Genomic DNA, 60,948 nt, shown 5'->3' on the forward strand with positions numbered 1-60,948 from the left:
CATGAAAATGTAAATGTTGTTTCTGAACAAAATTCTAATGCACCAGATCCGCATTCTGCAAGGGTGAAGCCTACGTTGCAAGACCAAACCTTATTCCTCTTCTACATGGTTGGTTAGGCATGCATTTCACCCTCTTACAATGTGATACATTGGGGAAATTGCCAGTGTCTGAAAGCCCTACATTTGCACATTTCTTTTGTTTTGTGCTGCAGTTTTGGTTAGCATAAGGGCTGGCAATTTTAAAAGTGCAGGAGGATTGCAGACTAACTCAGGTAACCTGTACAAAGGTTTCTTACACCTTGGACTTCTTTTGATAGCTAAATATATTTCTGTGTTAAAAGCCCAAAATGAATTTTACTTGTATAAGGGGAGTATGGAGGTAGACTATAACACCTCACATAAAATTTGCCAGCAGTCTCAAGTGCATGCATCCCAAGCACTGGTGAACTAGAACAGAACTAGGGAGGAATTGGAATAGGAAATTGAGGAATTGAGGAAATTGAGGAATTGGAATAGGAAAAATAAGACTCCCCAAACTTTTCCCATTTCCGATGGCTTCTAACAAATATGAATACGTCTCTGTTGTTCCAGTTAGGTTCCACCTAGCCGAAAACATAGACTTCTCAATTTCGTCTCGTTAAATTACAGCAACAGTGAACTTTCCACTTCCTTCTGATATGGCTCAGTGGTGCATAGCACAGCTCAGACACATCAGGCTGCTTATGCTGTCAGTGGCAGTGTCTGAATAACACAATGGCTATTCCTTCAGTGCCTTTGTTCGTTTATTTTTTCCACAGTTTGCACAGTATTCCTAGGTGTGAAAACATAACAGGATAGTAGTTTTTACAGCAGTAGATCTATATGGATGTTGACAATAAAAGAGAACACCCCTTTGCCTGTCTAGCTAAGCTTCTTCCTACTCAACCCACCCCCTCCAGGAAAGCTTGAATAAACAGTCTGTTGAACATGTCCTAAAGGTCAATATATAAGAGCGAAACAAATGCCAGACTGGAGGGACCACCAGTGAAATTGGCTTGCTCCAAACCCCTAGGGATACAAATCTAAGGAGTGTCTGCCTGAGCCTTCCAGCTGATCTAAAATGTCAGATTAGCCAAAAGGTGGCTTCTGTCCCCCCCCCAACTTCATTCTTTATGTAAGTCTTCTTTCAATACCTACCTAAAATTATCCTAATAATGGTAGGAAGGGGAGTTCTATAATTTTAATATACATTTGATTTCCAAGATACCGATCCAATGGGATTTGTGCACGTTTAAATGATTTACTGAATCTGGACCTACATGAGTAAATGACGACTTCTGAGTCCCTTCTCAGCAAGTATATAAATTATAACATAGTCTCATAACCAGACAACCAGTAAACTCCAGGATATGATCTCAGACAGTTGTCTGTAAAAATGTCCAAAGACCATTTACTTCCACTACCAGCATTACATCCACTTAAAGAGAAAAGACATCAGCTGAATGACAACACGGGGCTGCGTCAAGAGAGTTCTTGTCAGCTAAGTTGGCTAAAACAAAGAGCACGATCTTTCAGAGGTGGCAGCACCAATAAAATGTTATAGCAGCTGCTTCTATTCCTGTTGTGACCAAGAGGGAAAGAACAGGGGTAGTATTTGAGTCCTGGGCACAAGGACACGAGATGCAATGAGCAGGGTAAAGGCTATCCTGAGGAATGCTAGGGAGTTGAGGATTACATGGGAACCAGGGACATACATGGAAGAGATAGGATAGAACCCCAATGTTGATTTCAGTGACCTGAGGAAAGAAGTACAGCTCAGACTGCTGTAGGTGGATAGGATAGGATGTTTTAAGTGCCAAGCCTGAGTAAAGGAGGAGGAAAACTAATGCAAATACCCTGGAAAAATACAGAAAAAAATACAGAAAAAAAAATCCCATTGACTGCACATCCCTGTTTGTCACCTGCCATACCACACTAGAATCTGTATGGGGCATCATCAGACAATTACAACTCTTTGATAGGGACCACATTCTGAAGTAAATCTTTCCCAAACCCCCTCTTCTGGCCTTCAAACAATCTCCCACCTTTGCCAAGCTCATCATCAGAAGCAAGCTCCCCACAGACCAGGACACAGCAACTCAAAGCAACACCAGACCCTGCCAGAACAGATGCAAAACCTGCAGACATATTTGCACTGCTATGATGATCAGTACCCCCAAAACACACCTTTCAAGATCCATGGATCCTACACATGCCTATCACAACATGTGCTGTACATCATCCAGCGCGTCAAATTCCCCAACAACAATTATGTACGTGAAACCGGAAAATCACTATGCTCTTGACTGAATTCACACAGAAAAATAAGACAAAAACACCCTATCACCCATAGACAAACACTTTTCACAAAGAAATCACTCAACAGCTGATCTCTCATTCCTCATCCTCAAAGGAAGCCTGCACAACACCTTCAAAAGATGAGCCTTGGAACTTAAATTCATAGTTCTGCTGGACACTAAAAACCATGGATTTAACAGACACACTGGTTTTATGGCTCATTACAATTTGCAACACCCCCTATTGCCTGCTAACCCTTAATTCTCTACGTCAAGTTAAGTGGTCTCCTACAGTATGAGTGAAACCCTTATGCTTAGCAGTCTGTTCCACTTTATATTTAGCTCAGACATTCTGGTTACTTTCTCCAGACCTGCAGAAGAGCTCTCTGAAGCTTTAAAGCTTGTCCCGTCCACCAAAAGAAGTTGGTCCAGTAAAAGATGTTACCTCTCTCACATCTGGGACCAAGACGGCTACAACATTACAAACAGTATATATGAAAACAGCCAGAACTAGATGATAGACATTCACGAATCCTAAGACAACTAGCAGAACTTGCTCAGCCATTAGCAAATCCTTTTTGAAAGTCACAGTGAACTGGAAAAATGCCAAAGGATTGGAGAAGGAGTGATATGACAGCAGCCTTTGAAACTGGAAAGGTGAATGTTCCTGCTAACTGCAATCCTGTTAATCTGACTAAAACAAAAGACTAATGGAGAAGAGAGATGGCCTTCTGGGTATGCCACAGGAGGTCTGAAATCTTCCTTCCTGGCTCTGCCACTGACTACCTGTGAGATCTTGGGCAAGTTAATTAAGTTCTGTGCCTCAGTTTCCCCATATGTATGGGGCTAATTATTCCAGAGGTGTAGTCGTGTTAGTCTGTGTACAGCAAAAACAATCAGAGTCCTGTAGCACCTTAAAGACTAACAAATTTCTGTGGGGGTAAGCTTTCGTGAGCTACAACCTATCCTAGCAGATGATCCCTCACTCGCTCAAGCTGTGGGAGGCAGGCCTATCCTTGCTTACAGACAGCCCCCCAACCTGAAGCAAATACTCACCAGCAATCGTACATCATACAACAAGAACACTAACCCAGGCACCTATCCCTGCAACAAACCCCATTGCCAACTCTGCTGCACATCGACTCTAGTGACACCATCACAGGTCCTAACCACATCAGCCACGCCATCAGGAGCTCATTCACCTACACATCTACTAATGCAATATACACCATCATGTGCCAGCAATGCCCCTCTGCCATGTGCATTGGCCAAACCGGACTGTCACTGCGCAAAAGAATAAATGGACACAAATCAGACATAAAAAAGGGTAACATCCATAAACCAGTAGGAGAGCGCTTCCATCTCCCAGGACACTCTGTAGCTGACTTGAAAGTTGCCATACTTCTACAAAAAAACATCAAAAACAGACTTCATCGAGAAACTGCAGAGCTGGAACTGATCTGCAAACTTGACACAATCAGACTGGGTCTGAACAGGGACTTGGAATGGTTATCTCATTACAAGAAGTAATTGTCACTGTTCACACATTCTCACCTTCTAATCAATGGTTGTGAATAGGCCTCATCTACTCTAACTGAATGGACTTTGTTAGCACTTGCCCTCCCCATTGTTGTTTCTTACCCTTGGATGTATATATATACCTCCTATCTGTGATTTCCATTTCATGCATCTGACGAAGTGGGCTGCAGCCCACGAAAGCTTATGCCCACAGAAATGTATTGGTCTCTACAGGACTCTCGTTGTTTTTGCGGCTAATAATATTTTCCTCTCTTTAGGGTCTTTGGGGGGATAAATGTGTGAATGTTTGTGAGTCACAGAGAGACTTTAGGAAAAAACCTAGAAACAAATAGTATGGGGAAATCCATAAGTACTTAGCAGGGATCAGCTTTATGAAAAATAAGAAGATAAATCTCACAGCACCTTCTGAAACACTTAAGTTTAATTTAATTGGGATGGCGCTGTGTGTGGGAGCAGGGTTCTGCTCATCCTCAACAAGTTGCAGAACTGGTGCCTTAGTGAATGAAAGAAATGCATCAGTTATGTCTTTTTCAGGCAAGCTTTTGCTATGGTGCCACATGAGAACTTGCTAGAGTAATGAGAATGGACGTGTTTATCTAAACTCCAGTGGAAGTATGGAAGGGGGCAGGCTGGTAAAAAAAAAAAACAAAAACTCATTCCTGCAAGGCGCTGAGCACACTTCTCTAATTAGCGTTGGCCCTGATTCAGCAAAGCACACAAGCATTGACTTTAATGGGATTTAACCACCAGTTTAAAATTAAGTCTGCTCTTAAATGCTTTGCTAAATTGGAGCCTTTAATGGGAACTAAGGGAATCTGGCACCTCACCGGATCATGCTGCAAAATAGCACTGTTCTACATTTGCAATTTCTTTAGCACTTTTCATCCCAGTATGCTTCACAAACTCTGTATGTATCTGTCCAAAATACGAGGGTTACAGAGCCTTTGCTCGGGGGAAAGTCAAGTGTCAGGAAATGCCAAACTTAAAGCCACATGTGCAACCATCATAGGCCAATAAAACTACTAGGCAAGGATGTTGTGGGTGTGGATCTATGGCTGCAGAAAAACAAATGTGTGGTATTAGATTGTATTTTTGGATAGCATGTGCTTAGGTCATTAAAGGCTGTGTTGTAGCACATACACAAAAATGGACAGATTTCAAGTTGCAAATTTAATGTTAGCATTTGCTGACTCTTACTATTAATTATGTGTATTATCGTAGTGCTTAGAAGCCCTAGTCAATGAGCAGAAGCCCATTGTGCTAGGTGCTGTACTAACACAGAACAGGAAAAGAGTCTTTGCCCCAAAGAAGTAAGTATATATCATCTAAGTATAAGACAAGAGATAACAGATGGATACTGACAGGCTGGGAAGTACAAAGAGGCAATGAGTGAATATTGGCCAGAGCAATAGGCAGTGATCCCAGCACATCAGTGACCTAGCTGTTGTCATGTTCTTTGTAGGCACCACAGCAAAGGAAAGTTTGGAGGAGGGTTTTAAAGGTGGCTATGAGTTAGTTTTTGAGAACTCACCCAAGCAATCTTAATGTTCTATTATTTTTCATTCTTCTCACACGTCAAGTAACTGAAGCCAGCACGTAAAATTCAGTGTCTCACCAGCACACCCCTATTGCACATATCTCTGCAAAGAGGTGAACTGCAAAAGGGGCTCAGTAATCAGGCCCTATGATAACTGGATAGATGTATACAGGGAACGTGGAGGAATTGTTTATACATCGGAGTCATGGGATAAAATTGCGTAAATGGAAATTTAGGCTGAATATCAAGAAAACATTTCTCACTGGGAAGACAGACTGTGTAGCTTACCCCAGCTTTGAAAGTCTGCCACTGGGTTTATTGAAAATTAGACTAGGCAACAGTGAATTAGGCATATAAGAGAGAGACCAGTATCACAGTGGTGTTGGGGATATAACACAACAATTTAATGTGTCTATTCCACCCCAAATATCCATTATCTATAGCATTCCATTGTTGTCACTATGCTAATTATTATTAATTGTGATTCTGTGATATCTGGTCAGCCCACCTGGTATAAACAGAAAGGAAAACACTTCACATGGGGCAAAAGCGAAACAGAAAGACAAAAAGGGCAGTTGATTTTAACATATTGCTATAAACTTATTGGTCTGAACCTGTGGATGATTTTGTGTTGCTACCATTGTACAGCTGTACTGTACAATTAAACTCTCTGCTAATAACTCCAAGGGCATAGCCTAAAATCAAGGAGAGATGACCAAACCCAGAACATTTAATCTTGTCAACTGGATCAACTGCAATGGATAGAGAGTAAAATTTTCAAAAGCACCTCTGTGATTTAGGAACCCATGTCCCATTTTAGGAAGTGCCTTAGGTACTTTAGAGTCTAAATATAATTGACTTTCAATTAAATTTAGGCCCCCATTCTGAAAATGGGACATGGGCTCCTCAATCGCTTAAGGACTTTTGAAAGTTTTACCCTGAAAAGTTAGAATGACTGTTTATTCAGTTCAAATAAAGAGGCAGATGAGTAAGTTTAAGTCATGAGTGCCTCCCTGCTCCTGCTCGCAATGAAATTATTATTTCAGATGCTTATGCTGACATGAGAGCAGCGAATCTACATGGAGAAGAAACACAGCTACAGCCACCTTGCTATTTCCTCCCCAGCAGCCACAGCATAAGGCATTTGTTGTGATGGCTTTAAACATATGCAAGATCAAGATCAGATTCCTGAAATATTCTGAAAACCAGTAATAGCCTCAACACTGACTGTGGTTAAATATAAAACTTAAGTAATTCATTCTATTAAAAAGTCAGAGTCTTATTTTTATCAAGTGATGTTATGAGGGCATGTTCTAAATCAGCTGAACGCTTTTGGAGCCACAGGAACTCCACTTCTGTAATTTTGAAAGGCCTAATTGAGTTAACAACTGGTGCAGCTTCTTTGCGTATTTTATTAGAACAGAATTCTCCCTCTCAGACTGAAAAGATCTGACCGTGCCTAGGAGATTACACGTTTAAAGAAGTGACAGAAAAAATATTTCTAAGGGTTACATAATAATATTACATTGCTTTCCTTGTGCAATTAATTTCCAAATGCAGACAGGGCCACATTGTGTGGCAGGCAGGCATGAGTGCACAAGGAAGCTCTTTCTCTTTGCACCCCTGGACACAGGGTGACCTCAGTCTGAGTAGGGAGTACAAGATACACTGCAAAATGATGACAGAGCTCCTTCTCTGATCTGCGTGCTCTCCTATAACTCCTAGAGACATTCTGGCTGAGTGCTGTTGCTACCCTCTCGCTGATCTTTCCAACGTACCCTCAATGTGATCTCGGGGAATAGGACATGGCACGGGAGCCGTGGGTGTTCTATTCCTGGCTCTGCTGCTAACTTGCTATGTGACCTTAACCTCTCTGGGTCTCAGTTTCCCTCTCTCTAAAAGAGGGTCAGCGATACTGACCTGTCTTGCATTGTGGAGCACTTTGAGATCTGTGGGAGCAATTTGCTGTATAAGAGCTAAGAAATATTGTCACCTCTCTATTTTATGCATTCCTAAGGCACCGCCCATCTTGGTATCTGTCATCACTACACTTTGGGTGTGGTTTACTACAGTGTCCGTTGCATACGCCTCCACATGGATAGGCCCAGTTCATGGCTGCTGCGCTAATGAAGAAATGCAATTATTCCAAGTATCTTCTAGATGCATATTCCATGTGGGATTGTCTGATGCACGTTAGATGAGTGGTATGGAGCAGGGTCAAGGTAAGCATGCAGCAGAGCACTGAAAGTCCCATTTCGATCAGACAAGTAGTGACCATATGTTCAGAGCCGGAATGTGCACCGAACTTTATTCAGTAGGGTCTCAACACTGACCTTTTGCTGCATTCCCCTACAGCAGTAAAAATGGTCACACGTAAGTAAACTGACGTATAACATATGCAACCCCAGCTGTCCTCTGCAGTCTGCCATTTTTCTTTTTTTGCAAAATGCAACAGAAGGGAAACATGCTCCAATTAATAACTTTTCATAAGCATTAATAAAAATAATGGCATGGAAAATGATCACACTTCTGGCAGAATAAAATCCATACTGAGGAGCGGCTGGTCATAGAAACGCATGTTGATCAATCCTGAAAGCAATTTCTGATCATCTGTTGCTATTTTCTGTACTTTCCTTCTCTTTGTACTGTGACGCATGTACACCCATTAATAAATGTGTACCTCTCTCCTGTGTGGTTCTTGCTGGGGTTTGTGAAATACTTCATCCCTGGTTTTCATGGTTTGCTTTGCACTTTTTAGATTGTCTTTGTTCTTGCTGTTTTATTTTTCTGTGTGGTTGGCTAGTCTGGTTTGTATATGATTTCACTAGCAAAATATGACCGTTATGCAATATGTAATTATTCTCTTACAATCCTGCAAGCCCTTACTTCCGGCCACAGTGTTTACTACAGACAGTAGTGCCACTGTAGGTCAACTCATGGGACCACTCATGAGAGCAAGCACTCCAACTGATGATAAGCACTACATATGGTAATAAAAGCAGAGCTATGCCCTTATATTATTACATGACACAATTTTCAGAATGACTAGTGATTTTGGGTGTCCCACTTCAGATCCATTACAAAATGGGGCCTGGTTTTCAGAAAGTGCTTAGTACCCATTATCTGAAAACCAAGCTGCTTCAGGTGCTTCAGGTTGGGTATTCAGAAATGGAGTAACCCAGAACAGGAAGTTACTCACCTTGTGCAGTCACACAAGAAGGGATCGGTGATCTGGGCTGTACTGAACACTCCAAGGCTGGATGGCTTGCTGTTGATGGTGTCAATGGTAATACTCTTATTGGCAGCATCTTCTTAGCGATGGTGTGGTCTCTGTCTTTGCCTTTAACTGTCAGTATCATTGCTTTGGTGCCTATGCCTATCAGGTCTTTAGGCGCATCAACATTTCCTGCCACTTCAGACCATTGTGAGCTATGGGTACTATGTTTAAACTGTCTCAGTACCAATGATATTTAATGTGCCGGTGATCTTTTTTGGCTACCTTAGGGCTCACTCTGGGTCCACGGCATTTTTTTTGACCCAGAATCCTTAGATGTCGAGGGCTGTGGGGAAGGTTCATGCCATCTGAGTGTCTCCTGGTGCAGGTCCGGGTATGGCTAGAAAGCTACCTCCATGAGGAGGAGTTTTAGTCTCAGTTCTTGGTCCTTCCAAGTTCTAGACTCGAGTTGTTGGCGGAGACCACACTTTTAGGAAATGTGGCAATCCCTCAGGCACCAGATACAGAGGGAATGTTTATCCACTAAAGGGATGGCCTCCTTGCATGAGAGGTGCATCTTAAAGCCTGGTGAACTGGCATACCTCAGGTTGAGGTAAGCTCTAAACAAAAGGGGGGAAATAAAAAAAAAAATTTAAGGAAAGAGAAAAAATAGAAAACTCTACAACTAAGAAAAGGATTAACTAACTATTGAAATGTTAAGAGAGAGATAATGGACAGACTGCTAATAACTCTGTCTAGCCACGGGTGGTGAGAAAGAACTGAGAGGCATTTACCTACACATGCTAGTTAGCATCATGGCAGAGCACGAGGAGGGAGCAGTGCATGTGAGGGCCAAACAGACACTCTTACCAAAGTTCTCTGATCAGCAGCACAAGGATGCAGACACGCCTACAGTGCAGCACCCGTAGGGACACTGCTCAAAGAATCACTGGTCACTTTTGGAAACCTTGGCCATGGAGTATAGAGTTTTCATTTAGATATGCGGACTGAGATTTCTGAAACCATGAGGGGAGATTGAGTCCCAGTCCCCATTTATTTCAATGGGAATTAGGCAGTCCAAACTCTTAGGATGCTTTGAAAATTTGACCCATAACACATTGTTGCTAATATTCTATATTGTGTTGCAAACATTTTTTCCTCTATCAAAATGCAACAAATGTGTAATTGCTGTGAATTCATGCCCCCCGCTGCACTTCCATCTGACTTCTGTCCAAACACTGCTGTCTTTTGGATGACATACAAAACCAAGGTCCTGAGCATTAGTAGTCATAAACTATCCCATGATATTTTGCATAAGAATTAAGGGTATCAGCCCTAGTGTTTTGGCCAAATTAAAACTACCAATTGCATTTTATCTACAGTAGTTAAATTCCCTTACCAACTCCTATTAAATGTGGTATTATACACTTCTAGTATGTCTTCACTGCAGAGGGAACTCAAGTGATTGGCACCTGGGTTAGCCTCGCCCAGGTGTGAGCAGCCACAGTGAAAACCCATACCCCAGTTACTGTGTCCCGTGTCTTCTCACAATTCCCTGTGTGCCCAGGAGAACAGAAAAGTTCTCCCACCATTCACTAAGAAAGAATCAATCATAGAATAGCTCATCTTAGTGTAGCACAAAGAACCTTGGGCTTGAGACCCTCAGATGAAAGGTGGCAAAAACAGCTGTTGCTATCTCTCACAACTTTATCGTCCGTCTTGCAGTATTTGGTGTCTTTCTTGAAACCATGGCTCATGGTGCTTTCTTTTTACATGACAGGAGAGATTCTCAAGTAATGACAGGAAGTTTCTAGCACTTAGGGTTGTGGAGAAAAGCTTGAAATCATGAATTCTAAATTCTGAAAAAAATGGAAGGCTAGAAAAAGAACTCAAACTTATTATTTTTAAAGTCTCATGATTTTAAAATCATATCGTGATATTTTGAAGCCTGACTCCTGTTTTTTGAACAGTTGGAGTTAGCGTATTTAAAGAGCCACCCTCAGGTCACGTTTGCCTAAAAATAGGTTTTTGTGCAACAAACTCCATCATTTAAAAAAAAAAAAAATCCACTGGAAGTTTTTTAATAAACAAACACTCCCCCTGTAGTGTTTGCAAACCAACTGCTGATGCATGAAAATCTGAAAGTGAAATGGACTAGAAATTCACTGTTTTCATTGTCCAAACCTGGGAGGGGAGGAATGCAAAAGGTAAATAAACAGCATCAGTGATGTGTAATTTTAATTGCTTTTCCTATTAATAACCTTAAGGAGTTCTTTAGACTATAGATAAGGACTTTTTTTTTAAAATCCTTGACTTTTTTTTTAACGTACTATGTCCCTTTAATTGCAGTGTGGACTTGAGAGAGAGAGATCTAACCTTAGGCTCAATTGTTATTACTGCACCTCTAAGAATAATACTTCAACTAGGGCACTCCAGCAGCTGCACTAGACAGGATCTGATTAAGTTTAGTTGTAAAGTCTTTCCACAATAGATTGGGGTTTTTTTTTAAACTGCACATTATTTATCCACTTCAGAGCTTTCTCATTTTTCTACCCAAATCCTGTAAAAACTTAAGCAACGGAGTAACACAGAAATCAATGGGATTACTCCTCTTCATAAAGTTACTCACCTATGCCTTTGCAGGATTGGGGCTTTTAGGAATATATACTTTACAGAGGGGAGGAGGGTGATCGACAAGGTCATTGGAAATCCATCTTCCCAATGCTAGTGTAAGTCCATGATGTAAATAGTAATACTGGACATCTACACAACACTTTTCATCTAAGGATCTCAAAGCATTTTGTAAAATGAATATGATTATCCTTATTTTGCAAATGGGGAAACAGACACACAGAGAGAGATGATTTTCCCAAGATCACACAAGGCTAGTGACAGCATTAGGAATCAAACCCAGATCTTCTGACTCTTTATCCACCAAACCATGCTGCTAAATGTATTGTGTTCAGGAGAGAGTTGTAGAGATTTGATAATACCTACATATTTTACACACACTTATTTTCTTATTTAAACGTCACATAGGCCAAGATAAACACCATGAGTGAAATCCTGGCTCTGCTGAAGTCAATGGCAAAACTCCCATTGACTTCAATAGGGCCAAAATTACACCCTGCATCTGTTTTAATACATATAGCTCTGAACATGGCTTAGCTGTGTAACTGAGAGCAGAAGTCTGACTGATTGTGAAGTGAAGTCAGCTCGGTCCCTGGCATCGAGCAGAGATGCATAGTGTGAGAGGTTTTGTGTCTGAGCTTTTCTGGCTCTCCACGCTAGGAGGAAACAGTCAGCGGTCTGCCCAGTGATGCTCTTTACAGAACAAAATAGAGGAAATATTAAAATACATGGACTTCCTAGAAACAGTCTGAAAAGCTCCCACGCTGACGGCGGTGCTCATTCACACCACGTTAAATAAAGGGTCACTCAAAAAAAATTGCTCTTGCTACTTGTTTAAATCATTCTCTTCAATAGAAGGTTTCATAACTATTTGAATCGCTCCATAAAGAAGCTGACGGTTTTCTTTCCCCTTCCACACATTTATTTAGTTTGGAGAAAAATAATCTGTTAGGAGTTAAAATTCGCTAGATTTTATAATAATGTATATGACAGAGGATTGAAGGTAGGTTTAGAGTCCTGTAGCTCAGGTGGTGGCAGATTCAAGAAGATTGAAGGGTCAACCCCTAATGCTGATGCATGATTGAAAGGGGTAATATTACAGTTGCACAGAATAGAATTCATTACCCTTGCAATTAACACTAAAGTGATCTGTAACCCAACACCAGCCACAGTGATCATTTGGGCAAAGCAGTCCCACCATTCTGAGTACCTAGGCAGGGTGGGTGTGTTCATGCAAATACAGTCTGGGTCCTGAAGCCTCCCCCGGCTAACTCAGCAGGAGAGTACTCATTCAGACCCTGATTACATTTAAACTCGATCTTTTTTTCCTTTTAAAAACACTAGCTTTCTTGTATGTGCTGTTGTATTATTTATTTGTAGTAATACCCAAGTGTGCTACACCAATAATGACAATTATTATTAATTATTGTGGTAGGAGCCTCAATCCGGGATTGGGGGCTCAGTTGTGAAACAGGCTGTCTGATCCATAACAAAAAGACAGACCTTCACCTGAAAAGCTTACAGTCTACAACGATGGAGGCTGACAAAGTTTGGGAGATAACATACAGGCTAAGTATGATGATTGGAACATATCCTGTCAGCTGTGAGTTTTGATTTTTTTTTTAAATTTTATTGTATGATAAATATTAGTTATTTCCAATTGCCTCTTTACCTAGTCATATGAAGTCTTCTTTCAGTACATATTTTAAAAACACTCAATTTACTGTGTATCTGCAGTAGAGACACACACAGGTGGATTAAAAGCTTACCACACATCAAAACACCACTGTAAGATCATACCCACATCGAGGGGGCTATGAGTGAAGAATGGCCAGACTAGGTAAATATTTAAATAGGAGCCCTTCAAGAAAGATGAAGGTGCCTCAGGAAATAGTCTTGGTTCAGTAGGTGGCACTTTCCCCTCCAACGTCCTATCTATGCTGGCAAAAATGGGACATGCACCACCCGTGATAGCAACACGAGCAGCTCTAGTATTGGCAGAACTGGTGCAGGAGGTCCTGGTGACGTGATTATTAAAGTTCCCATGGCACTCTTTGCAACTGTATTGTGGGGAAACTCTAGGCAGGGGAACTGCTGACTTAAAATCCTCTGATAATGTGAACTGGACACGGTATTCTTTTTCTGGGACTTGCTCCAAAGCACAGTGGCGTCAGTAGGAGTTTTTCATTTCCATTAACTTGATTGGACAGTGGGTCTGGCCGTTGGCGGCCTAAACTGGTGGATTGAGTCGTTGAGTGCTCGGACTGCATCTAATGATCATTTACTCAAATATTCTCTAGAGGTGAGGAAATTAAAGCAGAGTGAGGGCTAGTGGGTTGTGGGAGGTGGTGACTACATATCTGACTGCAGAACCGAAGTGACATCAGTGAGGGTTTTGCTGCATGCTTCCACAGACTCAGAGGACAGAGGTGAAAGTGACACTATAAGACCATCCAACTTATTGCCCTGGGCAACGCTATTCTCTACAATGCATTTTTCTAGTGCTCTCTCCAGTCCAATTTTAAATGTCCCAAGCAAAAGGATTATCGCCTTCTAGGGAAGCTATTCTACAGCCTAATACAGAAAGGTCATTTTGATATACAGCCTATTTTTTCTCTTCCTTAATGTCATCCACCAACATCTATAATGCCATATATAAATTGCACAACTAAAGACTTTAAAACTAAAAATCCCTAAAATCGATTTCATGCCTTGTAAATGGGGGTCCGATCCTGAAAGCCAATCCATTGAAGTCAGCGGAGTTCTGTACAGATCCAATTGCAGAATCAAGGCCTAGGTAGATATTATGCAGTTTTGTTAGTTTGCAAACCTTCATTTAGTACTTAGCAGAGCATCTAGTCCTCATTGAGAGCATTTAATGTGCAGCATTTGAAGATGTAAATCTCAACAATTTTAGAGTTGTCTTAGCGCACATGCAAAAATGCATAAAGGAATTCCCCTGTCGCCCGTCGCCCCCTCCCCCCCCTGACTCAATCACATTTTGTTATCAACAAGAGTTTAACTTTGGACTGAGACCTGGCTGTGCTGTTGTGGGCGTGGGGAGACGGGACGAACAGGGGGATGACAAGAAGGAAACATTTTTCTGCCTGTTTTTCCTTTCAATATTTTAGTTGCTATTCATTTGGAAATGTAAGCTCTAGTACTACGACTGTAATTTACTACATGTCTGCACAAGGCCCAGGGCACTATATCCATCCCCTCCCAGTGCTGCCACAAGATAAATGTTAAGTAGTAAAAGTCAATGCTTCTTTAAACAGTGTTTAAGTCAACCTGTGGAATTCAATGCTTCAAGAGGTATATGAGTCAAATATTGTGACAGGAGTTTTAAAAGGGCTGGAGAATTTTATGACTAGATGTAACAAGGTGGTGTGGCCTCCCTCACAGATTGCCAGGGAGAACCAGACTGGGCCGGTGGGGGCGGAGCTAAAGACTGCCTGTCTACCACCCCGGAAGTGAGGGGGTGGGGCAGGAAGTACAAAAGAGAGGCCCAGGAGCTCAGTTGGGGCCTCGTTCCCAGAGGGGAAGGATGTCCCTCCAGGGTTGCCGGCGGCCTGGTACCTAGGGAAGCGGACCAGGGCTGGTGTCCAGGAGCAGGCGAAGGAGCAGCATGAGGCCTGGGGCCCCGCAGTGTCCCCAGATCCCCCCCCCCCACCCCGTTGGACCAGGGGATTCTGAGGGGCGAGGATCTGCAGGAGTTGCCCGACGCCGACGTGGAGGAAATGGCCCTACAGAGGCCAGACTTGGAGGAGCTGCCCCTGGAAGGGCAAGGGGATGATGGCGAGGCGTGGGCCCTGACTGGGCCTGACCTGGAGGACCTGACAGCCCCGAAGAGCTGCCCAACTTGCCACCCCCAATGAGATCGAGGGGTTTTACAATCTGCCTCTGGACACCTACCCGACGAGGGTGACTGGACACCGGAACCCCAGGTACCTGAGGGAAAGGGGGAAGAAGTAGCCCAGGGGAGGGGCCACACGGTCGGGGAGCTGGGGAGCCGGACGGCGAGTCAGCGTGTTGCGGTTGGAACCCCGCTGACCCCACGGCTTACCCCACGAACCCCGTGGCATACCCCTCAGCGACAGCTAGGGACCTGGGCTGGGACGCAGTGGAGTCGGGTGGGCCTGCGTCCCCCTCCCCCTTCCCCAACCGCACCGGTGACCCTTAGGCTATTTTGCTGCCCCGCTGGGGCCTTTGAACTGTATGTTACCCCGCTGGGGAGCTAGACTGCTTGCTGCCCCCCTGGGGGTCTACAAACGGCTTACTGCCCCGCCAGGGGGGCCATGAACTAAATAAAGCTCGGGGACTGCTCCCCAGCCCCCGAGCTGGGACTACCCCTTCTGAGGCAGGGTAGAGAGGGGGTGTGGCCTCCCTCTCAGATTGCCTGAGGGGGCCGACCAACCCCTCTACACTAGAGGAATTAGGTGCTTGGCTCCCAGTGAAAGACAATGAGAGTTAGGTGCCTAACTCCCCTTTGTGCCTTTGAAAATCTCCCCCCATTATGGCATGCTTAAATGGGGCAATCAAGATTCATGTGTCAAGGCCTCAATCGATGGCTGCTGTGGTCAGAAAGGAAAAATTCCCTGATCTACAGTAGTATGTAATTGACCAGGTACACTATGAAAAAGTGCATAGGACACTGGAGTGGAAGATAGTTCTTTGACCATTTGTGCTGTGTGTCCTTGGACATAGGTTAAATAATATCTGTGTGCTCATTTCCCCATGGGGGATAATGATGATAGCCATTCTTTGTGAGGTGCTTTGGGATCTATAGTACTATACCTGTGCCAGTAATAGGAGAACATTTTCCTGTAAAGTATCAGATACTTTGTCCACTCCTGGAGGCAGAAATGAGGGATCAGTAGTCCAATCTCTATGGTGAATCTCCCCTTCCAGAAGATATTAAAGTAAAAATCAGGAGAGGTGTTGCCCTTGAGGTAAACAAAATACCCTTCACCTTTATGCAACATCAGTATTTCTCTAAGTTATGTTTAAGGTTTAGAAATCCAACCAAATTGGCATGTAAGCAAACCTAAGAAAAAAGATATAGCAATTTCCAGGAGTATATTTTTATCTGCAGCTCAAATCACTTACAGGAAGGATTCATAAATAGACCTTAGCAAGGTTAGTTATCAACATGACAGTGGCATGTGCTGTTTTGCATGTAGCAACATCAGCTTTAAGGACATGTCCATAATTAAGTTACTGCTTGAAAGGAAGAACCATTTCCAAGGGCCGGGAGAATGGCCCGAAATGGATAAAAACACATCCAAGACAAAAACTGGTGGTCAGACAGTGGTTTCACCACAACTAGTCTACAGTAGCTATCCACATCCTTTTGTGAGGCTGGTCAAGCTTGAGGGGAAAACACGTGCCAGTGACCCACTGCAATTTTCACTTTTCAGTCTGTGGTGAGTGCCGACAGATTCATGTCTCAAAAAAGGACGTTTATCCTGCTTGCACTGGTAGGATTTCCGCTTCAGGAAAAAATCTGAATCTTCCTGGCGAGTAAGGGTAATAAGTGTGAGAAGGAAGCACGCAAGCCCTCTTCTTTATTGAGCGATACTATTTCTGCTTGGCTCTAAAAGTCATCTTTGGAACAAGCTCAAGATGATCACTATAAACGACTTGTCTAAGTAAGTCCAGAGCATTTTGGAAGATTATAATTTATGCCAGGCAGAAGCCATTATGGTTTAATTCAAGCCACTTAAAATAAGATATTTGGGAGACAACCAAACCCACTTCAAGTCTGTTAATTTTCCCGTTCATGGCACTCTTAAATTTTATACTTAAAAGGCCCTTTCCTGCAAAGGTCGCAGGTGCCCTGAACTCCCATTGAAGCTGTTGAAAATCAGAGATGTTCATGAGATCAAGCCCATAGTTCCACTTTAGAGTGTCAGGTGAAATTATGCTTGAGGGAAGAGACAAAACCCGTTCATTTAAAAGAAACTGCCCTCAGTTCTTTACCTCTTCCTACATGCCTTGATATAAACTTGAATAAATAAATTCAGTTAAGGACTCTATGACTCGCTTCCTGGGGAGGAGCATTTTTTCCAAGAATTCAGAGAAAGCGTTTGTATGCACATGGTGGACTCAATTTCTGGCTCTTCCATTCCAAGTCAATTCCCTCCTTGTGTCTGTTTCCCCTTTTGTAAAAATGAGGCAATGCTCCTGAGCTCCTTTGTAAAGCACTTTGAGATCTATGCATAAAAAGCACAATATAAGAGCTAGGTATTACTATGTAGATATGAATGGATTAGTCTGATTCCAGACCAGCGCAGCAGGCTGCCCCCCTGAAAATTAAAAAAATGGGTGCTCGGCCCTTTCTGAAAGTCAGGAACCTTCAAGGTATCAAATTGGCACACAAAAACAGACACCCAAAATTTTGTCAGGGGCGAGACAGCTGAATAAAAGGCTAAGTTGTTCTGAAGCCAAGTTATGTTCTCTTTCACCAGCCACCAGTTTTGATTATTATGGGTGGAGGCAAATACATCACTGTTCTTCTACTCAGTTAAAACTCTGAAAGTGCCCTTGCCCCTAGGCAGTTGCAGACACGTGGATAAAGTACAGAATGTACTCCAATGATTAGTATAAATTACCTGGGAATAGCAGCCATAAAACTGTAATAAGAGTCAGGGTAGAGAGGTGAAGCCAAATCAGAAAATGAGCAATGCTCTTAGTATCTAGCTGATCTATAGCATTTCACATGCACAAAAACGCCAAATTAGGATAACAGTCCAGTTATATGAAGATGGAATATCTATAAAAACAGCTACTACCAGAAAAGGATTTTTATTCCATAGTCAAGTCAATTTATTATATGGTCAAGTTAAGACAAAGCCATGGTTGGTCTTGATTCACATAAGATTTTGTTCATAGCTCTCATCTGTTGGCCTTATGAACACTAGGCGAGTGAATTGTTAACTTTAGTTGAGCAGATCATAGAGATTAAAAATAGGTCACATCTTGTCATTTCCCAGATAGATTAGGATTGCTCTGTAGTGCATAGTCTTTGCTGCTTTTTCCAGTTTCTTTGTAAATTACATAATGGATATCACTTCATTTTGGAATACTGTTCCATACGCTTCACTGTTAAGATATTTCCCCTCTAATTCATCACACATTTTCCTGCGTCCCATTTAACTCTGTTACTGTCAGTTATAACGCCACTTGGAGCAGCCTAAATAAACCTTCCTCCTCTGATGTTTATGCAGTTTCAGGATTTCCAGATAGCTTTGATATTCCTCTCTGGCTGTCATTTAACCAGTCTTACTCTGTATACTTTCATACCTAGCACCCAAGAAAGGCACATAAATCCAAATTCTGACTTCTGTTACATCTGAGTAATTCTGATGGAACTCCATGAACTTGACTTTGATTTCAGTAGATTTACTTTGGATTTATATCAGTGTAACTGAAAGCAAAAGTTGACTTTCTACTAAAGAAGACTAGAATTAGCGAGGACTGAAATGACATCACAATCCTCTTGCTTTTGATTACGTAAGATTGTTTACATAAAACCCAACTGAATGTCTTTTCTGTATTTATTACCATAAATTGTCATCGTTTGTTTTTAATCACAGAAGAATATTTGGGATCAGGTGGTTCATATTTACCTATTTCTAGTCCTAACAATAGAAAATATTGTCTGCTCTGTGATTTCATTAATTTTCCCATTAGGTATGGATGGCTGTTCCTAATATAAATAACCTCTGTCTCTTCCCAACCCGAGCCATAACAGATAAGTCAGAAGCTGCTCCCTATATTCACTTTGTTGACCCTTTTGAAAAGAGAGCTATTACTGTATGAGCCTCTCATTCACATTGCACATCTCTATCTATCTGACAAATACCTTGATACAATATATTTTCCAAAAGAAACCCTGTTTCATGCTAGGGATGGTGACGATGACGAGCACATCTCTTCTTGCCATAGTTCGGCTGTCTTTGATACCCAAGCCTTCACTGCCATCTTAGGGTCTCTTCCTTTTTCCACCTGAGTTCCTTTCTGCTATATCCCGGTGAAATATAGTTGGCACTTCACATCATGCAATGTTAATTCCATTTGCTGCTTTCTCTTCCATATCCCTTGGCTCTGTATGTCTACGCTCGTCTTGATATTTCAGTGGTATCAGTGAATTTGAATATCCTAGATTTTGTTCTTGTTTCAAAGGCTTTCATGGAAGTATCAAAAAGAGTTGGCCCAGCACTGATAAGAACTTTCCCAAGTCATCCTGTCCATCTCCCTCCCCCATTGCATTCTTCCAGCCAGCAAAATTTCCCCCATCATCATTCTGGCCAGCTGTCATATCCTGGCCTTTGCATTTTAACATTGATCCTACAAGGTGCTGAGTGCCCTCGGCTATCATTAACTTCAATAACCTCCTCGCAGGTATGGTGCCTGTTGCTTTGCAATCAAATTTCAGTGAGAGCTGAGGTCCCTCAGCACTGCTCAGTGGACAGCCAGAACTTCCAGAATTGAGATGCTTCCCTCTGGCAGACCTCCTGCATCGTGATGTGGACAGGTTCTATTTTTATGGTCCTGAAGATTTTTGTCCATCTTTTACACAGTCCTCATTTGACAAAAGCAATGGAAACAGCCACTTGCGTGCATGTACACACTCACTGATTTAGCAATCCATGAGCCAACTCTCTCCCCCATCGTTTGAGAAGGCTGGATTGGAGGTAATTTGGGGTGGAAGGTACAACACTTCCTCGCCAAAGGACCCTGCCTCCTCTAGGGTTGCCAACTTTCCAATTGTTCAAAACTGGACACTACAGGCCTCCGTGTCACTCACTCTCCCCGCCTCCCGGGACTTACCTGCAAAGCCAGACTGGCAGGAGCTGACATGGAGCCTGCCTATCCCATCAGGGCATAGCTGGGTGGAAGTGGGGGAGCCTTCCCTGGAGCGAAAGGCCAAGGCCAACGGGGGCACGGTGGGGCAGTGGGGAGGAGTTGGTCCCCAGCCAGAAGCCAGGGGCAATGGGGGCATGGTGATGGGTGTGGGGGAGGGGAGAGGGAGAACAAGGGGCCAGAGAGAACTAGATTCCCTGGGAGGCTGGGCTGTCACAAGTGGTGAGCCCAGCAGCTGGCCCCACTCCTCAACCACCATGTGCTGTTAGGATCCCTTCCCCAGTGGCACCAGTACCTACCTCTCTGCCAGAGCTGGGAGCCAGCTGAGCTCCTCCAGCAGCGGCTGCTCTTCCCAGCGGAAGAGGCCAATTGCAGTTTCTGCAGTAACTGGATTTTTTGGGTCTGGTCAGCGGTAGTGACCGGACACTGCACAGGTTCCCCCTTTCGACCAGACTTTCCAGTCAAAAACCAGACTCCTGGCAACCCTCTCGCTGTGGCCCACCATCCCTACTTGGACACAGGGGTGGGGACCCTTCTCCCCATCCAGACAGGCAGGGCCAGTGGCACAGGGCCCTCTTCTTCCTAAAAGGAGCAGCAGCACAATTCTCCTTTCTCCCTCGAAGAGACGGAGGCAGAAGCAAAGCCCCTATCTACCCCAGTCCTCACCTCAGCAGCCAGGGCATATCTACTCGGGTGCGTGGGCCAGCCCTGCTGCATTCTTCTCCTGCCCCACAGAGCTCTCTGCTAGGGTGGTATTGGCAAGGCCCCTCTGAGAATGGGCCTTGGAGTTCACACCTCTCACAGCTATTGTTCTGCACTGTTTGCAGACTCAGGCGGACATTGTTATGTTGGTTACACTCAGTTCATGTTTTCTTTTCAAATCATAAGGACTAGAAACTTACTTATTTTGTTAAATAAAAGCTCAGATTCCAGGAGTGAGGGCCTAACACATGGACCTATAGTGCCTATTCTTTAATCTAACCCTTAGAGACCAGATAGAAACAGTGTCTCTCAATTGTTTGCATGATTCTTCTCTTCCTATGTGTCCGTCATCATCCAAGCTAACTGCCACAGATCATATAACTCAAGACAATAGAGTAATGGCCTTCTCTTGCTGGAGGTTTGCCAGTTGCTAGAATAAACAAACTCTCTTTCTGATTAACTTTGTTTAATAACATGAATTCTGTCCCTATAAAACCACCTGTAATTTAAATTAACTATGGTGAGTAAGCCACTATGTTAGTGATCAATGGCAGCATGGTGTTCCTTGCTTGTTTCTCTTATTGGTAACACCAATTATTCAGCTGGAGCCTAGCCACCTGCTGCCAACACACAATTTAAAGGAGTATTTTAAAGGCGTTAGAACAGCACTGTCATCCTTCCAAGGAATGCTGCATTGCACATATAAATAGCAAACCTTATGCCTATTAAGTCATTTTCCTCTTCTTCTCAGATCGCTTCCCTTGACCCATACAGGCTCTCTCAAATGGCAATTGCAGTCTTTAGGCTGCTGTTTTGTCTATTGCTGATTCCCTTGTAATTAAATACACGAGTCTGTCATGTGTGGACCAACCAGGGTGACGCAAATGGTCCTTTCTAACTCACACTCTATGAAACAGTGGCAGCAAAAATTGTTGAGCAATACAGCTCTTTTCTCAGCTGTTTGGTAACAAAAGCAGCAAGAAAAAATGCAATATATTGTGTCAATAGCATTCGGCAAAATTACAGGTTGGGGGATAAAAGGAAGGCAGTGTACTTAGTTTACAGCATTAAGACTTTAGGGAGGCTTTCAATATAGTTTCCATTAGAAATCGTAATTGTTCCATAAATTGCTGCCTCTTAAGTTTTAGAAAGCAACAAGTTATTCTTTTATATTGAAGGCCAGTTAATTATATCCAAATATTTCTATATGAGCTCAGTTCTTCAGGCTTTATTCAGGCAGCACTCCTGTTGAAGGAAGTAGGATATGTAAAATCCAGAGGTGGGAGGGAAGCCCAGAATTAAAATGAAGGTCATACTCTCTTCTCAGTTACACCAGTATAGTTTCTGAGCAACTACCAATTTTAGTGGCGTAACTCTGGGTGTACACCACAGTTACAGGGCAGTATTTAGGCATAAATTTTATAGGGTTACAGGCAGCCCACAGGGATAAGCAAGATGCTCCATTTGCCCAAGGCTTTTTGCTGTCCCTCATTTCTAGTTAATGGATATAATGGTTGCAAAAGCTGGCCAAGTACACAGTGTACAGGCCATTTACAACGCCTAAAGGGAATACTTATGCTACTGCATCATTATTAAATGGGACAGTTGGTTAGAGCACTTGCTTTTCTGGGATCCAGGTTTGATTTCGGCTAAGGCCAGCAATGTAAAATGAGCTCTAGCCAGGTTAATCCAGCTTCCTGTGGATGAATTTAAATCCCACCACTTTTCTAAAACACTGAATTAAGGTACAATACTTACAAACGGTGTAGAAGTTGCTGGCATGAAACAAATGGCACTCAGCATCTGACGAAGATGTCCACTGACTCCACTGTGTAGGGTTTGTGTCGCTCTCGCAGGACCCAGAATGAAAGTGCTACGCAAACCCATTTGTTTGTTCATGTTTTTATGTTCCATAGTACTCTTATTTAGCGCCTCAGTAAAATGCATTAAAGGGATTAGGAAATGTTTCCAGCTAGCCAAAAGACAATGACTTGTTTATATTGCTCTATTTTACTATACACTGAAATGTAAGTACAATATTTATATTCCAATTGATTTATCTTATAATTATATGGTAAAAATGAGAAAGTCAGCACTTTTTCAGTAATAGTGTGCTATGACACTTCTGTATTTTATGTCTGATTTTGTAAGCAAGTAGTTGAAGTGAGCTGAAACCTGGGGGAACACAAGACAATCAGACTCCTGAAAGGGGTACAGTAGTCTGGAAAAGTTGAGAGCTACTGACAAATTATGAAATCTGACAAGTTCATAGCAGGCAGCAAAATACACCAGTGTGGCAGTTCTGCAGTGTACAGCTCTGATACTGTTACTGAATTGCCGATGTGGAAGTCCCACCAATGCCAAATCTTCTTACTAAACAAAAGATGCTACACTAAAAATACCAGGACATGAAAAAGAAAAAATGCAATTGTGAAAATGGAAATTACTATACTCTGTTTTTTAACAGAACTTGAAACCCATAATCACTGTCACACGAGTATATTATTTAGTGAATGATTTGCACAATACAGCATGTTAGTGGTTATTTTTCATTTTATTTTACCTTTCATTTTGTAACTCTTATATTTGGGGGGGCGGGAGGGAGGGGGTCACTTTTATTCTCATGGTCAGGGTGACCTTATTACACTTGCCTTTAAATGTTTCCAGATTATTTACAAGTTATTCTAAGAAGGCTTGCCTGACATAATTCATGCTCTTCTAAATTGCACTGGGCAAATTCAGAAAACAAGACTGTTTCCAAAAAAGTATAGATATCTACTCCTGCTAGGTATGACAATTACTATATCTATACATAAAATTTAAAATACGCACATTTTAGGTCACATTCAAACATTTACAGTACATGGTATACATAAAAGGGTGAAATATTTCAACATTAATGTCTTGCTGAAAGACACTGACTATTTGATTTTTGCAAACATCTAAATCAAGAGAATATTGATTTTTTTTCTTATTAAATTGACATTATGAACTTTTAAATAGATATACATTTTGTTTGCAACTTGCAATAAAATTTAAATTCCAAACAAACAGTCCATTTTGGGAAAAATACACAGGAGAAATTCTAGGTATTTAAACCAATATTCTCAACTCTTCCAGTTGTATGCATCTTATTACTCCAGAGGGGCTAGTGCTTAGATGTCAGAGTCAGTGTAGAGGACACTCGGAAGATCTGGGGGAGCATATTACTCAGCTGATAAAACATTTCCTCAGATATAGTCTATAAAAATGAAGACACAAGAAAACATTGATTTGGTTGCTATAATTTGGATAAATCAAACCATTCTCCCGAGGTTCCCCGCTCCCGCCAGTACTTTATTTGGTATTGGAGCCTTATAGCAGCAGGTCTACCATCCAGATGAAATTTCTAGCCACTCATGTTATAACTAATACCCTACTTGAATTGCAGGATGATCTTCAAGTAACTGTGGCTGAGTTGTGGACAAAACATTGGGGGGGGGAAATCACAGAAAACTAATAATGGAACTTTATTAATAGTGGTAATTTGGAAAAGCTAGAGTAAACCTATTTATTTAAGAAAAAATTGCTGGAATGATATAAACATTCAAATATTATGTTATGCCTGCTAATTTTTTTTTTGGTAACCAGACATTTTGCTGCAACTATTACATTCATTAACCAAAAAAAGTGACCGGTACAATATAAAATGCAGAAGACTAAAAGTCTTAACAACTGCTATAGAAATCAAGTCCAATCACTTTAGTCTTTTACATTTTACAGGCATTGAATGTTATTACTGCACTAACTGCATACTCAAAATGTACGCAAAATTATGGACTGTGCAAAATAAGCTAATTAAAATCAAAATTGCAGTGGAAGGTTAATACTGCGGGATTCACAATATCGTGAATGAAGTAGGGCCTTAGCGATAACTGAATTCTAGTTATTAGTAGGACAAGACCTACTTAGGAATATTGTCCTGTATTTATATTAGTAAAATTATCCATTGAAAGAGGATTTCTTCCTCCAGTCACTGACACACTCTTAAGTAGATCTAGCATAGTGCTTATCATGGTTACAGATAGGTGTTTCACTCTCTGAATTCCAAAATTAGATCTGACTTTGCTAGTAGTTTATTCTTGGTTCTTGCTGCCTACATGCTTACAACTTTGTGTGTTTTGACAAGTAATTTTTAAAAAAACTTATGAATACTCTTCCAAATAATACTTCCTGTTCCAGTTAACTTTGAAATGTATATTACTTTCAGGGCCAGAACAAATGAACAAAACTTAGCCCTGATCACAACTTTTGGAGGACTTCCTGCTTCTTAAGATCCAGAATTCTAAATTTAAACAGTTTGGTAGTTATAAACAAACAACTTCATAGTTCTAGTGCATGTCTTTTGGGGCCTGATCCTGTGCCACTGAAGTAAAGGGGAGTTGTCACTGATTCGGTGGGAGCATAAATGGGCTCTTGACCCACTAACTTTCGAAGATGCTGAAGAAGACCAGCTGAAAACTTAAGTCATTTAAGCTTACACTCCATTCTTTCCAAAGAAACTAGCAGTAAAAACACACCTTTATATTAATGGTAAATATGTATCCTCTAAAACACTGAATTCTTTGACTCCAGTTATCTGATGTATCATTATTATATCTGTTTAATAACAGACACATCCTATAACATCTCCTATCTGAGGCTGGCAAAAGGTAGTTCAAACATTAAGTATCACAACACCTCTAAAGCGTATGTTATTCCCAATTTACAGATGGGAGAACTAAGGCACAGAGGTTTTAAAAAAAGACAAAAAACAAAAACAAAAAAACCCCAGTTAAAGATTAAACAGAAAGGTTAAGGCACAGAGGGAAACAGAACCCAGATTTGTCATCACGAGACCACTGTTCTATTTTTGTCTTCTAGGTCATATTAGGAGTTAATTTCTCAATTTAACCTACCTGTGGTACCAGAAATTGTACGGTCCGAGAAATTCCTCCATCCCATGAAGCCATTTCCATCATGAAGCCTAGAAGACAACATTCATAGATTTACACTATATGCATTATTTTTCCCTTTTTAACGACATTTATCAGAGCGTGGTATAAGTTTACATATATACTTATGATTTCAGCCACCTGGTGGGAGCTGCATAAACCAGATCAGCACCTCTGAAACCTTAGTATTCACTAGCCCCGCCAACCTGCTGGTTCAAATCTCTGATCAGTCTGGAGATCCTGATCCACTATGGAGAACACAATTCTAGTCTTGAAATGCATGAAGGTCCAGCTCTTGAGCAATTTGCACAATCTGGTGCTAGTCAATATGGATCTTCAGCAGGCATCAGAAGATACTTCCTGGATCTGTATTATTTTGACAGCTTGCTTTCAACAACTAGCTATCCTCTATATATAACTCTGGTGTGACCACACCTGGAATATTGAATTTAGTTTTGGGCACTCTAATACCAGAAATATATTGACAGACTGGATGTAGTTTGGAGAAGGGCAATAGAAATGGGCAGGAGGAACTGATTTGTGAGGAAAGAGGAAAACATGTAGATTGGCTAGGTGATAACTCAGTGTTTCTAGGACAGGGGTTCTGAAACTATGGCCTATGGACCAGTACAGGTCCACAACACCACACTGCTGACAAAAATGCATTAAACTCTCCTAATAGTATTTCTCTATGTTGCTGCCATAGAGATGTTGTGCAAATGTGGGTGAGCATATGGCCCCCACCCAGAAGAAACTGGCTAACCTCTAGTGCAGGGGGCATAACATTCAACAAATATTTGAAGGGCTTGAACAGCAAAGATGGAGTGAAATTATTTAAATGGAGGGCGCAGGAATACAGCCAATAGTAATAGAGAATATTAGGGAAAAGCTGAGTCTAAATATCAGGAAAATTCCTGCTCATTGACCTCTGAAATAATCTCCAAAAAGTTTAGTAGAAGCTCAATTGTGTGGGTCATTTAAAAAGAAAACTGGACAAGATACAGGAAAATATACTGGGAGGAAACAATCCTGCACTGGCAGACAGATGTCTTGATGATATCTTTTTCCATCTCTGTCTTCTAGACTTAGACCTGGTCTACACTAGACATTTACATTGATGCAGCTATGCATCTCAGGGATGCGAAAAATCAACCCCCCTGGGAAACAATCTATACCAACCTAACCCTCTGTGTAGACAGCTCTTCTGTCCACCTAGCTAACACCTCTCACGGAAGGTGGATTATTGATGCCCACAGGAGAATCCCTCCCATTGGCATAGATAGTGTCTACACTGAAGTGCTTACAGCAGCGCAGCTGTAGCGCTCAAATGTAGACAAGCCCTTATACGGCTTTTTCCCCCTCTTTTTTAGAATACAGCATCGTGTGTTCATTTTTTAAAAAGCGAAGAAAATAGAACACACACACACATTAATGTTAAAGTTGTCCCAAATGATTCAAAATTACTTCTAACGCTCTATTTTGAATTCCTCACATTTTTCATCTCTTTTGCAATACAGTATATAATTATAAGTGATTTCTGCTGACAGTGAATAGTGACAGGAGAATAGGTGAAGCGCGCACTAACCTTTGACACACTTAAACACAAGCTCTGCTCTCTTTAAGCACCACGGTATAGTCATTTCCTTAAAAAAGAAAATCTAATTAAATTTGTTGAAGTTAATAAAATATAACACAAGCTGCAAATGGTAGTTCAAGACAATGTTTTTCCATTGGGTCTTTAATGTTTTCATGTTTATCTTATTCCAATATCTTTATCGCTCCCATATTGTCTATACAGTTTCTGGCGTTATGAGCTTCCACACTTGCTCATTTGCTGAACACAATTTTCTCTGCTTTCTAGTTCTCTTTTTAAGCGGAGGCCTCTCTCAAAACTCTCAGGCCACAGATCACATTTGTCAATGCTGTTTATTGAGCTGTTCACTCTTTTCAAATAGTATCATACACACAGAATACTTAGTTTTCCAAAGCATTCTGGAAATGTTTATTGTTATGGATTTCCACAAAAACTCAGCTACTGCTTTATTAGCTATGGCCCTCATACTATGGCCATTGGCATACTAAAAATGCCTTGGGCAGATAGGTCTTGTGTTGGGGTTGGATTTATATCACAAAATAAATTAAATAATTCAAGTGATACAGATACAAGAAGAGATGGAGAAAGAATTCTAATCTTAAATTAAATACCAAGATTAGGTACGGTAACTTGCACCGATAAAGTTTCCCAAGAGGCATGGTTAATAGGGATGTGTCAAATTTGAGATCTAAATAAAAGTATAAACACTTGGGAAGATCACATGGATTTAGGACATTCTTTGGAGTGTAAGCCAAGGAAAGGATTACAAATGAGATACGAATAATATTCTCCATGGCAGATATAAACGTCAATTTTATTAACATTATTTAAAAGGAATTCCTATGATTCACACTCTGGAACTTCAAAAGATAAGCACTTCCCAGTATGAATGAACTATGCATATAAAAATGAACTTGTCATTCTATATACCCTTCCAAATTTCCAATTTAAGCACTTTTGTATTCCGTAAAACCAGCAAATGGTTCTAAATCTGCACAGTGTAAATGACAGATTATTAAACACCACACAGAGCATCTTTACAGCAGAAAAAAAAATCAGCCTTATTTAAAAAGTATCAAAACTTCTGATCATTGGATAATACAAATACAGTTCACCCAATACATGGCCTACTCTACATACAGTGGATCTTTATTAAAAAAAAAAATTTAAAAAAAATCGAATGGAGGTAGAACCAACATCGTAAAATGGAAACATTTAAAAGCAATTTTCTCATGATGCAAATCCTTAGCATCTGTTTCCTTTGCCCTTAGGTTATGCAACACATGAATCAGATAGCACAATGCTGGACAACAGAATATATATTTTTTCAAGTTTTCCGGAAGAAATACTGGGTCTTCATTGTAATTTATCTGCCTACACAGGCTGTCTGTCACATGTAAGGTAGGCGTTTTTTGGTGGTTTTGATCCCTGTTTTGGCCTAGATTAAAAACCAGTGTCTAAAAAGAAAGGTCCTGTTGACCTGAAGGCAAATTAGCAGTAGATTTGCAGTCAGTAAGGTCAAAAAAGAGTTGATGCCTTAAAAGGACCTACTGAAGAAGTAGGATATGACACCAGTTCATGGACAGAGATAGAGGAGTACAAAGGGTAAGCGCTGTGGGCACTCACAAATTACAGATTGAACACAGAATGCCAATGAATTAAACCCACAAAAATTCATATATGGATTAGAACCTGAATCATTACTGTCATCTTTAAAAGTGATGTACTTATGATTTCACTATGTTATTAGGTTATTTTTAACATGCAAAGAGTATTCTACTACTGCTCATAAGGCTGCTCAGACTAGATGGGCAGGGTCCTATGTGCAGGTGTATGGTAGGAAAGATTCTATCATTCTGGGTTGAGTTTTGATTAGTGTCCCTCTAGTGAGGTACAAGAACTGTTCAGGGAGCTTTGGTCTGCAGTCAGTAACCATGATCCCATCCCTGTCTAGCCCTCTAAAACCTATAAAAAAGGAGCTGAATATTAGTAGGAGGGCCATTGACTAGGAATTTGTTCCCTTGCTGGTCCAAGACAGTCCAAAATTGTTGTCCTATAGAATATGCTGTAAGCCTTATCTATACACACACATTTCTATCTGAAAGAGACAGCAATCAGTGGCACTAGTCACATGTGTAAAGTTAAGCAGGTTGTGACAGCTTGCACCCTTATGTTCACCACTTTTAAAAGATCATGATACATTTTGAACAAAGTATGCCTTGTGAGGTTTCATTTGAAAGTTCATAATCTGCTGAACATTATTGTCCTGGTAAAATGTGTGGCAACATTGTATTTAAAGTTATAAGCCTCTACTGTAGGACTTTACTGAGACATGCTCTTAAGTTTAGAAAAGCAGGCACAAACCAGTTCCTCAGAGACAAAGGCAAACTGAAACCACAAGTAGGTGTCAACAAAATCAAATGGACTAAACTCATTAAGTGGCCATTCTTTGGCAGGAAGAAGGGTGAGAGAGAAATTTACATCTTGGCAATGAAACAGTGGAAAATCCCCATGCAAACAGACTGTCACCTCAGCAGATGATTTTCAAAGAAATAGAAATACATAAGAAAGCAGATCAGAGGCCCCAAAATATTCCTTCTCTCTCTCTCTATCCACAATAACTATAACACCTAAAGAACAAAGAAACAGCTTTGAACTGTGGGGAGGAATCCTGTCTGGGAAGGCGTTCAGCTGGTAACACTACTAAAGCACGTTGTGAGATAAATTTTTGTTTTGAATTCACTTAGCTTGATGAATTAGGTATTAGTTTGCATGTTACCTTTTATTTCTTTGTAGCCAACTCTGACTTTTATGCCTCATTACTTGTAATCACAATCTATCTTTCTGTAGTTAATAAAACTGTTTTATTGTTTTGGGTAAACCAGGATGTGTTTGGATTGAAGTGTTTGGGAAGCTCCATTTGAGATAAGATTTGTGCACATCATTTTCTATTAATGAAAAAAGATGGACTTTCTATGAGCTTGTGTTGTCCCCAGAAATGTACATTTTGTACTGCCCAGTACCCGCCTGGACAGTACAAAATGTACATTTCTGGGGACAAGTCTGGGAGTGGGAATTGCTGGTGTCATTCTGCAATGTAATTCAGGAGTGGCTGGCTAAAAGCACTCAAATAACTCTGCTGGGAGTAATTTACATGCTAGAGGCTGTGTGTGAACAAGGGTGGGAGTGGTTGCTCTTACAGCAAAGCAGTGTAAAAGGCACCCTAGGTTGGAGAATTGAGGGGGCACAGCTGTCCATCAGTGTAGATTGTACCCTGGGTAATGTCACACAGGTGCTTAAGTCTTCACAGCATCAGGCCCCGCAAGGGCTAAAAAAAGAGGGTGAAGTCCTAAAGTCTCTAAGCAATTCTCAGTCAGGCAAAAGTCCAGTTAATTTCAGCAAGTTTGCCTTAGTAAGATAATCAGGCTTTGGCTACAGTAGGCATACTTTGACTAAATGCCAATTTGTTTAGCTGTCATATATATATATAGGATGGAAATGAGGAGTTGGAATGGTTTCCACACACCCAAAAATCTGCTGTAGTACAAAAACTATACAAACATAGCCAGTTTATGCTACAGATTGTAAGTCTCCTCCATTTATACTTTTTGGACTTTTCAAAAAATGTTCCGCATCAATGTAATGGTCACAAAAGACACCTGACTGACAGCCCTGAGGAGTTTTCTGGTTTTCTATAGAACAGTAATACAAGGCAACAGCAATGGCCCCTCTGCTCAGATTACCAAACAAAGGTGCCAGTTGTGGTGTTTTTAGTGATGAAATGTAAACACCTATCCATTAGGAAATGGTATAAAGTTTTCTTAGTTTATTCAGGACACAGAACAGGCATGGGTTTGCACGCGTGGAAATCCACAGAATATACTTTTTTTAAAAACCAACATCATTATTAATAATTATTTGTATTGCCATGTCACCAAGGGCCCTAGTCATGGACTGGGACCAATAGGCACAAGGGAAACAGTAAAACCAACTTTTTTTGGGACAGTCATTCGCTTTATATGAAGTCCCAAAACCAGTAAAAAAAGAAGTCATCCTTCATTCAGTTTAATAAACTCCATGCAGTCGCTGAGTTATAAAAATCCATCTATAAAAGGGGATTTTTTTTTGTGCAGAACAATAAAGAAAGCTCCTGATTAATGCCTGTCACAATGAAACATCTCAACATCTCTGCAGCTGTGCTCCTGGTTAACCACTTTACAAAAAATTTTTATACGTAGGTGGTAAATACAACTTTTGGAAACCTTGTTTTCTAAGTCACCAAGTTCAGATTAATTTTCAGTAACCTGATATTGTTCAATTTTCCCTCTAAACGTGTTACAAAAGATGCATGTTTTAAATTAGGTCAGCCAGCTGCAGTAGATTGTTTGTTTGTTATCAACAGTTCCAATTCAAATCAAGGATGAATATATAGTTTTGCCCAAATAACTACCAGCATGGTGTGTGTCTAAGTTTATTCTGCAAATGCTTAAGCCAGAAAACCAATACAAAAAGGGATATAAAAGAAATTAGCATTTAAGAATCTAAAAAGCTATGTGTTCATTCAATGTTTTAAACTAGAATACCATTAGAAAACAGAATACAAGGGCAGAGTTGTGGTTTTTTTAATTATACAACTGAAAAGAAAAACCGAACTAAAATGTTGAAGAAAACCCACAAAATATATTATAAGAATCAACTGATGCCCGCCCTCCCTCCCTAATTAAAACCTAAGACTCAAGTTATGATAACCAGTCTACATGAGTAGACTTATGCCTGCATAGATCACTTCAGATTAGCAGTCTGAATGAGTAATTTCAGAATAAATGTTTATACCAGAAAGAAATAAGGTTGCAATTTTAAGAGAATTAATTATCTAGTTCTAAACTTTTAGGTTGAAGTATATACTTATGCACAACCTATTCTGAGAGTTTCCAAACTTTTGCAGAATTAAATCTTTTACAATAGTAGGCCTGGATCCTACAAAGGAATCTGTGCAGACCCTATGTCTTTGTGGAGTGCCTTTAAGTCACAGATACTCTGCATGCATGTAAGGATCCCTACTTTTGATTTATTTGCAGAATTAGCCTACGGTCAGTCAGATTTATTAGTAGTTTCTTAAGAAGAAATACTCAATGCTGAAAGTTCCATTTCAAGTTAGGTTGCTTTTCCTTTTTTTTAAAACTTGAGCCTCCTGTACTATCTTCAAATAAATAGAACACAGATCCAAACAGTGCTAGTATGCTCTAATTTTTTTCATCTACTCTCTTTTCAACCAGCATAATGGAAAACTGGGAGTGTGGCACAGCTATTGTAGACCTTTCTCAATTAGACCAGCAGATCTAGGAATATGTTACCTTTCTGAATGCAAATATAGAGGTTAGATGAGTAGAGGGCAAGGGGTTGATTTGTTTGTGCTTACCTCTGACATATCGTGTACCAATAGGAGAGGGATGCTAATTGTAGTAATATCATGTGTACAGCAAACTTTGAGAATATTTCTGAGGCCCATGATCGCAGGATCCCGAGCAGTAATATTACCTGACCTTACATTGTCATCCACACAGAGATGAAAAGCAACATGAATTTCAGAAAGATTTGAATGGCGTGTGATGTAAAATTCTCCTGCAGAATAATGAAACAGATAATGAACAGATAAACTATCCTGCTAGTAATCTATACAAAATATAAACGTATACAACAAACATCAAAGCATGCTGGGAATGACCGTGTAAATGTTTTAATATTAATGGTCTGAATCTGATGTGGCGTGTAATGGTCCTTTATAAAATAAAATCAATTGCTGTACTTAATTACTGTTATTTTAAAGACACAAGGCAAAATGTGCCCATGTAATCTAGATCAGAAGCTATAAATAAGGAGAGAAGACACAAACAAATGTAAAAACCTGTGGAATAGTGACACCCCTTCCCTGTTCACACTGATCCCAAGACACATTTCCATGCTTTGCCACTGTATTTAGTTGGCATCACAAAGATCTGGTGTAATAAGGCATGATAGTGCCAATATAGACAGATATGATCTATATGTGGTAGAAAACGTCAGAGGAGAAAAAAAATAAGAGAGGAGGTGTAACAGTGAAAAACATATACGCAAGCACTGAAGTGCAGACAGATGTGGGAGGCGGAAATACCCAAAATGGATGGGTTAAAATAAAGGCTATGGAAAAGCCTGTGGGAAAGGATAGTGGGTTATCTAACTGAGGAATGTACAGGAAGATGAAGCAGGTTATCAAAGAGTATCAGAATTTAAAAGAATATGTAGTAATGGGGGATTTTAAATACTCAGATTTGTTTAAAAAGTGCCTAAAAGCAATTTGTCAAAAGGTATTTTTAGACTTGGTGGAACACAGTTTTAATTCCAAAAGTGGAGGAAGCAATGAGGGGCAATGGAATCTTGGATCTGATATTAGCCCACAAAGTAACAGAGCTGAAGATGTGAGGAAATTTGGGGGATAGCCACCACAAAAAATTAAGATGCTGATCCAACTAAGAGATCCACTGGGTATAGCCCCACTGAAGTCAAGAGGGCAATGTCTGGAGGGGCCCTCTTGCATGAATCTTGTTGCAGGATCAGGACCTAATTATAAAGATGGGATACAGAAAGCCTCATTAGGACACAATTTTCATGAACAAAATGTTTCAAAATGAAGGATATTGTAAACAGTGTAAAAGCATCTAATACACCAGCTGGAAAGTGGAGAGGAAAAAAAGGGCAGAATTTAACACTACTGCCCTATCACAACTCATATAAAATACAAAGAAGATTTTTAAAGTGGCTGAAGGAAAGGCATGTGAATGAACTGGAATACCAGAAAGTTATAAAGGGAATGAAAGAATGATTAACAGAAAGTACAGGTAGGTTCAGTCCAAAAATAAATAAATAAATAAATACAGTTATAAAGTAAAGGCCGCAAAAGGAAAGAATGCCTGTGATGGGAGGTGGCAAGGGAAATAAGAAAGTTCGAGAGAAGCCCTTTAGTTCTGGTAGGCTAATTTCAAGATAATTCTGTGCTTACACAAAATGAGGGAGAAATGTTATTCTCCCTGTAGGGCTGGTCTACACGCAGTTTGTACATTCATTTAAGTGCACTGGTTTAGAAACAGTTTTTGTGAAATCAGTACAACAGCCACCCCTCCCCCCAGCCCTCTAGTGTGGACATCTATATCAGTTTCAGTGTCTTTTAGCTTAAGTTTGCTTGTAATTAAACTAAACTGATTAAAGACACCCACTGAATGTCCACATTGGGGACTACCCTGATTTAACTAAATATATTTCTAAACTAGTGCACAAATTGTGTGTAGATGTTCAAATCATTTCTACAGAAACTTTTCTTAGTAATGGGACAACCCATACAGAGAAGCAATGAGAGATTTTCTCCTGAAGCTCCTGGTTCAATAAAGTATTTAAGAATATGCTTAATTTTAAGAGTATGAGAAGTCCCATTGACTTCAGTGGAATGACTCATTTGCTTAAAGTTAAGATTTACTTAAGCTTAATGCTTAAGAGCTTTGCTGGCTCACAGCAATAGTGACTAGAATCAATTATTTTGAAAGAGAATTGTTTTCTGAAAATATTTCAATACTCCCTCAAATATTCTAAATGGGTTGTTTTTATTTGCAAAATAAATCTTGGGTACAGAGTGATTAAGTGACTTTACCAAAGTCACATGGTGAGACAGTGGCAAAGCTGGGAATAGAAACCAGATGTCCTGACACCATGACCTGTGCCTTAGCCACAAGAACATCCCTCCTTTCCGATACAGGGCAAGTTGTGTTTAGTTTCTAATTTATGCTTTGAATTTAGAGCTAGAAAAATATGTATCTATAAACCACAGTCTGCTTTAAAAAACAAATACAGATACCCGACAATAGTACTCACCAGGCAAAATATTTGACTGATTTCGTTCAATATTCTTGGACTTATCTTCATTTCCACTATTTCTGTTTACTGAATCTGTATGTAATGTAAACATTAAATATATTGTATGTAAGCTATTTATTATATTAGCCTTGGTAAACTGAAATGTAATATTTTTACTCATTACATTTTAAGACTTTAGGAACTGATCCAAAACCAACTGAAATTAATGGGAATCTTTTTATTGACTTTAGTAGGCTTTGGATCAGATCCTAAATGCAAAATCATCTCTTTGACTTAGCTTTCACGGAGCAGTCCTTTATTTAGGAACACCCCAAAAAACAAATGCTCCAAAATATAATAAACCAGAATGCTATAAACTTAAAGCTATTTCTCCCAAACAGAGTTGGAAGGAAGAAAGAATGTTATTACTATATTTAAATACTGTACTTGTAAGGCACTCAGATACTATCGTGTTGGGGCCATATAAATATAGTCACTCTAGGCTCTTAAAACTGCCCTCTCATCCCTTTTTCTCCTATTTCTCATTTAGTTCTATGGTCTTAATTTTCTAAAGTCACAGTAGAGTCTTTCAGATAAGAGGAGAGCAGTAACTTGATTATTTTTATTTGCAAACAGGAACATAAATGTTTATGGAAGTTTATTTTTATGATTTAACATTTTACCGTGCATTTTATATAAAAAGAGTTTAAAGGGAGTATAAAAATAAGAAAACAATATAATGATTTACTACATTAAATGAGTTATTTCCTTGTATCATAAGGAAAATTATGAAGATGTTCACAGAAAACCGGAAGTGATGAAAATACTGAACTATTTTCGTAAGATTGTCTATTACAACATGCTGGTTCCTAAAGGAAAATAGTTTCTCTATATACTTTTATGAGCCTACTCACGTTACTGACTCACTTAAACCACATACGTACTTCTTTGTATGAAAACAAAAGTACGCGTACTGCCTCAACAGCATGTGGTAGAAGACTTCCTGTCATTTTGTGCAATCTCTTAGCCACTTGTAAATACAAGGTATAGTGGTAGAATGATCCACTTCCTTCTACTCCCCATGTCAGTCAGGATATTCTCTTCTTTACTACCCAGTGGCTGTGAAGAAAAAATTAGTAACTCCTTCCACTACTGAAATTTCTACATCTTTAGATAGAGAAAATAAAAAAATAAATCAGACTTATCATTTGTCCATTGCTATGGGCAGGGCTTAAATTAGTGAAAGGGAGAAAGTATAGCATTCCATAACCTTTTCCAAGGTCCCATTTTGTGCACCAGAATCACAGATTTTTTTTTTTAAAGTCTTTATCTATTAACTGATGCCACATTGTATGCCCGAGTTTAGAGACTGACTGGAACAATAATTCTAAAAAGACCAATGCCTCTAAAACTTATTCAGTGCAACAGAGTAAACATTATCAGAGAAGTCAATTACTCTTTCCTTACTACATAACAGATATTTGATCCTGTCTTTCAGAGATCTCTGAAGATTTAATAAGTGTCAAGAAGAGAAAGGATTTAACAGATTGTTTTTCTGCCTACATACAAACCTTTAAAGAGACTAATTAAAAAGAGAATTAGCTGAATTACTGCTACAAAGCAAAGTAAAAGTAACATGTTGGAGAACACGGAAACCCCTAATGTTTCTGTCTTCTCTGAGTTTTCCAGCTTTCTTTTACTGCAAATGTTGTAGGTTAGTTATAGACAATCACAGTTTGATGGACCCTTTATGCGTCAAGAGACAGAAGTGATCTAATAACTATTGCGTACTTATATAGCACTCTTCCCTCTCCCTAGATCCCAAGGTGTTTTATGGAGGTACATCCACATTTTACCTATATGGAAACTGAGGTACAGAAAGGTTAAGTGATTTGCCCTTATAGACACACAGACGCACAAAGCATTTAGTCACAGATACGTTCTATTTCAAGAAAATAATTTTGATTGCCACTAACCATGCTGTCTTTTTGACTTACTGCTGCGTTGTGCTCTAGCATAAAGTACAACCTGTTGCACAATGTCAAGCTGCTCTTGAATCCCAGGAAAATGGAAATCTGTGCATTCTTGACAAACTGTTGCAAAATCTAAAAGAAGATAAGTTTAAAACATAAGTTGCAGCTTTTGTCTGTGAATGTTATATAATTTTGTGCTAATACCCTATCAAGCTAGTGAGAATAGCAAACTATGCATCTACTGTGCTCCACTTTAAATTCAAACAATTTACAAGAAAGTTAGAACATTTTTTAAATAAATGGGTTATTTAAAAAGGAAATCTTCAAAGAATGATGTTGCATACCAAGTAACCCTAAAAGACCATGCCTGAACCTAACAAATACTGTGTGCATAAATTAGTTTTTTCTCTTATTTTGTAAGACATAAATTTGAATGCTGTAATCTCATTTGTTGGTACCTACTGTAAAAATTTTAGTGAAAAGTGTCAGAGTATTAGTTACCAACCACTGGTATGACTTCTAGTGTAAAAAGTTGTGTGCTGCACACAAAATGAATTAATAGATAAATTTCTCACACAACATATCTAGGAAACCAGAATCAGAATGCTAGTCCTTCAGCTCCTAAAACACAGACCTTACAACTACAGAAGTGTGTCCCTAGCTGGTAGCAGATTCCTTAGCCTTTCCCTAAATCAACATTACTGTTAATATTTCAGAGATGCATCAAGGCCCCATTTTGCTAGGTGCCGCCACCCTCCCCCGCCTACAGAGTAAGAGATTGATCCCACCCAGAAGACCTTAATATCAAAGGCCCATCTTTCAAAACTACTCACACATCTTTAACTTTATTCACACAAGTAGTTCCACTTCTTTCAATGGGACTACTCATATGATCAAAGATAAGGATTTGGAAGTGTATGCAGGGCACAACAGAACTACTCATGGGCTTAATGTGAAGCATGTGTATAAAATATGGGCAGTACTGGGGCTAAATAAGCAAGGATATCAAAGTAAGTTATAAGACAATTTATCTTGTACAGCACTGAGCACATTGTCAGCCCTAAACCAGTAACATGGCCCTGGTCCCACAATGTTTAATGCCTGGGCAGACTGCTATGCATGTATGGAGCACACTTCAGTGAGGCTCTACACTCCACTTGTAGGTTTATGTTGCAGGATCAGGGCCTAAGTATTTTCCTCCAATCCCTCACTAAATAAAAGTCACAAGGTTCAGATTTTTATTTGTTATTAAAAGCAAACTGAACAGGAAAATATCTTCAAAATTTGTAGAGTGCATGTGGGTGCTTTTGCTATTATTAGTTAAATGAGGAAGTTAATGATTGAAAGGTAAGGTATTAAGCATTTTTGTCTGTTTATGTACCTTGTTGACCTCCAGGGCATGTGTCCTTGTTAATCTTTTTAGGAGGGTTTTTGGGAAATAGAATGTTTCTTTAGAAGTACTTTTTAGGCAGAAGATGTTTTTCCTCATTTTTCCCCCTTAGCTCTAAGGTCTAATTAGTTGTGCTATATATGGTGAAAGTTGTTGCTTTTTTTAAACTTTGTTTATTAGGACTTTTAAATAATTGTCCAGGATGTTTTTGGATTAGGACAGGCAGCTTTTCTTTTGTTTTGATAAACTGAAATAAGTAAACAATAAAAACAATTACTGAGAGTATAAAATATATGTTTAGGATATGAAGCAGCCTAGAATTAGTAGTAATGGCAATTATGTCATGCTGCAATTTCTGCTGCTACTCTGTTTTTATTCTCTTGGAATACTTTACTTCTCACTGGAAGTATTTTTTTAAGGAAAGGATATGACAGGATGTCAGGGACAGGAGACCCAACCAGAAACAGTGGTTCTGGCCAAAACAAACAGTTGAAATGTAAACATTTTTGTACTGAATGTCAGGAGGAAGCTGGGAGACGTCTGTAATGTGGTTCAGAGAAAGCCGATGTGGCCAAGATTGGAACGGGGGCAAATAAAATTTCAGCTGCCTTGCCCACAATGGCTAACCATTTATACAAGACTAACTATTTAAAAGGAGTGCTCTCACAACTCCTACCAATTCTGTTTTCTGGAACAGAAAGCACATACAACTTTCATTGACTTCCACTCAAATTTGGGGTGCTCAACACTTCTGAAAGCCAGGCCTATTTACGTTAGATGCCTAAATATAGATTTTAAAGCCTAGTTTTGGGCACCCAACTGTGAAAACCTTGATCTCTGTAAAAGTGCAGCACACTCTGGAAATACTATTATTATTAAGAAGTTCAAAAGTGGCTGGTCCTCCACTAAGTACATGCTGCTCTAAGGATATATCTGTGCTACAGCAACACAGCTGCAGCTCTTCCATTGTAGTGCAAACACTACAGCATCAGAAGGGATTTTTTTCCTGTCGCTGTAGTAACTCCACTCCTCGAGAGAAGGTAGCTAGGTCAACACAAATTCTTCCATTGTCCTAACTGCAACTACAGTGGGAGTTAGGTAAACCTAACTATGTTGCACAGGATGTGGAATTTTTCTCAGCCCTGAGCGATGTAGCTAGATAGACCTAAGTTTCAGGTGAAGTCCAGGCCTAAGACATACAGATCAACGCTGTCAAGGGCTGTCAGCTCAAGCATCTGAGCTCGACTGTTAGAAAGCAAGGAGAGAACTGTGTATTTGAAAATGTTCAAGCTATTTGTGTTTACACTCAAGGCCCTGCACAACGCTGCCCCTCCCCATCTATCTATCCGTCCAGGTCTTTTTCACATTCATTCCTCCCATTTTGTTATCCTCTTTTTATGTCTTGTCTGATATTAGCATGTAAGTTCTTCAGGGGACGGATCATGTCTTTTTTTGCTAGGAGCCCCCCAAACAGATAACATTCAGGTATCATTACAAAAAAATTAGCTTTTATATATGCCATACAAATCACTTTGTTCTCCTAAACTAGTAGCATTCAAAACATGTTGAAAGGCAGAAGTATCTTATTTATATAGCAGAGAGCTTATCTGCTAAGTGGCCTGTGGACTAAGCTTGTGGCTTTGGAAGTCATTGGACGTATAATGCTGAAGGCAAGGGAGAGAGGAATCCAGACATTTAAGACTATTTTAGTACTATGTTGGAGGACAGAGATAAGCTGACACAAATTCAGCTACAAGATTTGAAATCTGTCATACAGAGAGAGAAATGGATGACTTGCAGTAAAATCAAGTTTTAATGGAAATACTTCTTTCTGAGAAGGGAGAGTAAAGTTTGCAAGAGTAACTTTGGTGTTCACTACCATGATGTCCAAATAAGAAGACTTACCTCTTTTGATGCCACTGTATGAACTGATTCGGTTGTCTACCAATAGAACCAGGCCACAAAGAGAAGTTGAATAGAGAGACAATGCAGTTTGAAGTCTGTGAAGTTTTACTCCACTTCGATGATTGCGTTTGTGCTTACAGAAGTCTAGTATATCAGCTCTTAATAATCTCAAATTATGCATGGTTTTCAACTGGGCTCCTGTGTGGAAATTCAGAGAGTGCTGAATACAAGTAACTTCAGATATATTACCATATAACAAAAGAGAGTGCTCATTGCTATCAGTTCTCCAATGCTCAAATGTGCATTGTGTATATGCGTGGCCAAGACATAGAATAGAGATACAACAAATAATCAAATGAGGGTAATGAGTAAAGTTCTCTTTTTTAGCATGTATAAAGGTATCAAGATTTTATATTACTGATAGACGCAATTTACAAGACTAAAGTGTATGATAAGAAAATGTATGTATGAAAAAGGAAGGTAAATCTAGGCCTCTAAAAAAGTCCCATCCCCCACAGAGAGACAGAGGATGACATATTGAGGTACATGTCAAACATAAAAAAAACCCAAAAAACAATTGCATAAACAAATGAAAACAGTTCATTTTAAATATTTAATTTTTGGTAGTTCTTTTTTGGAGGTTAATTCAATTCTCAACATTTGTCATTGACATAAACAGAAGCTGAATCAGGCTCTAGGTAAGAAAAACATTTAACTGTATCAGGTGAGTTTTTCAGTTAGCTACACGCAAGACTATTGTTTAAACTCAACTGATCATGATGTCTTATCCTAGGTATTATTTTAATACCTTGTCACTTACTTATTCTCAGTTCTAAGTATGAATAACATATTTCTGTAGAATAATACTTCAACTTAATATCTTCTTGAGAATTCAGTGCACAGTTATCTACAGGATCATGTTACTCTACTTACCCAAGTGAATAGTAAAACTTTCTTCTAACTGTCTCTGCTCTTCATAAAGTCTTCCATTTCCTTCCTGAGATTCTCTCAGCTGACTGGGTTGAACCTTAATTTCCTCACTGAAATCCATAAAAACACTTTTAAAAGCTCTAGTAGATTTCCCATTAATGTTCTTCTTTTCAAAAGCAGAAATTTGTTTTGTTTTGTGTCAGGGACATCCAAACTTTGCCCAACTGATCTGTGGAAGTCAAAAGCCTGCACCTAATTTGCATGAAACAGAGCAGATTGCTGCACCTTATAATTAAAATACAGTGGTATGGCCCAGAGATATTACAAATCCCAGGTCTATCCTGATCTGAACAGAAGTCATAGACTCCACTATAAGGAGGGAAGATTTTAAGATTAAAAAAGTGTTGAACTTCCTCTTTGAACCTAGCTGTTGAGAGTATCCATTCTAGGATTGGGGCAGAGCTTGACTAGAATACCACTACTGATTTTTACTGTTTGACCCTTGCGCACTACCTTGGAGAGCAGCTCAGCTTTGCTTTTCAGTTATATACTCCTAAGTATGTATTATAGAAATAACCTGAACAGTACTCCTAAACACACTTTAACTATGTACTGCAACATTCTCCATGTCAATTTATAATCCTTAGAACATTGAGCTATACTGAAAGTATTCCAGTTTTCATTAACTCCCCTTTTCCCTTCCCCTCCAATGGAAGTGGTCTCCATCCTCACTCCTCTTTTCTCCTCCAGACAGCATGAGATGCTTCTGTGTTATCTCACTAAACACCAATCTCCCTCCCCGACAATCTTCTCCCAAGCAAGTCAACAGCCTGATGTTCGACACCTGCCTCCTCTTATTGCTGGCCATGCCAATTTGCATACAAGTGCTTGTCGGCTCCATGCTGAATTCCTTCCCACCTCAGCCTAACCTTTCCCTGCAACTATACTTGTCTCTTCTGGTACCTTGCTCGAGGAAGCAGTTAGGAACCTGAAACAGGAACATTGGATGCTAGAATAGGAGGGAGTTCCCCACAAGATGGGGAGCAAGAATTTGCCCCTACTACACATCCTAGCCTACCTAGTATTCCAGCAGTCAGAAAACCCTCCTTCAGCCTACGCACACCAGCAGTCACAAAAAATAATGAAATTTTCCAGTTGCCAGGTGACATTTACACAAAGATGAACTAATTTTCTTAGAGTACATTCAATCAAAGCCTGTACTATGTATTAGTGTTTATAAACCCAGTGATGCTGCAAAGCATCCATAAATGACCTCAGAATGCATTCTGTAAAATTATATTAGAAATATACATTTTAAATAGTAAGGTAAAGTAGGAGGACAGAACCAAAAACATAATTAAAGACCATGAAGAGTGTTTTACATTTTCTCTCTTCTATAAAAAGATGTGTGATGGCTCTGATTTTCAGTGGCTCTCACCTTTCAATATATATATTTTCAATTTAAATTACTATTATTAAAGAAAAAATATTAAAAAGCAAGTCATGTAAAATACTGAAGTTGAAAAGATAATATTTAGAGAACTTTACAACCAAGACAAATACCTGATTGAGCTGTTGTTGGGATTTTTTAGATCTTGATAAAGTTTTATCACCCATTCCTGATACTCTTGTTTTTGGATGGCTGTGGACTGTTTTAGTTCATTGGTCCATTTAGTCTCCAAAACCTAAAAGTAGACATCATTCCAACTAATGCATTTTTCTTTTTTAAGAAAATTCTTTGCATGATATATTCCAATTCACTTCACATAATTTACCTGTTGGGATTCAAAATGCTGAGCAGCCAATGCATTTACATCTTGATCTGTTAGCGACTTTCCTAGTTCTTGCATCACTTTATCCATTTCTGCTCCTTGTCTAAAACAGAAGCCAATCATTTAGACCAATGCATATTTACATCAAGTAAACTTTCTGGATGTCTCTGCCAATGTTGAAAGCTTAGCTACCTGTCAATTACATCACATCATTTTATATTGGACTAACTTCCAGTTTGAGCTACATTAAAAGTAAGGATCTAGAGTTGAAAGATTCAGTATCCCATAATCACTGATCATCTGAACCAGCTCAGCTAAACTCCCTTTCTTTTCCTTAATCCTTTTATGTCCCTTGCATCATCATTTCTTTTGCAGCCACACTTTTCTCCAGCAAAAGATCAGCTCAGCAAAGCACAGAACTGGCAGCAATACTGGCCAAAACGTCAGTTTAAAACCTAGGGACAAGGTTTTCGAATCAGGTCATGTGTAAATAGAATATATAATGCCTACACTCAACTGAGGTAATTGTAATATCCCTTCACATATGAAAATTTATGATCATGCCAAGTACGTGAAAATAAATTCCATTGAAGTCAATACGCAGTAGCTATGCCATATCAGAACCTCATACTATACCCATACTGCAGCAATTTTATGTCTCCATAACTATCATGAATAAATTAATTTCAGACTGGTAAAACTGTGAATATGTTAATATGTAAAGAACTATATAAAGTATGCATGCACTGTATATTGTGGGCATAATATCAGAAGGTTGATGTTTTGAGAAATTTATCTTCACTCGCTACTCAATAAGCTATGTAAATTGGGACACTTTGGTGTTAATACAATGAAGCTTCACAACTGTCCCTTTTTAACTAACATTTTTATATTGTTACATATTTTGTGTGTATTAATATTTCAGATCAATCTTTTATTTCTCTTATAAATAGGAAAGCATTGCATTTACCCCCCCTTAGTGGCTAGAGAGGCTTTCTGAAGCTTTTCAAGTTCTACCAGTTGTCTAGAATCCAAAATTCCAATAATATGTATTATAAGCTATAATCATTGACTGGAGTTTCCCATGGCCACCGATCATCTGAGTCAACTCAGCTAAACTCCCTTTTTTCCCTCTCTTTTGGTGTGAGGAAGTTGTTGGTTTGCATTTCCTAAGACATATATTAAAAGGTACTGGAGGCTTTAGTATAGATGCCTTCTTGTATTTTTTAGAATCTAAATAAATGCTGCATTTTCTATATACTGCATTTCTTTTTAATAAACAATAAGAACATAAGGATGGCCATATTGGGTCAGACCAATGGTCCACGTTGCCCAGTATCCTGTGTTCTGACAGTGGTCAGTGCTGGATACTTCAGAGGGAATGAACAAAACAGGAAAACTATTGACTGATACATGCCCGGTGGTCCACTCCCAGCTTCTGGCAATCAGAAGTGTATAGACAACCAGAGCCTAGGGTTGTATCCCTAATCATCTTGGCTAATAGATATTGATGGACCTATCCTCCATGAACTTATCTAATTCTTTTTTGAACTTAGTTATACTTTTGGCCTTCACATCATCCCCTGGCAATGAGTTCCACAGGTTGACTGTGCATTGTGTGAAGAAGTACTTCCTTTTGTTTGTTTTAAACTTGCTGCTTATTAATTTAATCGGGTGACCCCTAGTTCTTGTGTTATGTGAAGGGGTAAATAACACTTCCCAATTCATTTTCTGCACACCATTCACTATTTTACAGACCTCTATCCTATTCCCTTTGCCCCCTTAGTCATCTCTTTTCTAAGCTGATCAGTCCCAGTCTTTTTAATTTCTCCTCATATGGAAGCTGTTCCATACCATACTCTTCTCCATACTATTTCCAATTCCAATATTTTTTCTGAGATGGGGTGACCAGAACTGCATGCACTACTCAAGGTCTGGGCATACCATGGATTTATATAGAAGCATTATACATTTTCTGTCTTATTAGCTATCACTTTACTAATGATTCCTAATATTCTGTTAGCTTTTTTGACCTCAACTGGACACGAAGCAGATGTTTTCAAAGAACAATCCACACTGACTTCAAGATCTCTTTCCTGAGTGGTAACAGCTAATTTACATCCCATCATTTTACACGTGTAGCTGGAATTATGTTTTCCAGTGTGCATTACTTCGTATTTATCAACAGTGTATTTCATTTGCCATTTTGTTGTAACTTTGTAACTTTATGCACACAGCTTTGGACTTAACTACCTTGGGTAATTTTGTATTGACTGCAAACTTTGCCACCACATTGTTTACCCTTTTTCAACTCATTCATGAATATGCTGAACAGTACAGGTCCCAGTACAGATCCATGGGGGACCCCACTATTTACCTCTTTCCATTGTGAAAACTGACAATTTATTCTTACTTTGTTTCCTGTCTTTTAACCAGTTACTGAACCAGGAGAGGACCTTCTCCCTTATCCCAAAACTGCTTATGAGTGTTTGATGTAGGAGCTTGTTAAAGGCTTTCTGAAAATCTAAATAGACTATATCTACTAGATTATCCTTGTCCACATGCTTGTTGACACCCTCAAAGAATTCTAGTTGATTGGTGAGTCATGATTTCATTTTACAAGACATATTGACTCTTCCCCAAGGTATCGTGTTCATATATATGTCTGATAATTTTGTTCTTTACTATAGTTTCAACCCAATTTGCCTAGTACTACAGTTAGGCTTATTGGCCCATAGTTGCCAAGATTGTCCATGGAGTCTTTTTTTTAAAATTGGCATTATATTAGCTATCTTCCAGTTATCTGGTATAGAAGGTGATTTAAATGATAGGTTAATACCTCAGTTAGTAGTTCTGCAATTTCATATTTGAGTACCTTCAGAACTCTTGGCTGAATACCATCTGGTCCTGGTGATCTATTACTGTTTCAGTTACCATTTTGTTCCAAAACCTCCTCTATTGACACCTCAAGCTGGGACAGTTCCATTGTTTTGTCACCTAAAACAATGGCTTGGGTGTGGGAATCTCCCTCACATCCTCTTCAGTGAAGACCAATGCAAATAATTAATTTAGCTTCTCTGCAACAGCCTTGTCTTCCTTGTGTGCTCTTTTAGCACCTTGATCAACCAGTGACCCCACTGACTGTTTGGTAGGCTTCCTAAGTCTGAAGTACTTTAAAAAATTACATATTCCACAACATATGTGAAACATGAACACATTAATGTGACTCACATTACCCTAGCTTTTACATTTTTTTTGCTTTGTTTCACCTTTGAGTGAAAATATTACATGGAGTTAAAATACAAAAATGTAACTGCCCTGTACTCTTTTTAAAAAAAAAGGAAACAGAAAGCTAAAATAAGCCTTATATTGCCAACTGTTCATTTGCAGAGCTTGTAACAGGGTCATATAGAAAATGACAGGTTTAATGAGACATTTTAAAAATACCTTTCTCGTAATTTTTTCAGTTCCACATCTCTTTCACTTATTAATTCTGAGATACTAACAAAATAATTGTGTTCCAGGTTTAACAGAGTTTCAGAAGCTGGAGAATGTATCAGGTCATGGTACACATCTGCAAAATCTTCATCCCAGCTGGGTTCTTCAGGTCTTGCATGTTCCAAGGTTGTCTAGAAGGTAATAAAGTCAAAATATTTTAAAGTATGCTATGGAAATTTGTAAACATGCACATAGAACCAAAATCATTTATAAAGACAGAGTGAATCTTGCTGGGCATTTTTGCGCCAATGTACACTGTTCAAAATGTAAGATTTTCCTTTTCTAATTTGGCTTCTCCCCCCATCTACTTTTATCTTCAAAGTTTTCTCTTTCTCCTCCATCCTTGAGTTTTCCCTTCCGATTCTCTTCCCCAGTACAGTAGGCTGGAAATAAAAGTACAGGTACTGCTCACCCTTCAAATGTGGATGAATTGATAACCCTGCATAACATTCTCTACCTGAAACTGAGTTTGAATGAAAAAGATTTATCATTTCCCACCTGTGAGAACACTTAAAAAAAATCAGTTTAAGAGATCCAAGTGGAAATAACTTAACAAAAATGCCTACTGACCTATGCAAAAAAAGAGGCCAACACATCAGCACCAATAGGAAAAGTCTTAGGCACAGTACAAGGATAAATTCTGTCCCCATTTACCTCTGTTCAACCCCACAGAGTTCAGTTACACCCTTTAATGAAGGGCAGCATTTGGCCCAGAGGGCTCAGTTCCACAAACTCTTACTGAAGTAGTCCTTCCCTGGATAGTTCCACTGACGTGATTAAGAACTTGCAGGATAAGCCCCCCTCTCCCCCACCTCAGATTTTATCTGACTAGCCAAATCATCACCACATGGAAGGATCAGTAAAACTGATTTTCACTGTAATTTCTAGTGCTGCCTACATAAATTTTGAAAGACAATGCATTCAGCAAACCCCTGGAAATTCATATTTCAGACTTTGTCTCACCTCTGTATAAGCTTTAGCCCAAGCATTTGCCAGCTGGTGCATGTCCACTTCTCCTGATTTCACAGCTTCCAGGGCCACCTCTGCTTCTCTATCATAATCTTTTATGGATTCTTCCTCTATGAACTGACTAAGAGATTGCTTTAAGTCTATTGTAATTAGAAAAGAATGCTCCATCAACAAGAGTTTACTATGAATAGTTAAAATAAAAAGGAATCCTAACAACTGCATGACCATATACTTTGAAACTGCTAACTTTACTTGACTGCACTCCTTTCTCATACATTAATATGCAGTCAAATCATAAAAACAGCTAAATAGTATTAAAAATTAATTTTAAAATCATTTAGAAATAATACCCTTTTACTTAGTCTGTCACAGCACATTAGCACATATGACACCGATCATTTATAAACTCAATTCTCACCATTTTCTATGAAGCATGGTAAATTGTGGAGGAGCATTAGACGTCCATGCAAGTGACTGACATTCTCTTGCACAGGAAATTTGAGAGGCACTGTAAGCACTAAGTGCTGATTTCCAACATTGAATTTATACAGAAACTCTCTCTCTCTAGTGCAGGGTTTTCCTTTACTGGCCTTCATTTTCTTTTGATGATTTTCTGCAAAACAGTATGTTATATCTTTTATATATTCACATATTCCAAATGTTAACAAAAAACACACAGAAGTGATTTTGGCAATAATAAAAGTATTCAGGGAAGAGGACATAATGGCCAAGATTTTAAAAACTGAGTGCCTACAATTAGACTCCTAAAAATCAGAGTTAGGTACTTAAATAAGTAGCTTGATTTTCAAAAGTGCTGGGCACCTGGAAGATTTCACTGATTTTTGGTGACTAAATGTGGATTTAGGAGTCTGACTTTAGGCACCCATTTCTGAAAATCTTGGCCTAGGCCCCCAGACTCAAACATGTTATTAGGGTAGTGCAACTACTAGGAGTAGCCTTGCTGAAGTCAAACACTGCATCTAATAATATGTAGTGCAGGTTCAGGCCCAAAGAGAGCATACATGTTAATTAGAAGTTCACTTCCTCTTTACCCAGATATACTGATTTTAAAACAAGGAGAGAATCTTTCGGGTTGTCAATCTGAGAATAAAAACAGTTGTTTTCAGGGGTTTATACAAAAACGAGTGAACAATTTTAATAAGGCCCCACTTACAAAATCTAAACATGTTTTCATGAATTAGAAACACCACCAAGGAGCACAGTTTGTTTGCATGTAAACAGTGGGTTGCAAGGTTTGCACCTCAAACCTTACAGTGCGGTACTAGTGCACGGGAACAAACAGTGAAACGGGCTAGTTTCATTCTCATCATCCAGAGCTGGGGCAGTGCAAAGAGTGGGCAATAATGCTTTCACCTTCTTATTCTCCCGTGCATCAGTGAAACAAGAATGTGGAAGTGGGGGTAAAAAAGGCAGGGAAGAGGGAAGGGCGGCGCAAAAACACAACACAACACACCACACCACACCACAAACACACCCCTCCCCTCCCCCGTCACTCACAACGGCCGGTCTCGCGCCGCGCGCTGGGGGCAGACAAGACCGCACCTGGGGCGGGGCGGGGCGGAGCGGGGGCGGGGGGAACCTGAGCGCCGGGGTTGGCGCGGGCCGGGTCCTCTTCCGGTCCCCGCCCTGGGCTGGATGCTGGTGGCGGGCGGGGCGAGTGTGAGGCTGTCCCCCCCCGGGGGAGCGGCAGCCCCTCCCTCACCTGACCTGAGCCCCCCGCGGGCGGGGCGGGGCGGAGCAGCCGGTTCGGGCTCTCGACCACTGGGGGGGCGGGGCCGCGACCCGGCGGCGTCGTTCGTCCCGGGTCCTTCGGATCCAGCGCCGCAGATTCGCCTCCTCTCCGCCCGCGCGTCAGACCCGCCTCTTTTGAGTGTGGCGAATGTGCCGGGGCGGCGCGAGCGCGAAAAGAGAGAAAGAGAGAGGAGGGGGAGGTCGGAGGACCACAGGGGCCGGGCGGGGGAGGCAGTAGCGCCGTCTCCCCCCCCCCCCGCAGCCGCGCGCGATGGAGAGGCCGGTCAGGAGGTGGGTGCCCCCGCCGCTCCCTCGCGCACACGCCTCAGGGGCGCCCGTTACAGGGCGGGGGCGGGGCAGGTCCCGCCGTGGCGCTGCCCGAGTGACCCCAGCGCCCTGTTAGCCGGGGGATGGCGGGTGTGTGGGGTGGGGGGACGTTCCTCTGGTGTCTCCCCCCGTGTGGAGTAGCCCTTCGTCCTCTGCTGGGGGCTGGTCCCCGTCAGGGCCCCTGGCTGACCGGATAGGGTGAAACATCGGGAGGGGGTGGGGGTAGTAGGGGCCCATATAAGAAAACGCCCCGGATATCAGGACCGTCCCTCTACAATCGGGACAATATCTTTTATTGGACCAACTTCTGTTGGTGCGAGAGAGGAGCTTCTCTCGCTAATACCCCGGCCTCCACACAGCTGTAACATATAGTCAGACATATAACATACATCTAGTCATAAATGTCATGACTGCATTTGTTTGCTGTTACTTATTTCCCTATCTTGGAGGGGGAACGGCTTATAAGGCTTCCAACACTATAGCATCAAAGCCCATGATGTTCAGATATTTGAAGTTGAACTGAACACAACGTTATGACTATGACCTTACAAAAGGTGTACAGAGAGGGACCGTCCCTTCCCATCTTGCATTTTTAGACCTGCTTTTTTATACACTGTATTTCATTTCAAATTCATACCAGAATTTTTCTCCATTATCACACATCAGTCTCTTTTTGCCCTGGAATACATAGACACAAAAGAATTAATTGATGGCATAAGTAGACAAAAGGTCCTCTCTGGCTTCCTCATAACAACAATTGAAGAGGGTGGCTTCCCCGAGGCTTGTGTAGAGTGGGAATAACTATTTTCCACACCTGGTACATAAAATGTTTTAGACAGCTTATTCCAGAAGCTTTCTGTAACAAATGTTGAAAACAGTTTTTTCCATCTACACTAGTGGCCAATCTCTGTTTAGAAAGGAACCACAAGGATCCCATTTTTGACAATGGCTTATTCTTCTAGGCTATCACCCTACAATGAACTCTTCATGTACAGATCCATGTACCTGTGCAGAAATCACTGTAGGACAAGTGTTTCCCTTTCATTGAATACCTGTGTTTTTGATTATTTTTCCCAAATGCATTGTCTTATATTTTTATTTCTTGTCTAAATTTCTAACATTTCTCTCCATAAATACCTATATTTCTTTGTCCTCATTCATAATAGAAGTTGAATGTGCTCAGCATCATTAGGTCTGAGTAATTAGTGAAGAAATATACAATGGATCAGCTCTTAGGCTCCAGTCCTGCTATGAGTTCTGGGCAGCCAGGCAGATCCCTGTGTTTATCAGAATTCCCACTAAAGTCAATAGAACTCCACATGCGCTTGGGTTGGCCGGCATGTAGCTTGTTGCAGGATCAAGAGCCTAAGTAACATCTTGAAAGTTTTGATGATGCAGCCTTTGCATAGAATAATATTTATACTAAGATCTTATAATTTAGTATTGGAAACAAAATCTAAAAGTACCATGAAAATAATTATCCAGAGAAATTGTGTACATAGAAGAAACAAATCAGCAACAAAAAAGAGCCATTTACAGCCAAAACACTTGGGTAGCTAGACACTAAAGCATGTTGAATAGAGCTTATACTTCTATGATAGCAATGACTAACTATATATGTCAATAGACGCTGATTTGAAAAGGGGCATTTGTGGAATGCTGTGAAACTAAAATAAATAAAGATTCTTGTGTTAAATGACTAATAATATATGTTGTTTTGTCACAGGAGTAAGAAAGTTGTTGATTATTCACAGTATGGGGATTTTGAAAATGATGGTAAGTGGTCTACTATTGTCCATGCCAAAAGGTGTCGTTCTGCAGTAGCTTTGTCTAAAATGTTGGTAGAATATGGGCCCTATTCTTCTGTTGAATTGTTCTAAGGCTATTACACTGCTGACTTGTTCATAATACTGGGCTACTTCAACCCCTCCTGTAGAAAAAACTTGCAGGAGGAGGCTTGGGGCAGGAGAATTCTGCAAGGTTATTCTTGTAGAGATTTCTCTGACATTTTTCCAGAGCGATGGTGGCTTATTCCATGTCTTCACATTTGACAGGCCACAGGAATTTCTGTAAATCACAAGGATCTGCAAGAGTCTAAGACCATCTCTGCAGAGGTCACATGCCTCTGCTGAAGCTCTGTCTGCATTAGTTCTGTTTCAATACATAGCAGTCCAGGTCCTTCTGTGAAATAGAAAATACAGCTCTAGAGTTTAATTTTCCTTAGGAATCTCTGTAGGTCTGGGAGAGGAACAATATTTTGTGCCATGCATCCTCCTTACCCAGTTCATCCATTTCCCACTTTTCTCCTCTTTACTGATCACTGGACCCCTGGTGGAGATTCCTTGGGCTGTGGAGGCAGTAGGAGGGAGATGGTGCCACAAAGACAAGTGAATTTTCCCTTTCCCTTGAGGTAAGGGAGACTGTGCACTGGGGGTCCCCTCCACAGTGGGCAGCAAAATCCTTTTCATTGTCCTATTTTCAGGAATTTAAGTTCGGTATAGAAATTTTCTTTAGCTAATATTTGATATCTAAGTTCTGAAACTGAAAAAGACATTCTTTTACATTTGAAAAAAAAAAAAAAAGGCTTTTTAAGTAATTTTCTTTTTCCAAAAGATGGATCTTAAGCAGTGATTTTTTCAGAATTTTTAATGTTCTTACAAGAAGGGTTTCTGCATTATTTTGAGAGCCCTGAGAACTATTCTCATTTCCCTTGTTTTTCACTTTAACCCTCAACATCTTACATTACATCTACCATTCTTCTGTCTGATTGATTAGTTTTAAAAATTGATTTACTGGATAAGCATGCCAACATTTAACAGAAAACATTTGGCCAAGGTCTGTCCTTGAATGTGCATGAATATTTCCCGTTGGCTGAAATAGGAGTTTTATGCTTGTATTCAAGGGTAGAATACAGTCTGTTAACTTTTGATGTATCCTTGCTGCATAGAGATTACAGGTTTTCTTTGTTACAGTGGAACAACTCTGAGGGTGAATGTCTTATGAAGTATAACAATGTGAGTCCAGGGAAACATAGAGAAAAAATATTTTATAAAGCAGACAGGAAGACATGATATTTTACCTACTAGCTGAGTGAATCTCATCATCTGACATTCACCTCCATCTATTCAAACTTGATATCTCTTTTTTTTCCCCCTGCATCATAGTTATACAAAAATGTTATTTGTGCTAAAGACAAAATTGTAAAATTCTTGGACTGCTTTTAGTCTGGTATCCCCAGTCTTTGTTCCCAAATTGGGCCTTGGAAGACTAAAGCAGTATACTTGGTAAACAGGCAACTTAGTGGAATAGGAGAGATCTTTTTTAAGAATGGGAATTATTAAAAGGAAAAGGTTCCAAAAGATCAAAAACTGTAAAAATGATGTATAGTGAATGGTTTTCAATTATCAGAAGAACTTGAGTGTCAGGTGAATGTGAACTCTGAGAACACATTTGAGATTGAAACTTTATCCCCACATCGATGATAATTAACTTGAATATCTATGTCTTAAATTATGTTATAGATACAATGATCAGATCTCACTATGATTATGATCTACATTTAGCTAGTACCTTTTGTTCAAGACTATCCTAAAGCTCATTAAAGCTATCTCTGTTTGTCTTCTGATTCTGAGACTGAAAATTAGTTTAATAATTTCAGATGAGGGCCATAAGAACATAAATGTTTTAGAATATTTTATATTTGTGATCAAATACGTTTTTTGAAGAAAGAAACATTTTTTCCTCGTGTTTGGAGGAACTTGCACTGTATGGGCAAAACTATTTCTAACTTGTGCATATTTTCGAAAACAGATGAAGACTTTGCTTATGTATCTGCACCATTAAACAAAAAGTCTCGAGTGGTACCTGCAGAAACAAATAGAGAGAAAAAGGAGAAGCAGAAAAAGCCATACAAAGAAGTGACTCCAGTGCCGAAGAAAACACCCAGTAAAAGGTGAGATGTAATGAAGTGTAGCAAGTTCGATGTGCAATAGAAGAACTGCATCTCAACAACACTTCAATTTCTCAGTTTTTCTAGAGTTTTAAGTAACTACAGATAAAGATCTAGCGTATTAGTTTGAAATTTATTTGCAGATTCTTTGGCATACTAATGAGTGAAAGATAACCTAATAATGTCTAATGACGAGAGCTTGCACCTCAGTCCTTCAATTATACATGAGTATGTGAACCAATTTGCTCCCATAAAGCACTTGATTTCAGAGGGGCTCTACACTGGTGCAGAGATCTGCCCACATAGGTCCAGATGCAGGTTTGGGGCCTAAATTAGGTAAATTTGTGGCTAATCTAATCTACGTAGTTCTACAGCACCCATGAGTATAGTACTTGAAAACAGTATATACACTCTATGATCCATAGGCTTAGTATACAAAAGGGGAGGAAAAGATTCAAACTAACTAACTTTGGGCTTTACTTCAACAAAAGTTCATCACTTATTTGACAGAAGTCAGAAGTAAACCTTAACAAAAGTCGTATAAAAACCTTAATTATACTTATTTTAAACAAAATATTTTCTACCAAATATGTTATGTGAAATTTCATGCCAGTAAGTTATTTCCTATAAATTAAGTATATTTTTTCAGTTTATTGATACTGATATGTACAACACTTTGAAGACATAAAGCATTCTATATGGGTAAGTACTATTTACTATTGCTATATCATCTGAATTTCACAAAACTCTGCCTGAGCAAGTCATTTGTTATACAGTAAATTACAGATTATGTATTGTAACATTTTTATTACTTCCTGCATAAGTGCTGACTTACAATTACATTAATTAGTAGCATCTTACAATTAACTTTGCAGTGCTTCAGTTCACAAAAATAATATTTACCAGATTTATTAGAATTTTTTTCCTATAAGTTTTTTTTACTTGTTTCAGGATACCCTTAGATGACAAACTTTACCAGAGAGATTTAGAAGTTGCATTAGCCTTGTCAGCGAAAGCACCATCTACAGACATCCTTGAAGTGCAAGATTCACAAGAACAAGGTTATCTTTACAGTTAAAATGTATTTCAGCCTTTTCCATTCTAAGCTACTTCTTGCTTGTATTTGACATCCTTTGTAGTTGCTTTATAACTGTTGATATTGTATCCTTTTAATAGATGAATTGAAAAGACTTGGGCATTTCTTTTTATTGTTGATGGGATGAGGTTTATCATACAAAATTGTGCTAGTGCTAAGTGGTACTGTGCAATTTTGAAAAAAAACTACTATAATAACTTGTTTATAATATAAATTACATTTTAATCTTTGAATGTCCCAAATCTAAAGTTCTTGGGTTGATTAAACTTTCCAAGCTTAATACTAATTTTCTCATAGGATCTAATTCAACTTCCTATTGATGTCAATGGAAACATTTCCATATCAACTTTAATGGGAGTTAAATTGGGCCCATGCAGATGACTTCAACCATTTCAGTCTCTCAGTCCTCAAAATCTACAGATTTAGATTTCGGAAGAATATGGGGCATAAACTGTTTTAATAGTGGTATCATGTATGCGACTGAGTACGTTGTCCGTGCTTAACAAAAGATGGTAATCTTTGCAAGCAAATGTATTAGAGACTTAATTTTGTAATTGCAAATTTAGTCTTTGGAGTGTACAGTAAAATCTGTATCAGTATTCAAATACTCATAATTTGTGGATTTTCCATGATAGTGGATTCTTTTTGTCCTAGCCTTTACTCGAATGTAAGTCTGTAATTATAGTGAAGTACTAAATATTAACTGCATTTTCTCTGCTTCCAAAATGTGTGAAGGGAGAAAAACAGTTAAAATGAAAAAAAAAAAAAATTAGGAAAATGTTTTAATTACATTTATGGTCCATATTAACATCTTTCTCTTAACACGGTATTACACTGTCTATACATTGTTTCTTTATGGTGAACATGAATGTAATGAAACTCAATTTATTATAAAGTAGAAAGAAAATCACGAATTATTTCAGCACATCACAGAGTGAGAACTATAATTCTGGTGAAAGTTAATATTTCATATTGTTGCTTGTCTGTGATTTAAAATAATGACCTCATTATAGGAAGTATCTAATAAAAAGAATTTTATCTGGAAACTGCCAGAGTTTAACTAGTTTCTCGATATCCTGACTATATAGTGCTAATTTTTAAATATATATTTTATGCTTTATTTTATATAGGCATTAAAAAATGTGCAGCTATTGAATTAGAAAATGTAGACAGCAGTTCCCTCCTCTCCAACTGCAGTACAGACAATGGTCTCTTAGGTAGGTTATTTTTGTGTCTGTCTTTATATGTAAACATATATATTAGGTGTAAGCAAAGTTTCTGAAACATTTCTTTTCAGGAAAGTGAAGACAAAAAGTGTTGAGGACAAAAGAATAAAAGTGATTTTTATTTTAAATTGCGTAGATATGTTTTGGTCTGAAAGGTATGTTCAGTCTGTTTAGATCTAAATTTGGATCCTGTCTTAAAATTTGGTAAGAAAAGAATTCAGATTTCCCAATAATCGTTTTAAACCATCAATACTGCACTAAGAAGTGGAAATTAAACAAACCACATATGTGCATGTGCACACACAAATGTTTTAAGGTACTGTTTATCTCTTTCAAAGATCTGAGTACTCTCAACTACCTGACTCTGCACTCTTCACACTTTGCATCATTGAGTACATAACGTATGAAGAATCAAGGATCAGGTCTCTAAAGAGAGTGCTACTTATAAGGGCAGAAATGTTGTGTGAATGTGGCCAAAACATGTGCTGTGCATTCTAAAATAAGTCTGTGGAAAATGGACAAATCTTGTATATACACATGTGCTATACATTCTATGATTTTAAATCTTTATTTTTTGGATGTTTGATTGCAGAACAGTATTGGCAACTTTTACCAGCAAAAAGCACTCATAAGAGCAGTTTTAAAAAATAAAACAAAATGAGAATTACAAACATTTGAAGAAGCTCAAATACTGTACGCTTGGATGATGATCTCCAGAAATACTCAAAATCAGTTATGGTGACTAAGACCCCAGTCCAGCAAAACACTTAGTACTTGCTTTATTATTTAGCATGCAACCAGTCCCTTTATTAATTTGTGTTTAATAAGACCAATGTTTATCTTCTAGGCCCTGATCAGGTCAGAGATGACAATGACATCTCCCCAAGTGGTCGTAGGCAAAGAATAGCAGCATCTAAAGCTGTGTCACAACAGAAGTTACTGACAGATGACAGTGATGAGGGAGACCATACTGATAACTATGAGCCAGAGTATATATCTGGTAAGTCTTGTTCTATTGCATTTTTCCTATTGGGCATGTTTTGAATATGTCTAATTATACTGAGAGAAGAATATTTTCAGTGAAATATGTATTGTTTTCAACCTTATATACCTTTGCTCCTCATTGAAATATTACAATTTGTCATTACTAATCTGTCCTGAATGCACTTTAAGAGATTAAAGCCAAATTTTGACATGGTCAGTTGAGCTTATTCGTCCTTCAGTGTGTTTTAGCCTAGGGCTCCAAACGTGGTTTCCTTCTGTTCAGAATGTGCTTAGAAAATAAGGTGGCAATAATAAACTGCACTCTTAGTAAAAAGATGTCAAACCTTGTATCTTTTTTTTTCTTTTGTTTTAGATGAGGAATCAGAGGGTGATTCGGATTTCAGTGAAGAAGATGATGTAGACTTCGCTGCAAAAAATAAGAAAACTAAAGAAAATAAAAGGAAAGAAATTAAGTTAAAGGTCCAAACAAAAAAAGAAAAGAAACCCCCCAAATCCAAAGTTAATGCTACAGGTAAGCTTGATGCAATCAAATTGAAATAAAGGGATTGTCTAGAAAAACAGTTAGTGAACAGGTACTGGGGTGTGAATCTACAACACACAATTGTGCCTCATGTTAACTGTCCCTCTGAACTCTGCTATCATGTACTAAAAGTTCCCTACTGCACACTGACCTATTTGCATTTCAAAGTAGAGTCATTTTCAAAAAGTGAGTTAAAAGAAGTTTAGGCACTACGCCTGCACTTGAATCACCCTGCTGATTTTTGTGGTTTTACAGTCACTTTTTCCTATTTAAAAAAAAAGTCTCACCTCTGTTGTGTGAAAGACCTGCAGAAATAGGGGAAATTAACAGATAAACTGGTTATCTGGGGTAATAATGAAATTGTCTATACAAAAACTGCTGTCAAATGGACAAAAAAGAAACAATTATTTATTCTTTCTGTTAGAGTAAATTTCAGTGTTAAGTGTAACCAGAATAAAATGAACAGATAGAAGTGTGATTTTTTTTAAAAAAAATTGACCGTGTCCCTTTAGAAAAAAAAAAAAAAAAAAAGAAAACATATAACTATAATTAATTTTAGTTTTAGTTTTTTTACATTATTTTACTTATGATCACATCTGTGAGGCTGGATCCCTGCACCCACATGGATTGCTTGCAGGGAATCAAGGCCTTAATGATCTCCAGTGTTGTTAATAGTATAGTTAGGCATTTATTTACCACTCTTAAGTTACAGGGTCACTGCGTCTGTTTAACACAATTTGCATCAGCACAACAATCTTTTAAAAATCTATTTCTTACATGTGTGTAAAATAGCTATGCATCAGACCTGCTAGTGTGGTTTAGTTTCAAACAATGTTTATGCTAAATCATGTATTACAGAACCATTTTAGTTGTGGTGCGGAAATGCTTTTTCTTAGTTTATAGCAGACTTGTTTTAGCTTGTCCTTTCATGCAGTTTTACAATACATCCCATTCCAGTAACAAAATAGTGGTTGTAGTGCCTACTTCCAAATCAGGAAATTAATATGAGTCTGTAAAGTGTTCACATAAATGTACCTGCATTGATTAGAAGATGTGATTCTAATGATATGTGCACCTGTATTTCTTTGAATTGAATGATCCTCACTTGCACAGTAATTTTGTACAGTGTGATTTCTTTAATAAAGAGCAGTTTTTCTAAAGCTTTTTTTGTTTTGACCAAAGTGACTCCACTAGTTTCTTCTCCACGGATAATCGAAGCAAAATCTCAGTCAACACAGAAGAAGACATCACGTTCTCCAGAACATGTTGGAAAACCTTTATACACATCAAGTCCCTCTACAGACAAGAAGCCCAAATGGATACCACCAGGTATATGCAACGTGATATCTGCAGACATATATACCTATTTACATGTGTTTAAAAAGCTTGACTCTAAAGTATTTGTGTTTCTGAATGAGCGCTACGTCATCAGAACATGAGTTACCCTACTCACCTCTGTGTCCTAGAGTCATCTTTCCCACACAAAATTAACCTGCCTGCTTCCCAGCTGTCCCAGTAACTTTCTTATTGATAGGACAAGGGTGCTAAAACGTTTTCCCATAGTGTGGGCCAAATTTCAATATAGAGATTGTCTTGTGGACATCTCTCTTAAGAGCTGTTCAGCATCCATGATGCACTGCACTATTTGTGTCCTTACAAAAATAATAGTAAGCAAGTATTGGTGTATTTGTAGCTGCCTGCAGAACACCAGCAAGTATACAGCGGATCGCATTTTAAAAAATGCTGTACTGTGGTAGCAGAGTGAAATGTGTTGATGTTACTCTGAGTTTGCTTGTACGGGGGGACCCTTAAAAGTGTCTCCCGTGGATTTTGTCCCCTTCTGCTGTAGCTATCAAGTATGTCCCTACTGGCAGTGTTCATGATTTTTGTGTGCTTTCCTGTGATGATATTCAGGCTTATAGGAAAGACAACGAGAGCTCTGTGGCACTTTAAAGACTAACAAATTTAATATTTGCAGACATAAGCTTTTGAGAGACTTCAGCTCTCTCAGTATGGTATTACTGCATCTGAAGAAGAGAGCTAAGTCTCTCGAAAGCTTATGTCTGCAAATATTAAATTTGTTAGTCTTTAAAGTGCCACAGAGCTCTCACTGTCTTTTGCTGTATACAGACTAACACGGCTACCCCTCTGGAACTATTCTACATGGAAGGCTTATAAGAGGATACTTACTAGTTCTTCTGTAATGTTTTCTTTGTAAGTTAGTGACAATAATTTTGCTGTTAATTTGTGACACTTGTTTTGTTTTAAAATGTTTTCAGCTGCCTCAGGATGCAGTAGTAACCCACTGGGAGGAATTTCAGTTAAATCACCTACTCAAGGTCTCAGACTTGGCCTTTCCAGATTAGCACGAGTCAAACCACTGCATCCAACTGCTGCCAGCAGTTGAATGGTCTATGAAAGTGTTTCTCACTTGAAGGACTACAGTTTGGAAAGAATTGGTGCATGAAGAGGTTCTTTCGTTTTTAAACAGGGTTGAAAACAAGTGAGCAGTAAATTTAATTAAACTGTTCATTCAGAGGGAAGAAATGCTGTTGATGTTGCATGTCAGTTTGTTGCTAATAAAGGGCCTTCGTCCTTCAAGGTGCTTAGTACCACCAGGAAGTGCTGAGCACCATCAGCTGCTTTTGAATAATATTTAATCAAGGAGACCTCAGGTTGCTCATTATCTTGATGGATCAGGCCCAAAGAAAGGGATCGTGTATGATGTCCAGCCTCTTTTTTTGGGGGGAAAAAAGGGATATTACATTTTTAAATGGCATAAAAACAGAATCTAAAAAAGCAGTGTATCAATTATGGATCTAAATATATAAAATGGATTCATAATGTAACCTTCAAGTTACAGTTTTGTATTTCCAATTTTTAGTATTCATTCTGTTCATAGTCCAATTAAAGAATACCCTTTAGTAAAGTGAAATCATTGTACCTTCCAGTCCAGAAAATTAACTCTAAGATCTTTGTTAAAGTGTATTAATTGATATTTGTATTTGTGTGGATTTTATTGCTAAGAATGTATGGTGTGCTGTTTAGACAATTGTATTTTTTAAAAAGTAAAATAAAAATATTTTATAAACAGCCAAAGTTTATAACAGTAGCTGCTTTTATGAATTTTGAAAATTTCTTACAAACTTTGACCCTAGTCCTGCAAATACGTAAGTATAAGCTTATGCCTGTGATTAGTCCTTTGATGTCAGTGGAACTAGTCATGAGACAAATCCAAAACCCATTATAGTTAAGCACATGCCTAAATGTTTGCAGGATCAAGGCCTTTATGGTTATTGCACAAGAAATAGATTTTCATAAAATTTTGGAATGCTAGTTACTGGACTATCAGGACTGAGACTTTAATTTAGAAATGGTGAGT

At 39.2% G+C, this 60,948-nt stretch overlaps 2 protein-coding genes across 5 annotated transcripts; one reads left to right on the forward strand and one right to left on the reverse strand.

Moving 5' to 3' along the window:
- Positions 1-23,325: 23,325 nt before the first annotated feature.
- Positions 23,326-49,609, reverse strand: FERRY3 (FERRY endosomal RAB5 effector complex subunit 3). 4 transcript variants are annotated; one of them, XM_067530931.1, is made up of 14 exons: positions 49,420-49,609; positions 48,110-48,304; positions 47,686-47,831; positions 46,672-46,853; positions 43,228-43,327; positions 43,016-43,137; positions 41,456-41,562; positions 40,523-40,720; positions 37,231-37,359; positions 35,273-35,347; positions 32,793-32,995; positions 27,365-27,422; positions 25,744-25,811; positions 23,326-24,047 (listed from the first exon to the last, which is right to left on the reverse strand). In XM_067530931.1, the coding sequence occupies exons 2-14, from the start codon at positions 48,285-48,287 to the stop codon at positions 23,955-23,957; spliced, it is 1,659 nt and encodes a 552-aa protein (XP_067387032.1). In that variant the 5' UTR covers positions 48,288-48,304; positions 49,420-49,609; the 3' UTR covers positions 23,326-23,954. The 4 variants fall into 4 exon arrangements, with proteins under 4 accessions (XP_067387032.1, XP_067387030.1, XP_067387028.1 ...); XM_067530929.1 differs by having other exon boundaries at positions 49,415-49,609; XM_067530927.1 differs by lacking the exon at positions 49,420-49,609 and adding an exon at positions 49,210-49,285.
- Positions 49,398-60,665, forward strand: RAD51AP1 (RAD51 associated protein 1). The gene is made up of 9 exons (XM_067530932.1): positions 49,398-49,734; positions 51,497-51,546; positions 53,581-53,722; positions 54,671-54,780; positions 55,946-56,032; positions 56,889-57,041; positions 57,399-57,557; positions 58,749-58,895; positions 59,846-60,665. Exons 1-9 carry the CDS (start codon positions 49,715-49,717, stop codon positions 59,971-59,973), a joined length of 996 nt encoding a protein of 331 aa, XP_067387033.1. The 5' UTR covers positions 49,398-49,714; the 3' UTR covers positions 59,974-60,665.
- Positions 60,666-60,948: the final 283 nt, after the last annotated feature.

Source organism: Emydura macquarii, unplaced genomic scaffold, assembly GCF_026122565.2.
Source record: "Emydura macquarii macquarii isolate MOO-44397 ecotype Brisbane River unplaced genomic scaffold, CSIRO-AGI_Emac_v2 contig_3122, whole genome shotgun sequence".
NCBI classification, from domain to species: Eukaryota; Metazoa; Chordata; order Testudines; family Chelidae; genus Emydura; species Emydura macquarii.

Bases quoted from the DNA above. Each gene is read 5' to 3' on its own strand.
- FERRY3 (XM_067530931.1), bottom strand. From the start codon at position 48,287: ATGAAGGCCAGTAAAGGAAAACCCTGCACTAGAGAGAGAGAGTTTCTG. The intron at 32,996-35,272 runs GTGAGTACTATT...ATTATTCTGCAG, and splicing joins TCAGTCAAATATTTTGCCTG to GAGAATTTTACATCACACGC. The intron at 27,423-32,792 runs GTAAGCACAAAC...TTCTTTTTTAAG, and splicing joins TGGTACACGATATGTCAGAG to GAAATGACTATACCGTGGTG.
- RAD51AP1 (XM_067530932.1), top strand. From the start codon at position 49,715: ATGGAGAGGCCGGTCAGGAG. The intron at 53,723-54,670 runs GTGAGATGTAAT...TACTTGTTTCAG, and splicing joins AAGAAAACACCCAGTAAAAG to GATACCCTTAGATGACAAAC. The intron at 56,033-56,888 runs GTAGGTTATTTT...TTTATCTTCTAG, and splicing joins TACAGACAATGGTCTCTTAG to GCCCTGATCAGGTCAGAGAT.